At 39.5% G+C, this 70991-nt stretch overlaps 3 protein-coding genes across 4 annotated transcripts in view; 2 read left to right on the top strand and 1 right to left on the bottom strand.

Moving 5' to 3' along the window:
- LOC147219018 (rap guanine nucleotide exchange factor 4-like) overlaps window positions 1-11541 on the top strand; it is an 18878-nt gene extending 7337 nt beyond the window's left edge. The window contains exons 1-27 of one of the 2 annotated variants that reach the window (XM_086172876.1): window positions 1019-1130; window positions 1801-1873; window positions 2179-2231; window positions 3361-3467; window positions 3606-3727; window positions 4051-4234; window positions 4575-4659; window positions 4765-4825; window positions 4910-4986; window positions 5491-5637; window positions 5901-5995; window positions 6144-6229; window positions 6701-6779; window positions 7421-7571; window positions 7653-7741; window positions 7853-7880; window positions 7963-8038; window positions 8354-8500; window positions 8596-8693; window positions 8834-8959; window positions 9471-9649; window positions 10505-10595; window positions 10686-10736; window positions 10823-10910; window positions 11000-11064; window positions 11165-11219; window positions 11329-11541. In XM_086172876.1, the coding sequence (XP_086029002.1) occupies window positions 1849-1873; window positions 2179-2231; window positions 3361-3467; window positions 3606-3727; window positions 4051-4234; window positions 4575-4659; window positions 4765-4825; window positions 4910-4986; window positions 5491-5637; window positions 5901-5995; window positions 6144-6229; window positions 6701-6779; window positions 7421-7571; window positions 7653-7741; window positions 7853-7880; window positions 7963-8038; window positions 8354-8500; window positions 8596-8693; window positions 8834-8959; window positions 9471-9649; window positions 10505-10595; window positions 10686-10736; window positions 10823-10910; window positions 11000-11064; window positions 11165-11219; window positions 11329-11456 (2493 nt within the window). In that variant the 5' untranslated portion in view covers window positions 1019-1130; window positions 1801-1848 and the 3' untranslated portion in view covers window positions 11457-11541. Of the gene's footprint in view, window positions 1-1018; window positions 1131-1800; window positions 1874-2178; window positions 2232-3360; window positions 3468-3605; window positions 3728-4050; window positions 4235-4574; window positions 4660-4764; window positions 4826-4909; window positions 4987-5490; window positions 5638-5900; window positions 5996-6143; window positions 6230-6700; window positions 6780-7420; window positions 7572-7652; window positions 7742-7852; window positions 7881-7962; window positions 8039-8353; window positions 8501-8595; window positions 8694-8833; window positions 8960-9470; window positions 9650-10504; window positions 10596-10685; window positions 10737-10822; window positions 10911-10999; window positions 11065-11164; window positions 11220-11328 lie in introns of those variants that run through there. The other variant, XM_086172875.1, reaches the window with a different exon arrangement.
- Window positions 11542-15698: 4157 nt separating this feature from the next.
- On the top strand, window positions 15699-25697 carry map3k20b (mitogen-activated protein kinase kinase kinase 20b). Its single transcript, XM_086172534.1, has 11 exons — window positions 15699-16372; window positions 17868-17955; window positions 18973-19074; window positions 19928-19993; window positions 20126-20154; window positions 20235-20372; window positions 20781-20867; window positions 22139-22213; window positions 22352-22458; window positions 23967-24138; window positions 24230-25697. The coding sequence occupies exons 1-11, from the start codon at window positions 16214-16216 to the stop codon at window positions 25202-25204; spliced, it is 1998 nt and encodes a 665-aa protein (XP_086028660.1). The 5' UTR covers window positions 15699-16213; the 3' UTR covers window positions 25205-25697.
- Window positions 25698-25828: 131 nt separating this feature from the next.
- dnah9l (dynein, axonemal, heavy polypeptide 9 like) lies at window positions 25829-61484 on the bottom strand. Its single transcript, XM_086173119.1, has 91 exons — window positions 61188-61484; window positions 60606-60749; window positions 60300-60490; window positions 58814-59009; window positions 58496-58595; window positions 58083-58294; window positions 57772-58005; window positions 57333-57500; window positions 56999-57115; window positions 56716-56853; window positions 55981-56101; window positions 55542-55747; window positions 54981-55085; window positions 54702-54893; window positions 54177-54377; window positions 53767-54102; window positions 53577-53654; window positions 53350-53405; window positions 53020-53140; window positions 52299-52468; window positions 51960-52182; window positions 51747-51863; window positions 51494-51580; window positions 51232-51390; window positions 51008-51091; window positions 50768-50926; window positions 50449-50571; window positions 49568-49690; window positions 49172-49396; window positions 48849-49067; window positions 48473-48643; window positions 48177-48302; window positions 47995-48102; window positions 47781-47912; window positions 47538-47698; window positions 46504-46660; window positions 46239-46384; window positions 46000-46116; window positions 45783-45921; window positions 45442-45534; window positions 44962-45156; window positions 44750-44827; window positions 44289-44421; window positions 43217-43344; window positions 42601-42749; window positions 42348-42498; window positions 42051-42182; window positions 41771-41944; window positions 41488-41692; window positions 40729-40894; window positions 40499-40601; window positions 39915-40052; window positions 39695-39796; window positions 39315-39476; window positions 39108-39191; window positions 38504-38613; window positions 38174-38336; window positions 37924-38047; window positions 37356-37498; window positions 37121-37282; window positions 36845-36904; window positions 36593-36766; window positions 36333-36479; window positions 35999-36112; window positions 35743-35886; window positions 35241-35423; window positions 34802-34903; window positions 34572-34706; window positions 34167-34340; window positions 33891-34023; window positions 33658-33760; window positions 33394-33516; window positions 33075-33279; window positions 31946-32110; window positions 31711-31851; window positions 31033-31203; window positions 30815-30937; window positions 30539-30732; window positions 30291-30439; window positions 29923-30050; window positions 29469-29606; window positions 29265-29354; window positions 28964-29155; window positions 28763-28882; window positions 28352-28411; window positions 27980-28162; window positions 27580-27762; window positions 27313-27428; window positions 26560-26672; window positions 26293-26433; window positions 25829-26099 (listed from the first exon to the last, which is right to left on the bottom strand). The coding sequence occupies exons 1-91, from the start codon at window positions 61482-61484 to the stop codon at window positions 25852-25854; spliced, it is 13506 nt and encodes a 4501-aa protein (XP_086029245.1). The 3' UTR covers window positions 25829-25851.
- Window positions 61485-70991: the final 9507 nt, after the last annotated feature.

Here is a 70991-nt window from a genome sequence, read left to right as displayed (position 1 = left end):
AGTTTGATTAAAGAAAGGTTGTGACATTTACATTAATTTATGTTCCCTAAAATGTTCATCATGGAGATTTTTGTTGCTTTTTTACCAGTTAAAAAAGGTAGAACTTGCTGATATTCAAAGTAGAGCTCTGCAGAAATACTGTTTGTGCTCGCCGTATCCTCTCAGAGCAAAACTAATTATTATTCATGTTATTATCACTATGAGTTGAGTGAGCACAAATTTGATTTACAGCAGTGATGCATCCCCTGAATGAGATAAGACAATAATTGGTTTGTAAAGCATGTGTGCTATTGTACTATTGAGCTTGTAGTGTTTGTTTGTCAACTAAGTGCACTCTGTCACCCTCTCAGCTGCCTATTTTAAGGACAGTAGACATAACGTAGAAAACATAGCCTGAGGTTGTTCTCCCTTGAATCTCATTCAGCTCATAGTAAAAGGATCCTTGTGTTTCATGTTTTGTGTGTGCATGGACTCATTTGTGTGCACATGCTTATCTGCGGTTAGGACTAGAAAGATTGAGGATGAATGCAGTCATGTGTTTGATGGTAGGATTAAAGTGAGATGAATAAACAGGATGTAAATGTAAAACGGCCGGTTCTTTTGGTCAGATGTGTATGAATGAGCAATATATTAAACAGTTTCGGCTGGTTGTCTGGTTTTGTGGGGTCTAAAATGTGGGGGCCATTTACTCCTCTGTCCCTTTCACTTGCTCTACATTTCTCTTGCCCACTTCCGCTCTCTTCCGTTGGCTGTGTTGTGTCTTTTGCCAGCCTTTTTCCTTTCCTCCTGCTTTCCTCCCGCTCCATCCTCACCCCCTTTTTCTTTTCCTCTGTTCCTTTGTTTCCCTTTCCCTCCTCGACCACTAGAGTAGCTCAGCCCTACGGAGACATATCACCCTGGTAACCTGTGAGAGAAAGTGGTTGAGTTTTTGGCTTGATCACAGTGGGAGGACGAGAGTGACAAAGAGTGTGATGACTCTGTGAGAAGAGAAGAATGACAGAATGCGAGAGGGCAGCTCGATCTGAGCAGGATGCTTTCCAGGGAGGGTTGTGAGTTGTAAAGGAGCAAAGGGGAGCTCTCTGAGGTATCAGTCTATCTGGTATTAGGCAGCTGTGTGTGTGTTACTTCAGGTGAGTCTGACTGGAATGGCCATTTTCCAGCATTATCATTGTATGCCCTGGTCAGGGTCTATCTGTATTGATCGTTGGTTCCGATATTTTGGTAAATTTTGTCATTGTGTGTGTGTGTGGGTGCGTGTGTTTGTGTGTGTGTGTGTGCGTGTGTGTCTGTGTGCGTGTGCTTAGCGTTTCTGCTTGTATATGCTTACTCTTTGTAGCCCTCCTGAAGACGTGAGTTTATTTGTAGTAATGTTGCAAAAGAGTAGTGGTAGATATTGCATATCGGAGAAATGTTCGGTTTTAATGCAGCATGGTTTGTTGTCATTAACAGCTGGAAGAAGAGCATCTGTACTCACTGACACGGTTTTCCCTGCTATAAATGCTCCTGTTTGTGTGTGTATTTGTTTGTGTGATGTTAGTTGTTGTGCATGTAAATGATCTGGTTGTATAAAGGGCTTTGTTTTGAGGAGCACTTGCTGTGTGTGTATGTGTGTGTATGTGTGTGTGTTTGTGTGTGTATCTTCAAAATGAAGACTGTGTTAAATGAACAAAGAGAAAAAAAATGTAAAAATTATCGCTACAAAAATATTAGTTATGGTCTTATATGATATATGATGTGTGTGTGTGTGTGTGTGTGTGTGTGTGTGTGTGTGTGTGTGTGTGTGTGTCTGTGGATCTGCAGAAGTATCGTCAGAGTCTGGCTGGACTTTTGGCCCCTCCTTATGGAGCTATGGAGAGTGGATCCAATAATGACAGTGAGTACACACTTACACGCACACATACACACACTGTTAATGAACTGTTACTTATGTGGCTCATTACTCAACCAGGCTTGAGGTCTACATTGACTGGTAAATAAAGTAACAAAGCACTGAGAAGAGTGCAGAATTAAATTAATTTTAAAATAATTATTTTTTAAGAAATTTGCTCTTGCCTTTTTTCCGATGTATGGATCTTTTTTTTCAAACAGCTAACAAATAAGTAGGAAGCAGTTTGATGATTGCAAACTGAAATTTGTCTCTGCCCTGCCAAAATCTGAAAAAATGTTTTCTTTCCCCAGGACTCACAGACAAAGACAACATGAACTCAGACTCTGCAAATAAAACTCACAAGGTAAACACCCTCGGCACCTTGTTGTTTTGATCTTATGGCTTTTGCAGGACTCATTTCAGGGGGAAAGAAAATATAGAAGCCCTTAGCCATTATTAAACACTGCCAATATGTTTGTTGAAATGTTTTCTTCTATAGGGTACACACAGTATAAATGTATTAAAGTCTCTCCAGATACAGTTTGGCACATTCACTCTGGATGTGAATTTCAAGTCACCTCTCCCAGTGTAGATACCTGAGCATCTATGGGCACATGATGAGACCCTGAAACCTAATATTGGATGACCAGTCGTGAATCTTACTTTACACTGTAGGAAATCAAAGACTACTTAATTGGAAGAAAGACAAAAAAAGATGAAATATGATGAGTATGCTGTTGGTTGTTTTATAGAAAACGGCATTCTTTTATGTTTGTGAATGAACTTGAATTTTGGATGTGTGTGTTCTGTGAGAGATGACTCACAGCTGTAGTCCTCTGTAGTTATGCTAATGCATGCAAATAGAAGAAAGATCCCATCTGCCAAATTAGCATGCTTTCTTTTGTTGTTCTGAGCAGCAACCTTGTAAATGTATACACATCTGTCCTATTTCTCTGCCTGAGATGCAGGTGTTGTCACCCCCCTGCGCCCTCTCTCTCTCTCTCTCTGCGTTTCTTGAAGCGGCATGTTTTTTACAACCAGTTTATGAGGACAGTTACTTTGTTATGGGTTTCCTCAGTCTGTTGTTTGTCACAGATATTCTGCAACTGTTTTCTCTCTTTCTGCAGACAGTTTCAATTCCTTTGTGCTCTGTGTCTTTTTTATCCAATTATGATGCATATTTCCTGTGTGAAGTTATTTGGCTGGCAGAGGGACTAAAAAGTGTCTTCAATCCGTAGTATGTTTATCCAGAAGATTCTAGTCCAGGCTGTGACTCATTGGATTGGAGATGTGAAATAATGATTGGATACTGGTTGAATTCTGCCAGTATACACTGCTGGCTTTTCTGTCCTTACAGAAAATGTATAGTTAAAAACCAAAATATATATATATACATATTTAAATAATATAGGTTATTTGTGCCTTGTGTATTACCTGTAATTGCTTTTGAATTTGAGTTGTCAAACAGCTCCACAACTTCTTATATTCTGTAGGTTCCCTCAGAGAAGCTGCAGAGAGCAGGGAAGGTTCTCCGTAATGCCATCTTGTCCAGAGCCCCACACATGATTAGAGACAGAAAGTACCATCTTAAGACATATAGGTAAGAGAATGTTTGTCTAGAATTGTGGATTTCATCAAAATGAATTATGTGCAAAACCATGCAGATAACCATGGAGAGGTTTTATGAAAAATGGATTGTTACAAATCTGATTATAGTGTCTCAATGTGTACTTTGCAGACAGTGCTGTGTAGGCACGGAGTTGGTGGACTGGCTTGTGCTGCAGAGTGCTTGTGTTCTCACTCGGTCCCATGCAGTTGGGATGTGGCAGGCACTTTTAGAAGAAGGGGTGCTTAATCATGGTATCTAACATTTTGGCTTATTATAATTAACCTATGTACTTTTAGTTAAAATTCCTAAATTATAATTTATAACAGACAATACAAAGAAAAAATATCTCCATGTATACTTTATTATGTGTGTTTTGATTTATACTTTAAAAAGGAAACAAGACTGGGTTTGGGTTTTCCTGTATGTGCACCTCTTTCATGATGAATGCAAGAGAGGAAATTAATGCATGAACATAAAACATATCGCTGGCAATTTCCATAGAGAAGTCTTAAAAAGGCAGCCATAAATGATTGTAGAACTGGGTAATGATGGCTTATGCTTTTCTGCTCTGCAGTGGACAAGGAGCTGGGCTTCCAAGATAAGTACCTCTTCTACCGTTTTCTGGATGATGAGGAAGAGGACACACCATTGCCTAGTGAGGAAGAAAAGAGGGAGAGTGAAGAAGAGCTGCCAGAGACCATCCTTTTCCTCGCTCAGATTGGCCCTGACGCACTGCTGCGTATGATCCTCAGGAAATCGTCAGTAATGTGCAATATTTGAACGTTGTTTATGTTACATTGAGCGTGCAATGAACTGGTAGCTCTCTTTTAAAGAGGTTTCTTTAAACTATTATCCTATAAGGTAATTAAGCAAGCCCATCTCAAATGTCTACGTTCTACTTTTTTCAAACTAATTCACAGAAAAATGTCATTGCATATGAAAATGATTTGAACAATTTCTTCTCTACGCCTATTTTTCAGACATAGAGCATTTAAGCATGTGACAGAATAATACGATTTAGGATGTGACCGTGTAAATGAAAAGCATGCATACAAATCCTCATGGTGAGTTAAATCTGACTAAGCTCTGTGTCTGTAGGCCTGGTCAGAGGACAGGAGATGACCTAGAGATCATCTATGATGAGCTGCTTCACATCAAGGCCTTAGCACACCTCTCTAACACTGTGAGTCAAGCCACTTTCCCGCTCCAAATATTTTTGAAAGATGGGGCTTAGGGTACTCCAGAAACACATTCCCTTATGACCTGAGGTCCGTGTACTTGTTTCTAGGTGAAGAGGGAACTGGCAAGTGTTGTGATCTTTGAGTCACATGCAAAAGCTGGAACCGTGTGTAGGTCTTTACTTTGATTAGAATAAATACTTGTTTTGATGATGTCTGGAGACGTGATATATGTTTGTTTTGTGTGGTTTTCAGTGTTCAACCAAGGAGAAGAGGGCACATCATGGTACATCATCCAAAAGGGCTCTGTTAATGTGGTTATCTATGGCAAGGTATGGTTGTGGGTGCATCTGTGTGCATTAGCATTCATGACAGATTAACTGTCTTTTTTCATCTGGTTCGAATGAGGATATTTCACATATTTTTAACAATTTACAATGTAAACTAAATATATAAAGCAGACAAGCAGTAACCTCCCTGTGGGCTGGAAAACACCAGCAGTGGAGTTTGGCAAACTCTGCCTCTCTAACCATGACTCATCACTAATGGTTAAAAGCTTAAGGGCTTATTTTTGCATATTACAAAATTCACACCACAACATCCTTTAAATGCACATGAAGATAGGTGGCTTTTTATGGGAGCCCATCTGTTTATGACACATGAAAATATATACATGCATTCTGTGGAGTCATTGATGAGTCATTCTATCTCTCCTGCACCTTTCAGATTTTCTCTGTGATTCACAAGGACTAATGAAATTTGTTTGTGCCTGGATGTGCTTGTATCTCGTTGCGTATTTGCTCATGCATGCAATCATGTTTGTGTCTGCGTGTCAGGGAGTGGTTTGTACTCTCCATGAGGGTGATGACTTTGGGAAGTTGGCCTTGGTTACAGATTCACCTCGCGCTGCCTCCATCGTCCTCAGAGAGGACAACTGCCACTTCCTTCGCGTAGACAAGGAAGATTTCAACAGGATACTCAGGGTAAGAATCCTGGACCAGGACATTCATCATGATTTGAATGGATATAGGTATTGGTGCAATAACATTTCACACAGAATGCACCAGAATTGTTTGTTTGGATTATTACAAATACTATATACTGTACTAACCTTTTATAAAACATGTGAAGTGGATGTCTCCCTCTTGTGGCAGATGAGTTTGGTTACGTGTCAAATTCTTAATTTCTCAGTTGTCATTGATAATGGAATGTTGTTGACTTTCTCATTTGTTTTATTTGTTTGTAGGATGTGGAGGCCAACACAGTCCGTTTGAAAGAGCATGAACAAGCTGTGCTGGTGTTAGAAAAGAGTCCACGGGCCTCAACCTTGGGAAGCATTAAGTACAGAGTTTGAATTAATCATTTATCACACATGGTTCTTAAAAGTCTACAGTATATGTAACAGTTTTGAACCTTACTTTTGCCACACCCTGAAAGTGTGGCTGTTTGTTTATCAAGTTAGGGATTTACTGTCTTTTGCTGTTTGCAGGTATACTGTGATATCAGGAACACCAGAGAAAATTCTGGAGCATTTCCTCGAGACAATGAGAATGGACATTCATCACAGTGAACCGGGTAGCTAAAAAGATCGACAATATATAATGTAACTTGGACGATCTATTTTATATTGAAAAGTTGGTAGTTGAAATAAACTGAAATCTTCATAATCACAGTCAGGATAACTTGATTAGGCAGGTATTCCAAGTACAAAAATAATCTTTCTTAGTTTACTACAAGGAAACGAGTAATTTTATTTGCAGTCAGATAAAATTAAGATTAATTCAGTAAATAGAATACATTTTAATATTACATGATTCAAGAGTCATAATTTTTTTGAAAAACCTTTGACAAAAATGTCAATGTTATGAGTGGATGGAATATTCAAGGCTGTCATTTATGCCATTTACGCCATTTATGTATTGAAAAATGTTGGCTTATACATTGAACTACATTACCTTGCAATGTTCCTCTCCATTCTTCATTTTTAAACTTGGTCCTTGCAGGATTAACACATTCAAAATTCTTTTTCTTTCCATCGTATGTTAGACCCAGCAGTGGATGATTTTGTCCTCATGCACTGTGTCTTCATGCCGAACAGCCAGCTGTGTCCTCTGCTTATGGCACAATATCCTTTCTGCATTTCTTTCCCCTCCTTTGTCCACCTTGGTCAATGGCATTTTCTTCATTGTATTTATTTATTTTGTGTACCAGGTCAAAAATAATGTACTGCACACTTGAACAGTGGCCCTGACAGGATCTTATTTTAGGCATTGCCCATGAGCAGATTTGAAGAGCTGATGCAGCATTTGGTCATTTAGTAGTAATGAATTACTCAGCAAGTGCTCATCGCCCTTCACACTAAAGTAACATGTCGTTATCCGTAACCGTGACTTCTTATTGAGTTGTTGTGGCACAAGGATGGCAGAGTTCCAGTTAGACAACGCAAGTCCTGTGGGTAAAGTTTTTTTCCATTGTTGTACCAAATTCTGATGAGGTGGTCAAGATTTGGAGCCGTAGAAGATCAGAGAGCTGGCCTAGTTTTCAGTTTAATAGATTGTTTGATATACTGCCAAAGAGCTGAAATAATTATGATGGTGCTCTATAAAGCTCTATCAAAAACAAACAAAAAAACAACAAAAAATAAATAAATATAACATACTATCCCCAAAACAACCAGAATTTTACCAGTGCTTTGGTAAAATTGGTTGGTTGCTACCTGGCATTAGTTTTTTTTTTTTATAAAATTTTCTTTAACCTTGCATGTACCTACCATGCGGCGTCACCGCCTGGCTCGGAACAGGACAGGTTGGAGTATGCGCTCAACAGTAAGAGGCGGGCTCTAATCCTGGCCCTACGCTGGGCTAACACACACACGTACTTCCTACAGGAGGAGCCGGCTGCAATTTCTTTCCTGGAGGTGAGTGTGATGAGACCTAACATGGTATAGCTCCTCTTGGTCAACAGATTGTAGCAATTATACTCGTGTGTTTTTCCTCAGGAGTTGTATGGAAGCTTATCAAATGATTCACGGATGCTCAGAGCCTTGAAAGACTTGGTTCCTGACCTGGAGAAAGTTGTCAAACTACAGTATGTCATTTAGGACCCTCACATTAAAGGTGTTCTACATAATTTACACCACAAGTTTATTGGAATAACTGTATTCTGCTGTTTCTTTGCTTTATCCATTTTATTTTGTAGTTCAGAGGAAGGCAAATCTACAAAAAAGGTATGTGGAGAGGTTGAAATCATAATGCTCAATTATAATGACATGCACACTCACCTCACGTACCTATTGATGAATTCCACAGAAGACCTTAATAAGACAGTTCAGCAATGGAGAGGAAAGGCTGCAGAAGAAACAAGCCATTCGCAATCAAGATGACAGTAAGTGTGTTTGTGTGTGTGTGTGTGTGTGTGTGTGTGCGCGCGCGCGCGCGCGTGCGTGTGTGTATGTGTGCTAGCTGATTCATTTTGGCATTTTTCAGCCATAAATGACAATGTAGCTGAAGAAGCCAAATCATCCTTGTGTTGTTCAGGTTCACATTGTGAATTTTTGTTTTAAGTATTTACACATCTCAGATGTTGCAAGCCTGACCACTGACTCCCAAGTCTTTCGGTCAAAGGACATTGCAGATCATGTTTTACAAATGAAGTAACTAATTTTAATTTTGGTATTTTCCTGTTCTATTTGTTTGCAAGTCCTACTGAAGGTGTTCTGCAGTGACCACACATACAGTACGATACGAGTTCCTGTTGCTGCATCAGGAAGAGAAGTGATCAGTGCCGTGTCGGACAAACTCGGTACCACTGATGAGCTCCTGCTTATCCACCTCAACTCTGCCTGTGGTAAGATGACATATTTTAGCAGTGAAACTTTATCAGTTGCATTGTAGGAATCAAAACTTGATCCTCAAACTTAAACCTGGCCAATCACATTACAGAAAAACAAATCCTGAAGCCAAATGATGTGTCAGTGTTTTCTACTCTGAGCATCAATGGTCGATTATTTGCCTGCGCTCGAGAGCAACTCAGCAGCCTGGTAAGATATGGTGCACAAGAAACAAACTTACATTAAGGAACATAGAACTTCATTATTTGAATATATTGTTGCTTTGACATGGTTGAGACTTTGTCTGAATTTATATTTAAAAAGTGTGTATTTTTGGAACTGTCTTTCAGACTCCTCTTCCAGACCAGGAGGGGCCCTCTGCTGGCTCCATGTCTACTTTTGAGCTAATGAGTTCCAAGGATCTTGCTTATCAAATGACAATGTTTGATTGGGAACTCTTCAGCTGTGTACATGAGGTACTGCACATGTATGTGCATATACATATTTGCATACATGGTTAAAAAACGATTTGCAATGATGTAAAAATATAAAACAGGAGTGTTTTGGTTGCAAATTCAAGAAGTAACTTCTGTAATAGCAATGTTGTTTTCTAATTGGTCTAAAACTCCTAATCATTAAAAAGTACTTTGCAAAACAAATATACAATGGTTTGCTATGAATCGCGATCATCACTTTGTTTTATTCCACACAAAATTTTAATTGCTGTGTTTAAACGTGCCTGAAGAATTGCTTTGGAACAACCAAATTAGTAAATTACCCAAAGTAAACCTTAGCGGTTACAAGTTTGTCACATCAAAATGGATTTAACTTCTTTAAGCATTTAATAGTCTTAATCAGAATGATTTAATGACATTAAACCGAGGATAATGTCTTTTAGAGGCGTCATATATCTGAGGGGATTCATATTAATGCTTGATATTAAGACGTAGGGATATCTGAGCTGCTTTCATGTTCTCCCCTGTCTAGCACGAGCTTCTCTACCACACGTTTGGCCGTCATAGCTTTAGAAGAACAACAGCTAACTTGGACCTGTTCCTGCGAAGGTTCAACCAGGTTCAGCTGTGGGTGGTGACAGAAGTGTGTCTCTGTGGGCAGCTAAGTAAGAGGGTTCAACTCCTTAAGAAGTTCATCAAGATTGCTGCACAGTGAGTGTGATCTGCTGGGAAATGTTGCATCAGAAATACAGCTAGACATCTACAGATCCACATAACAACTGTTGTTTTTGAGCAAGTCAAAATAGTTTAGCACAAGGCTTTTTTCATCAATATTTTGAATTGTTTTATTTCAATATAGTTTATGATAAACATCGAGGTACTTTTGCATTAATCTGTTGGACTTAAACACTTGATTATAATTGATTCATTTTTTTTTTCTTATTATTTATTTTATTTTACGTAGGCCCATACTAGTTTGCTGGCTCAAGTGCTATATCCAAGATAGACATTTGATATCATTTGACACTGTTTCAGTGCCAATGCATAGTTCCACATAGGCTGATAGTTACAGATCTTTTAATCTTTTATATGCTCTTGTCAGCCACAATTACAGGGATTTTGGAGCTAACTGCTTTCCCTGAAATTAAAAGTAAACACTGTGGAGCCAAGCACTGAAAGAGCTAACATCACTGTCCATATTCACAACTGACAGTTTCATTTTTTCATCTTTGTCATTTGTTTTACTTTTGAATATTTCAAGGTGATTGAAGTTGATTCAAGTTGATATGAATTGATGTGCATTATTGAGAATATATTTAAGTTAGCAGTTCCTCATTTAGAAAGTTTGTCAAAGTTGTCCGTAAAACAGAAACCGTTAATCCACTAATTTACAACCCACCGTCTAAATGTTTGAATTATTGGGTTCTAAAGGCTCCAAGTGGCACAGAAGCACAATATTGGAAATTATTCCAGACAGTCCAAGAAATTTTCTACTTCCTCCCATTTTTGTCAGATTCTTAAAGCGTTTTCACCTCCTCTTGTGTGAATGTGTGTTCTTGTCTGCAGCTGTCGGGAATTTAAAAATCTGAATTCATTCTTTGCCATCATTATGGGGATGAGCAACCCTGCAGTCAGCAGATTGAGCCAGACATGGGAGGTAATTCTCGATGAAAACATTATCCTAGATCTTTCTGCACCTTCAGTTTACAACTTTGAATGTTCCTTCAACAACTGGTATTTTCTTTAGAAACTTCCCACCAAGTTTAAGAAATTCTACGCTGAGTTTGAGAGCATGATGGTGAGTTACATGGCGAAGGTAAATGAGATACATTATGGTGAAAACGTTGTCACTGATGATGATACTGGTGATATGTTTAATGTCAGGACCCGTCAAGAAACCATCGGTCTTATAGACTCACTGTTACCAAACTGGAACCACCAATCATCCCCTTTATGCCCCTACTTCTAAAAGGTACTCGATTCTTCTTCTGGAGAGAATGCTCACTGCGTGGACTTCAGGATTAATGTGCAAGTTATTAAACCTGATAAATTTATTTGCAGATATGACATTTACACATGAGGGCAACAAGACATATATTGACAACATGGTCAATTTTGAGAAAATGGTAAGTTACAATACACCTTTTAAGACATTTTTATAATTTGTGAGTTTTCATGGAATAGACGTTACTCAGTTTGATGAAAAATATTTTCTAATTTTATCAGAGAATTATAGCGAACACCATTCGGCAAGTGAGGCACTGTAGAAGCCAAGCTTTCAGTAAGTTGGTATATTATTTAATTTTTAATTGTTAAGATGAATCCAAAACAGATTGTAATTGTTTACAGGAAAACCCCCCCTCTTATTATTTCTCCTGTGTCACCGTTAGATCCTGACATTTGCCAGCCCAATAAGAATCAAGCAGAGGTACGGGGCTATGTAAGGAAGCTCTGTGTGGTCGACAACCAGAGGGCTCTGACGCAGCTCTCCTACAAACTGGAGCCTCGGCGGACATGAGGCCCAAACTTTCTACCGTCATCGCCTTCTCTTCAACAAAAACATACTCTGTACTCAGACAACAAAAAAAAAGATGAAACAAAAACCTCAAAATAAGTGGACAATTAGTAGCAAATCACAACAATCATTGACTTTAAACTATTGTTGACTGCAGATAAAGGACTGATACTGTGCCATGAAAAGCCTCATCTTACTGGACAGAACTGAAGCTGTTTAACTGCTCTGTTAGCTGTGTCTCAGTATCCAGACTGAGGATTTACGTCATGCTAGTTGTTAATGTTTGGGACCTGTGAGATAGAACTGTAATGTATAGAACCTCAATCGATCCTGCATGACTAAACCTCATAGGCTTTTTGTTCTGTACAGTGGATTTCTATCTCAGTGTCCTGCAACGGTACCTCTTTTCAGCCATCACCGTGTTCGCCCTGAAATGCCGAACTTTACTTTCCTGACGATCCTAATCATATACAGAAAACACCCACCGACTGTAGTGAACCTCGACCCTTTATTCCTTCTCCTTAATATACAGATAAACATGTCTTTCAGAACCAGAAAGCATTTATAAGTCGTCGTCATCATCATCATCATTATCATCATGAGTGTATCGAAGTCTTTAGGATTTTATGTCCTTTAGCTGAATATTGGTGTCCTTTAACTAGTCTGGCTCTTCAAAACTACTTGGTCGAGTATTAGTTAAAGCCCTAATGGTGTTACTGTATTCAAAATTGTCAATATAGTATTACGTTTCATTTTCTATGCGAGTGCAGCTTTTGAAAAACGTCAATCATCTTTAATGAAGTTGCTTGGTCCGATGTGCTCTAATGTGAGCTCGATAGCTAAACAGTCTATCTTTTGGCCATGACTTGAAAGCACCCTTCCATGATAAAAACATTGGAATACAAAAGATAATTTGAGGGGAAAGGGGAAATCATGTCATCATTACCAATTGTGTTCAGTCTGTTTTTTGTAAAGGTGGATGTAGATTCTGAGTGTTCATGATAACTGTCATTCATTTTTCTTTGATCTCAGGAGCTTCTGATGTGATTGTGTGTTAAGAACTACCCCAAGGCTCGTTTCTCTCAGAGCAGCCCATAACTGTACTGTATCTGTAGCCTGCATTGTAAATAAATAAAACAAATTGCTAATTTAACTGCTTTGATTGTTTAATTATGTCTACACATGCAATTCTTTACCCATATTAAACCAAACTGAAAATAGCAGTGCTAGTTATACCGGAAAACAATTAGGTCACCTCAACAAATTTCAGGTGTTTTCCTTCATAATTTGGTTTTACAATGAGAAACATCCTTAATCTATTACTGTCTACCACATCTGTCTACTACATGCACACAGAAGACAAGCTTTTCTTTTCAAATTCAACTGTTAGTATGTTGCAATTTGTTCAAGTTCATCATGTGAAAATATTATGCATATTTTTAATTTTTTTTGCAGATCGTCAAAGAGTAAACATTTGCAGAACACAGAATCTGTTGAATCATGTGGAATTTTTTGGTGGTCTTACGAACAAGCACAATGACCTTTGCAGCCTCTTTTTCCATTAGGAATTTCAGTTGAAAAAGATGAAATGCCACCTTCCTTGCGCCAAGACCCTAGTGCTGCTGGGGTCTTTTGCCAACCGTCTTCGGCGCCTGTCCACCTTGAATTAGTCATGAAACTGGTTGTATCAGCTTACTGCGCCAACATCCACATACCAGCTCCAGGGGTATACTCTCTCATCCTCAAAGGTCACTCAGTGACTCAAACATGGCAAAGTGTATGCAGTGAACACTAAGAATGTTTTCCAGGACAAGGCACCATGCAACAAGGCATTTAAATGCACCTTCCACCCATGTTTTTGTTTATTCTATCTTATTTTTTACAATATCGACATTAAAATTCTATTTTTAATAATCTTTAATAATCTTTATTATTACAGTACATTTATTAGTACAATATTTTTTTTTCCTATTAGAAAGCATCTCTTTCAAAAATAAATAACCCAATAATATAAAAAATAAACCAATAATAAAATAAAAATAAACCAATAACACCCGCCACATCATGAACCAAAACATATAAAATGCGCATGCCCAAACATTTCTTCCGGAAATAAATATCAACATTTACGTCATTTAAAACATGAGCAGGCCAGCGAAGGCTAAGCCGACGCTAAACAGGCGTTATCAACCGAACAGCAATACTGTAAGGGCAACTTAGCAAACGTCTCTGTACCGCATAATCCAAATAGAAATCTTTTAAAATCGTATTGACAATTTGAACTCAGAAATATCGTGTCTTCCACACGTCTCACATTATTTCTCTGCTTTGAAACGGGCAACCGACGTTAAACTTTTGTTGCGGTTGCGTTATATCTCCACCGGGTGGCTCTAAAACTACACACTGGCCGGAAATTCCTTGAATACACAATTGTCCCGAATTTATATCTGGTCATTAGCATAATCTCAAAGTTCTATTTGAAACTGTTAATCAGATAGTACTTCTGATTAAATTTGTATCTGCTCTTCTGAACCAGTGAGCCATTTTAGTGTCCTCCAGCTCTCTCAATATAATACTAACATAACTAGCAATACTAAACTTGTGTGATATTTGAGCTCTTTCTTGTTTGCTTTCTGCCTAACTGTTCTCTAGTGCCTGATTATTTTAAAAACCATAGATCCCTCACATAGATCTCTAGACACATTGTGGAAATAACCTCAACAAAAAAAAAAAAAAAAGAAGAAGACACTCCAACCAGACCATTTAGTTCTGCACCACAAATGATCAGTTTGTATTTTTATGCTCCAGTATGGTTTCTAGGACACTGATCCCCTCAAAGTTACTTTTAATGGCTACTGATGAAAGCGTGTTCTTAGAATTTACCATAGCCTTTGACGCGACTGATCACAGCATCGTTTCAAAGAATCTGAGTTGTTGGATGGGGATTTCTGGTGCTTTGGAAATGAATTCTGTGTAAACTGTCAAAAAAGATTTACAGAGTTTCTCCAAAAACTATTTTTGTCCCCTTAATTTTCTCCAGTGATGAATATTTTGCTGTAAGGTCTTCAAGAGCAATCTTATTTTCCTGATAAATGCATTCTTTGGGGACATCATTTAGAGAGCTGGTGTTTTATCCTTTTTCCTCTTTGTTTATGACAAGCCAGTTTACACCCTGTTAGATCTGCAAACTCAAGTATGATTCATACTAGATTTTACAACATTAATTTGATCACAATAAATGGTTTGAGCATCATGTTAACAAACTTGTGCAATCACAATTTGCTATCTTATACATGATTCAGAGATAAAAATGCTGTGATGAGGTTTACTGGCCCAAGAGCTGTTTCAGTCAGTGCATCTTCATTAAATGTCTCCCAACCAGTGGTCAGGCAAGTTGCCATCAAAAGATTCCATCTAATGTGGTAACTTTTGAATGTCACATATTAAGAAATTATACCGCAATCTTCAAGTGCATATTGTATTTATTTTTCGGTCTTACACATTGTTACTAGTTTGTTATTTTCTGAGCTGTTTTTTTTCTCTGCAGCTTGTGGGAGTTCCATGCAGGGTGTTTAGAAAGTTTTATTTAGTCATTAAATCTTAGACTTGGACAGACGTTATTGTTATTCTGTATGCAGCGGGTGTGGACAGAATGAAATTTCGTTTGCACAGGCACCATCTTTTCAGTATCCGATAAATAACACAGTAATGTGCTAGCAGGTAAGGTGCAAGATGTAGATGTAAAGAATGTATTTACAACAGTGAACAGCAGCAGCTATATGGCAGTGCAGTTAGATAGCAGTGGTGGGTTGTGTGTTCAAGAGAAAAATGTGACAACAGTCCGATATCCATTGTAAGGTATGTGATCAATAGATATCTTATTGTACAACTATGCAAAAATCACTATGAAATGTCCTCCTGCTCTTTGGTGCTGTTGACCGATGTGCTCCAACATCCCACAGCTGATTCCACCTGTCCCGATGCAGTGACATCAGCGGCTACCCTGCTTGATGATGTCACTGGGTCATTCCTGCTAAGTTGAGTAACACTCTATCCCTGCGTGACTTCTCTGGCGTGTGTGTTTAGATGGGGCAAGATGGATAAGTATTTGTGGCAGTGACCCTTGTTGCTATCTCATTTACTATGCCTGACAGGCTATGAGTAGGAGTTGTGTGTGTATGTGGTGCATTGAGAGCTTTATATAGCCACCGTTATCCTGGAAGAAGGAATGCCCTGGATGCCACTGACCATATTTGAACAGTGTCTGCTGGCGGCAGCCTGCAGACACCGTAAAATACACAATCACCTCCCCTTTATCCTTATACTGTGTGTGTGTGTTTGTATGTATGTGTCCGTGGCTGTCTGCATGTGTGCATGTGTGCAATTGTGTGCGTGCGCGTGTGTTTGATCCGTGTTGTAGTTCCACTGGATCACCACTGTTTGGCAATGCAACACCTTGTCTTTCAGTGACAGCTGGGCTATGCCTTCAGCTGACTTTTACTGACTCACAAACTTCTCCCTCTCTCTCTCTCTTTCCAGCACTTTCTAGTTTCTTCTCTGACAATCTGTTCAACAGACTGAAAACATCCACTCCATTCTTTTGGACGGAACTACTTATCTACCATTTATTTGTCATCTTTTCTGTTCTTCTGTGCTGATCCATCACTACACTTTTGAGGCCACGGAGCATATTAAGCGTGCACACTTTGGGGTGTGTGTGTGTGCGCAAGCGTGTGTTTGTGTGTGTGAGTCAGTATGCCATGTCGTCCCCTGGCTCGTCGTTTGTACAGATAAAACATGAGGACCTGCTTTTCTATGAGAACTGTGGAGGGGGCAGCTTTGGAAGCGTCTACAGAGCCCTCTGGATATCCCAGGACAAGGAAGTTGCAGTGAAAAAGCTTTTGAAGATTGATAAAGAGGTAGGAGGAAGACACACAGACACACACACTTGGAAATGCATTGTTGCAGATGTACTTCAGAGGGACACACAAGCATTTTACAGCGCCATCAATCAAGACCTCCTCTGTGGCATGTAACTGCTTGAAACTTCAGCATAAATCTGCTAATTTCCCACAGTCTTTTTGGGTATCAAACCCCCACCTCACTGGTTGTCTGCTGTGTTTAGATTGAACATACCTCTCTGTGTGTTCCCCTCCTCCTTCCACACTTTATGGATGGAGTAGTTATTTATGCCAGCACTCCCATGTTCCTTTCATTGTACATTAGGGCAAGGTGTGTGGTCATTTTGGTTTCATGGGCCTTGGTTGGACCGGGTGGTTCCAAGTAAGTGTCACCCCAGATGGCAATCCAAACACTGTTTCCTTCCATGTTATTAATACTAGAATGGTAGATGTTGCGAAGCAATGTCAGGAAACTGGGTGATGTGGGAGGATCGTATAGCCGCAGTTTTAAACAATACAGTTTCAATGCTGGAGAAACAAAGACGAATAAGTGCTTTTGTGAAAGATAGGCCGACTGGGAAAGGTGGTCTACACAAGAGTAGATAAGTGGTCTGACTTTTTTCTCTTTCAAGCACACAAGAGATGGAGAACTTTAAGTCTGACTTTCAAAGAGATGGACGATAGAAGAATGCAGTCTGATAGATCTTTCAAACAAGGCTGTGCAATCATTGAAATTCAGTCAAAATGTTCAGTATATGTGGTATCTTTTGGCTTTGCATAATTTTCAAATTCTGTTTAAGTGCAATGTTTGTTGGTGAGACATGTGTGCCAATGCTATTCTGAGATTTCAGATTTGAGGAATTAGATTTTTCTGAGGGAAAACCCCCACCAAAAAACAATAGTAACATTTTTTAAAAATTGATTTGTAATTTGAAAAATACTATTACCATTTACACTGTAAATTATACTGCATTATAAATCAAAACGATTAATTACATATTTAAAAAAAATGTTTAGCCCATTATCAAAGACAGTTACATAGGGATTGTACAAGGGTACCTCTGACAATGGAAAGATGTAAAAAATTGAATTGTGTTTGAAGAAATATTTTTACTTAAAAAATTTGGAGTTGACATTTCCTATGTAATTTTTTATATTTATTATTATGTTGCTGGGCAACAGTTACATATTCCATGTATGCAGAGGGTATGACCTATATGTCACTTCAGATTAATGGCATGTTTGTCACAGCGGTGCTGAAGGTCTTTGTTTGGACACCAGCCTCATGCAAGAGGTTCAGACCTCACTTGAGGCACCCTGAAGAAACTGTCAAATCACATTCAAATTAAATGAAGATTCTTCCATGCACACCATAATGGGGACTACTCACTAAGTTATCATCCCAAAGATCATGTTTCCATGCTGCTGTCAGGGACTTAAAAATTGTTGGAGCTGAGTAATAATGAGGTGGGTATCGTGTGTTTTTACTGCTTTTCTTCTTCTTCTTCTTCAGGCTGAGATTCTCAGTGTTCTGAGTCATAAGAACATCATTCAGTTTTATGGAGCTGTGCTGGAATCTCCCAACTATGGCATTGTCACAGGTCAGACCCCAAGTGTGTGAGTGCTTGTGTGTTTCTGTGAGATTCCCATCATGATTTATCTTCTCGTGGCCGATTCTCATGAGAACATTAATAATCAGTCAATGTGAATGCATCAAGAATTCAGTGATCAGTGTCATTTGCACAAAATTGGGCCCTGCAAATCGCAATCCGTTCTTTTATCTTAGGGGGTCAAAGTTCAATGGATAAGTAATTAAAGGTCAGGATTAGGTCAGGCGGTTAGACAAGGGGTTGATAGTTCGTTGTGACTCAATTAAATGTCATGTAAATGACTTGGCCAGTGTTTATGTGTGTATTTTGATTTGAGAGGCCTCTGAGCGGGTACTCGCTGTGCTTCCAGGCAGGATATTTGAGACCGGCAGGTTTCAATGTGTTTGTAATCTTAGAGGGGGTCATGCAGTTAAGATAAAACACTACTATCCCCAAACAATTCTCAGTAACGCTAAGTTTTTAAAAAGTTCTAAGTATAAAAAAAGAAAGGCGCACAAATGAATAGGTCCAAGTTGGCAGCTGCTATTTGAGAAACTGATTTGTTATCGTCCAGAAACGGAAAAAAAAATAACGGGAGTAAAAGATAAGAGAAAAAGTAAAATTTCAAGAGCTCCCTCATTATGCGGACTTGTTTGATTGTATTTTTTTGTCAGAATACAGGTTTCACAAATTCAGAGACTTCTTGAATTCTGGAGTAAACTAAAAGTAGGTAAAGTGTTCTGAGGTTGATCTAAAACTTGGGATTCAAGTAATATGCTGATGAAATTATGCTGCCGTATAATACATCCAAAAATATGTATTACTCACAGCAAGCATAAGAGACATCTTATTCTATAAGTCATTTCTCCAGACATGAGTAAAAATAACCAGTGCCTAGTTACCATAAAATGCAAAAACAACTGATTCCAATTGAAAAACAAAGGGACTGAGGAAAGATCTTTACAATTCTGACTTTTTTGACGCTGTATGTATGGGCGTGTGTGTCTGTGTGTTTGCCATTTTCTGCAGAATATGCAAGTGGAGGGTCTCTGTATGAGTACCTGTCCAGTGAGCGGAGTGAGGAAATGGACATGGAGCAGATCATGACATGGGCCATACAAATAGCCAAAGGTAGACCTGAAGAAATAAATGATGAAGTAATATGTGTTATATACTAGAAAGGAGCACCAACTCCAACACCGGCATTGGGCAATGATGGAGTTGTTAAATATCAGAATTAAACAGGTCTTACATTTCTTGATGTTAACAGTCCCCCATGCAATTAATTTGAATAAGCATTTTCAAGAGCCTTGAAAAGTAACATAGGTAGGCATATATTTAAATTTTGACATCAATATATTATGCAATCCATAGACATTTTCTGATTCAATACAGAGCAACCCTAACAGGCACAATCAACTCCACATTGTTTAATAATCAGCATCAATCAGTTTATAAATCTGTATGGAAACAATTGAATTTTAGTGTTTTAGTTTACATGCTTTTAATGTGATTAGGGCAATAAGTAACATTTTGAACATATTGCAGTTTTTCACCTTTCATTGGCACATGGTTTCCCAAATTGTGGGAACAAACAAATCATGATTGACACGTTTAATTGATTAAAATCACTCATGTTGCTATAAAATGTAAGTATGACTGACGCACTGTGTCACAAGCAGTTCCATCACTATTTACAATACACATATAAGGTAAAAGATTGATGTGAATGGATGTAATAGTGTCAGGTAACACATTAAAATAGTTGCTTTAGTAATTCTTTCCCATACCATGAATGCATACAGTGAGTGCATGTGTGTTCTTATGAAATTCTTAATGCTTCTCTCAAAAACAACCCAATTCATTAGCAAAATCTGACAACATGAGCAACTGGCGGGTACAGTTATTACTGATAACATTTCGGTATAGATGCAACAAAGCTATTTTTTCGCAGCTGTTACTAATCTGTATTTTCTGTCTACAGGAATGCATTACCTCCACGCAGAAGCTCCCGTCAAAGTAATTCACAGAGACCTCAAGTCACGAAATGGTAACTCACCCTATTACAATGCTTACACGTTCTTGCAATTGGAAATATCTTGTGACTGTTTGTCTTAGAGCAGCAGTTTACTTCAACTTAATATGACACACTTCTCACTTGTCCTGCTTCAATCCCCTACAGTGGTCATGACAGCAGACAAAGTGTTGAAGGTATGTAGGTCTACAACAATGTCTACAATGAGGTCTACAATAAGTCTACAAATATTTTTTCTCCTTTTGGATCCTTTCAGATTTGTGACTTTGGGGCCTCTAAATTCCTGACACACACCACCCATATGACGGTGGTGGGCACTTTTCCCTGGATGGCACCTGAAGTCATTCAGAGTCTGCCTGTCGCCGAGACCTGTGACACCTATTCCTATGGTGTGGTGAGTAAGTTTGCACTTGAATAATAAATGTATAAATGATGTAAAATGAGATAGAAACAAAGAAATAAATGTTACGTATGAAGCATCATTTAATTAGTTATTCTTGAACACTCTTTGGATTGTTAGTATATAGGCGTCAGTGAGCATTTAAGGTGTTTCTTTTCTTTGAGATATAACGTAGGAAGATATTTTTGAGTGCATCTTTTATATGAGTACTATTCATAAGTTTATCACAAGGCCATCACACAGTATTCAACCTAAATATATTGTAGATTTTTATGAGTTGTATTTCATGATATCCTGGTCAGAAAATTAATTTTTAACAAAACATCTTCCAAATGCTTTTGAATGCAATTGTAGGACAGCAAAGCAACTCTTTTTGAATGAACCTCTCTGCCCTCTGTCCAGGTGTTATGGGAGATGCTGACTCGGGAAGTGCCTTTCAAAGGTTTTGAAGGGCTGCAGGTTGCATGGCTGGTGGTGGAAAAGCAAGAGGTACACACTGATTCAATTACACATGTACATGCATGCATGCATGCACGCACACGCAAACGCACACGCACAGCACACAACAACACTTGAGCAATTCTCTGAACACTGCTAGTATGGAGACCAACCAAAGTTGAAGTGGGCTTGAGGAACAATGCGATGCTCTCATGGTTTCCACTGTGAGCTGGTGAGACTGAGGGTGGATATTTTTAGGCCTGATGTCAGTTCTCTGCGCTTGTAAGGCCTGGATACACAGCAGTGGAGCTCGGCCAGACTCCCCCCTGGCTGGAGAGAGTAAAGAAGAATGATCGTAGTGATAGATGCGTTGATTCAAGAGGTTTATGGGAAATGAAGGATGATGGTTATAGAGTTTGTGTTTCAGTTTCTGACTCTTTGTCACCAACAATAGCCAAACACTCTTCCAAGCACACAAGAAGGTGCAGAGCCAGAAAACAACTTGGAGAACATGATTCCTGCATGGCTGTTGGCTAATCTCCAAATACTCTCCCTAAATAACTCTCCCTCTCTCTTTCCCAGTCTCTCTCTGATTTTCCCCTCCATTGCTGTAACTCTCTGACCCTCTTACTTGCCCTCTCTCCACTCAGTCTGTGATATTTTAGGATTAATCCCCAGAGAAAACTCTTTCCATCTCCTGCACTGTACTATAGAGCTGCCCGGGCTCATTCAGACCTCTGTTGATACCAGGGAATTTTTCTTTAAAGAGGTCCACTCACTGTGTAGCATATTTTCGTTATGACTTGTTGCTACAGTTTGTGCAGTAACTCCCTGCTCTGTCATAAGCAGATTGCACACTTTGACCAAATAAGTGTCAACATAGTGAATACAATTTTCACATCTTTGCAGAAGCTTGCACAGATCTTTGATTTGGTTGTGTTTGTAAAATTCCCAGATTGATGAATCTCTCACTTTCCAGAGCTCAAGTATGAGCAACAGTCCAAAACCTGAAAATTATGCTTTTGTTTGAGTTTTGCGATGCAGAATTCACCTCACACAAGTACAATGTAGATACATGTGGCCATAAAAACTAAAAAAATGTTTTTTTCAAACTTTGCAAATGAGAAAAATCTCAAGTTTATATTTTGAAATGTATGTCAAAGGGGATAATCAGTTCTTATTGTGTATCTGAGTGTGGTAATCACACCTTTTTCTGCAAGGCAATGGCAAAAGAAAGCTTATCTATGACGGTGATTTCTAAATTGATTTAAAAGCTGATTTTTATCTTGAAAACACTTGTCTGTGATTTCCTGGATATTTAGAGGCTGACCATCCCTACCAGCTGTCCAGCTAGTTTTGCAGAGCTGATGAGGAAATGCTGGCAGGCAGACCCAAAGGTAAAATAATACAATTCTCAATATTTTTTCAGCTGCAAATGAGAATAATTTCTTGCAATGCGTCTGCTTCAGGAAAATAAACAAACAAACAAACAGGGGATTTACTGTGCCCTATGTTGTATATGCATATGCTTACAGGAGCGTCCACAGTTTAAGCAGGTGCTGGTAACCTTGGAGACCATGGCCAATGACAGCAGGCTACCGGATCAGTGTAACTCCTTTCTACATAATAAGGACCAGTGGAGGTACACAAACACATACATCCAAAAGGAAACATGCAGTAGTTAAACAAAAACAAAACTAAACCAAACACTCAGTGTAGCTGCAACAACATCGAACTGTTAAGCCCCCTCGGTCATTTACCAAGTGTATGCAATAAAGCTTCGTCTCACGTCAAACTAATAAATTGAGCAATATAAAACTCGAAAGTTATATTTACAAACATTCCAGCATGACTACACACACGCACACCGCACACACACACACACACACGCACACACACACACACGCACACACACACACACACACACACACACACACACACAGACACAAACTGTCCCATTTTGTGGACTGAAAAGCTCAGGAGAGAAGCTGATTGTGTGACTGTGCTCTCCACTTGAGTCTATAATAAGCTCTCTGGAAAGTGTCCATGGTAGAGATTCCTCTACTCCTCCGGTCTGTCGTCTTTTCACTATTTGGAGGGGGGGGGGGCATAGGAACATATGGAGCAGCAGGGTTGTTGAGGGGTAAAGGGAAAAACCCAGTCCAAGCTGAGTGTTGTTAAGGGAGGAACAGAAATGTATTGAGTGCATGTGAAATACAAAACAGTGAGCAAGAGAGAAACAGCAAGGATAGTGGGAAACAAAATGACAGGGGTGGATGTAGCAGAATGGAGAAGGTGCGAGATTCTGGGCATATTTAACATGAGTACTGTGAGGCAATCAATTTGTGGTGGAGTTTTGGGTATGGGTGGAAAAACTTGGACAAGAAAAGAGGAGCAAAGGAAGAGGCAGACTCAGGAGGGAGGGGAAGGGGCGGGATGAATGAACAGGGAAGGAACATGGGAGGGGGTATATTTGTGCGTCACATCTCTCTATCTTTAGAAGCTGTGAGAGTTGATTGTGGTTGTGAATGCAGGTTGATGGATGTTTGCCTAATAATTCTCACAGTGAACTCTTGTGGTAGTAGACAGTATTGCAGCTAAACATAGTGCTACACTGAAGGGACTCAGAATGTTTTGGTTCCTTTAAAGAACAGTTTACTCCTTAAGTCAAAATTAAATGATTATCCCTCCCATATTGAAGGAAGTTGGGCAAAGTGTGCCATCCATAAAGCAATTTCCAAGGTAAACTGCTTTGCAGCATCTTCCCAAAGTACTAAAAAGAGATTGTAAATTGCTATTTCAGTTGTGGAAAAAGGAGTGGCTTTGAAGGAGAACAAATTGATTCCAAAAGTCAATTGAAATATCAGTTTTGGCAATTATTGTTGGTATAAAGATAAAAACCTTATAGTATTGAGATACAATATTATATGCAATCTAACCACATTCAACAGGCCTATAATTGTTTATATGGCTCACCCACTTCATTTCACAACTATGACAACTCATACTGGTCACAAAACTCTGACAGCTTTATTTTTGAGCTGAAGGCTCAAAAGCTTCAGCGCACTAAGCCACACTTACATGTGAGAAATCATAACATCGTAGCACATCACAGATTGTCTGCTTGTGGACTGTGCACAACTGCTCCAGGTGTGAAATCGAATCGACCCTGGAGCGCCTTCGGAAGCTGGAGAGGGAGCTTTACTCCAAGGAAAAGGAACTAGAGGAGAGGGAGAGGAGGCTCCGGCTATGGGAGGAGAGGCTGATGGAACGGTCCAACATGAGTCCGAGTCCATCCTCCCTACTCATGGATCACTCACCAGTAAGTCAAAGGGGAAACTGCATCAAGCAGTTTTTTGAATATCTTTGATTCTAATCCTGTCCCGCTTTTCTCATTCTCTCACCCCCATCAGTTCTTCACGCCACTGTCCATCGGATCGTCGGGCTCTTTTTTCCGCTCACACTCTCAGGACTCCAACAGTACAGGGGTCAGCAGTGCCGGTGTCAGCTGTCTCCTCCGCACTCTCAGCAACGGAGACACAGAAAGGGGGAGCAGTGCAGTGCTGGAGAGGGGGCTGGGTTCTCTTGACAGCAGCAGGCTGCACGTCAGACTTCGAGGGTTGCAGGGGAGGTTCGGAGATGAGGAAAAGGATGAGGAGGGAACCCTGGAGGAGAAAGGCTGGAGGCAGCGGGACAGAGACGACAGCGGGAGTTTGGAGGGAGGAAGGGTACAGGTGACACTTAGGAGCTTCCCTGGTGGTGTGGTAGAAAGGGAGGAGAGGACATGGGAGGAGGGGGACCGGGAAAGAGGAGGGATGCAAAGGAGCAGGGTGACCACTATAGTCCGAGGCTACTCAGGTGGCTTTGGAGAAGCAGAGGGAGAGAGGGAGAAAGAGGGAGGGTGGGAGATAGAAAAACTTGGAGAAAGGGTAGATGAGAGAGGAATTGAGGGAGGGATAGAGGGAGGAAGGCTCCCGACAATGTTCAAGGGTCTGCATGGAAGTCTAGGCAGCTTAGGGGACATGCTCTCCTTGGACATGGATGACATGGGGGAGATGGACAGGCTAGGTGATATAGACATGAACATGGGTGACCTAGGAGTCATGAAGGTCGTAGGTCACGGTGTCAGGAGTGAGCTCGGGCTAAGGGGCCGCAGGAGTGACATGGGAGTTGTAGTGCAGGGAGTCAGAGGTGACCTCAGTGAGGCCATCACCCAAAAAATCAGAGGGGAGGTGGGTGTTGTGGGTCACTCAGGGGTGCAGGTGAGCATGCGGACTTCCTCCAATCAGAACTCAGTCAAAAGCTGCAGTGTGCGACATGGAACCAAATTAAACATGGCCTCAGCGGCCATGGACGTGATGGAGCTCGACTGGTCAGACAGTGACTAGAAGGCACATTAGCAAACACACACGCACACAGACTCACAGAGGCCAAACGAGAAAGATTACATTTGCACAGACCGTCTGAGCGACCGAATGTGCATTAATCTCCAGTTGAAAAACAACAGATTATACACACATTTCTTCTGTTAAAGTATTTTTTATTGAAGCAAAGACACCCATGTGTACTGTGAAGTGAAAAAGGCGCAAAAAGACAATTTGTTATTGTCACGTCGAGAATGACTTCACCTGTGTAATTTAAAGTGCTATTAAAACTGCTGCATAACACACTGTAAGAGGTACAAGTGTTGGAAAAATGACACACTTGAATGCCGCTCTAATGAGGCAATACTTTCTGATATATTTTCCTGCTTATAGATGATAATCTTTCCAGCTCGTAGATTTAATCTGTTCCAAACAAACAGCTTTGATCAGTGCTAACTGTGATTAGTGTGTGAATTTTTGGCATTTTCATTTTTCAATAAAAAGAAAACTGACAAAAGCTCTGATTTTGCTCTAATAGACATCACCAGATCATAAGGGGGCAAAAATAAACAACGATTATCTTTTTTTCTTAAAACATAGAGGAACATGAAACACACATACCTCGTTCCAAAATAAAACCTTCTCAATCTGTTCTTGATCTCTTGAACTCCTTAAACACTTAATAGCAGGGCAACCCCTGCCAGGACCCACTTTGCGGGGCGTTCTTTGGTTTTCAGGCTGAAGGTCCACACGTACGTGGAACCTCTGATCTTGGTCTTGTATAGTGGACACTCATAGATATTCCTGGACTCCTGGCGGTCATTGGGCACAGCTCGGACAGAAATGACAGGCATGGCCGGGGTCAGCTCCTTTAGTCGTGCCTCAGTGATCACCCCTGACTGAGTGTCCCACCGAGCACCTGTGATGGACACGGGAGTTGGGGAGAGGGAGAAAAAACATTCACATCCTTCCTCACATAACACTTTAAGAGGACTTCCAACACATATTGTGCTATTGTATTTCGATTTTGTTTTGCACTTCAAACCCTAGTTGAGTTTAATCCAAAGTATAAAAACCCAAGGAGTATGATTTACGGCTGGCAATTTGACTACCTTCCAAATAAAGTCCGTATATGTATGCTCCCTCCCTCGCAGGCTGGTTGAACTCCTCCTTAAACTTCTTTGTCACATCCACTGTCAGATTTACTTTATCCAGGGGCCACTCATTCTTACGCGCCAGAGACTGCATCACGGCTGGGAAGGATTTATGATTAGTAGGAGGAGACCAGACACATAAATGGGAGAGATTAAAAAACAGTAAACAAACAAAGGATAAGCATAAAATTGTACAAGTAAACTTTCAATGCACACATGTGTTACCGGTGAGGAAGGACTGTGGATTGAAGAGTCCACTCAGCCAGACAACACTTGGCAATGACAGGTCCTGAGTCCAGCTGTCCAGCTCTTTACAACGTTGTAACACATCATTATACCTGGGACACATACACACAAATACAGGGAGACGTAGAACAAACAGAAAATATGACCCCTGGACAAAAGCAAACTGGTTAGCAACTTTGGATTTTTTTTTTGACTGAAGTAATCCTAATGATCACATGCATTAACGTTATGTCTCTATGTGGTAATTTCAATAGAAAAACAGGAACATATAATGCTACCACAAAGTTCCAATTTTCTTCTCATTATCCATAATGGTAAAATTAGTAAAATGTCTTAATTCCTGTATATGTATTACAATAGAGCCTCCTTATTCACTTGTCACTTGCGTTGTGCATTTCATTATACAGCTAGTATGAAATATGTACAGCATACTTTTGAGTATCGCTATTAATCACAGCATTATAAATGTATATCCAGTTTTGCACCTTGTTCTGTTTGCTTGTACTTAGAGGTGATCTGTTACTGTATCTACAGTATATCTATCACATAAGTGGATCACACAGTCTGTGCAGTTAAACCAAAGGAAATATGAATATACCACATTAAAATTCATGAATATTTCATGCAATTTATAGCAATGCAATAAATACTAAATCATTCACATAAAAACACGAGAACATAAAGAGAATTTGTGCCCTTTCATTATTTCTGAAACTACACACAGACACACACCATATAGCCAAGCTGCAGGTGGAGGGGTAAGCCAGCTTAGTCCAGGTATCGGGGACGTTATCAAAGAACAACGCTGTCTGAAGCTTCTCCATCTCGGGGGAAATTGCTAGTTCCCCCTTTGACACAGAATGAAAAAATACCTATCATTTTTATGATTGTACCATATATCATTACATGTGTTCAGAATGCTCTGAGTAGCACATTGAACTGTTGAAAGGTATAATGACTATAATTTCTGAGAACACCATTGCCAAGAATGAATCTTACTTTGAGTCCTAGGTCAAGCTCCTTTAGCGAACGTCGTATCTCATGGATGAGCATGTTCATTCGCTCACATTCCTGGAAGCAGACCAGGATGTATGGGGATCTTTCAGCTGACTTAGAGGTGACGTCAGACATATTATACTCTTCTGGCAACTTCTCCACCACCTCGTCTAAAATTGTTTTCACCTGTGGGGAGATGAATTTCAGAGATTTGAGGTCAGTTTCACCACAGAAATCTAGTCTATGGATTAATGTATTGCTCCGGCATCTCTAACTCCATTTTACTAGATTCAAATATTTGATCATGTTGAGAGCTTTATTAAATATATTTTTGTTGCTGTAAGTATTTGTCGGTGCTTCCCAATGAATCATCAAAGAAGTGATTTAACATGGATGAAGGTACCTTTTCCTCCAGTGTTTGTGTGACTCCCTCCCCCATCACAGCGTCAGGAGACTGTAGCTCCAGCAGGGTGTGGAAAAGGTTATCTGATGTCACAGTTAAAAACTCAATTTCTGCATTTGGGTGTAATCCATAATGCATCGGACTCTCATGGGGCAGCATCTCATCTATAAAATCATGGTAGCCCTGTGCATGGAAACCAAATAGTTCACTAAGTAAACATGGAATGCACCGGAAAAGATATATATCATTTTTGCAAAGAAGTGCTTGTTGCCTTCAAATGCCTGCACCCACAGCATTTAATCATTTTGCTTCATTGTAATTGCTTGTAAACACTGTAGAAATCTGATTACACAGTGTCTCTCATGCAGTTACCTGGTAGTCTAGGTTGGAGGGGACGACAAATCCGGGAGCCAGGGAAAGCTTACGATCAAACTTTGGGGAAGGGAAAAAAATGCTGTCTTAAAATCTTAAACGGCATAGAAACATTTAGTGATCCTATTGCACCTAAAATTGTTTGTTTGGCAAAGAGTATGGTTGCAAGAATCCTACTGTCCTGTCCATTTACTTTATATTGACACATGAAGAGTTCAAAAGCTGTTTTTAGACTAAAATTCTGTAGTTATGATTATGAAAGATGTGATTTTGCAGCCCAAAACTGCCTGTTTTACATTTCACACATGCTCTTGCACACGTAGTATCAAACACTGGACAATCAACATCTAATCTAGACTGGATTGTTACAATGTTCTGGTGCTTTATGTTTTTGTCTGGACACATACAAACCTGGTTGGGCTGCATGTATTCTTCTAGGTATGTTCTACACAGTCTTCTGTCCCAATCATCAGTAATATGTCCTCCATACATGATCTCTCCAAACAGATACCTCAGGTCCTCCCATGGCACCTTCAGCCCCATCACCGGTAGAATAAGCACATTTATAAACCATCTTTTACTCAAAAAGTGGTCAAACACTGCTAAATCTACCTGTGCATTAGCTTCCAGGTAGTTGTAGAGGACATTAACTGAGATAGTCAGGTCTCCAGTGTTGAAGGGATACTTCCTGTTCCAGCCCTGAGGTCCAAACTTCCTCCTCTCAGCCACGCAAGCATGAAAATAACACAGAGAGAACAAGATGGACTTAAACTCCTGCTCACGGCTGCACTGGTCCAAGATGTCCTAGAACAAGAACAGCAAAATATAAACAAGTTAAAAAATAATTCAGGATGGAATTTAAATAGACTATGAGAGTTATGTTATTACGTGTTATTGCATAATCGAAACCGACCTGGTCGAAGTTGTCCAAAGCGGCGTGCAAATTGGCATGCATGCCTGTGGGAGGTTCATTGGTGACCTTGATTGCATTTTCCAGGATTCCCTGAGTAAGATCGAGCAATCAAAATGCAATTCGAAATTGTAGCGTTTATGACAACAAAATGTAGTGAATTCATACAAAACCGCATGACAGAGATCCACACTGCATCTGTTCTACCTGTGGGATAATGTGTTCCTGAGTTGTCGGGGCTGGCTCAGCACTCATGAACACTCTGTATTCTGGATGGCTGCCTTCACAGCAGCTCTCCAGGAGCTTTTCTAGAGAACCTAGCCAGCGAGCAACCAGATGGATGTTCTGCAGGAAAATGAAGCGAGACACAAACAACATCCATTATTGCACAGAAAGTCACAGTGTGAAATATGGTAATGAATTCAATGGAAGTGGTAATACACAGAAGAATGGGAAAAAAAGTTTGTCTAATGGTTTAGGTAAAATGCTCCAGAGATTAATATGACTATTTGTGTTTAATTCATAACTGATGTGCAAAAATCTGCAAAAAATATTTCTTGCCATTGGGAGTGCAGGTGATGTTATACAGCAATACATTTAGATTCTGACAATGTTCTATTGTATATTCTATCTAATGTATTCTATTCTATTGCGGTCAGACCTGCAAAATAACCCAGTGACCCTCTCTTGCAGCCGTTTCCATTGCAACTTCAGCCACAGCTTCCTGGCCTTGACCCAAGGACACATTGTGCAGCCTCCCGAGGTCAATGGTAAAGCCCAGCTTCCTCCCTTGGAACAAATAAGATTTTGTTATTTTTTTTATTGATAACAAAGACAATGCTGTTTTTACCCACCGTTCAATGCACTCATTTTGCCTTTGTATTATACAGCAAGTAGACCCTATCATTAATATCATGTGTTTTCCATTTAAAAAAGACACAATTTAAAAAGGCTTATCTCTGTAGCTAAAAAGAGACTAACCACCTCTATAAAGTGCTTTTATGTGTTCATATAGTTTGTGTTTAGTACCAAGTGACTCCACGTCTTTCAGCGGATCCACCCCAGGGGAGAGGATGAAAAACATGGGGGACGCCGGACCACTTTCCTTGAATGACTTTGCAAATTCCGTCTTGCGCCCTTCTGTGTACTTCACACCGAGCTTTTCCTCCACAAAGTTCCTGCATAATTTCAAAATGTAGAGGAGGACAGACGTCTTGACTCGGGACGACCTTGATTGAATTAGTTCAATCAAAAGTAACACAAACAACAATCCCGACCTGACGGCGTAGGTCATGCGGTCAGGTCTCAACGCTCTCATCATGATGAGTTTTTGCAGGGAGCTTTTTCCCTTCCACTCCTGAGGGAACTTCTCTTTCTCTGGACACTCAGACTCGACCAGCTTTTTCCAACGTTTGGGAGAGCCTTCAATATCACGGTCCAGACCACGGAACTCATCAGTATAACTCATCACCTGTCAACAGCCACCAGATTATAGTAACAAGTCAGACAGGTTTGCATGAGGATACAGAATAGGTGTGTGTTTGTCTTTTCACCTTGATGGCGCTCCAGGCTGAGTTGGACAGAAAGTCGAGAGGGCTGGCGTAATTGTGGTCAATGTTGAACCTCAACAAGAAATCTAGCTCTCGGATATCAATTTCCTTACTCATCAGGAGCAACTGAAAAAGGTAGAACTTTGTAAAGGGCAAAAGAAAAACTCTTTTTCTTCCGTACTTGCACACACACACACATAGACACACACAGACACACGCACCTGGAAGGCTAGCTGTGCAGTAAAGGTGAGCTTGTCTCTCTCAAACAATCCCCTGCTGATATAATTGAATGTGGAGTATGTAACACAGTCAATGAGCATATTCACTCTGCTTTTCACATCCTCACTGGCCTCTGCCATGTCCACGGCTTTGTGGAATACCACATTGAATGCCTATGAATATAGGGCAGAATTATTTTGAGGCTAGTGGTAATCTGCAGGTGACAGTCAGTGAAAATTGGTGTGCTTTCTGGTCATAGGAGATATTGTGGAAAATTAGCAGCTGATTATCAAACCCTCCAATTATTTTTTGTATTTCTACTTCAAACTACCTCAATAATACTAAAATACAAGTAATAGCACAGACATGTAAAATATTATTCTACCTCCAATACATGTTAGAACTGACCAAAAAGGCTTGCAAGGCAACGCTAGATGACAAATTGTACAGTCACAAATTATTTATAAGAAGTTTGTAACTTGATGCGTAAGCATAGAGAAGTTAATATCTTGATAAATCTTCTTCTCTACAAAGTATTCTATTCTTTGGGGTAATATTTACACATGCAACCCAGATATGGAATATCCTCTGGCATAAATATTGGCTACACTGAAACTGGATGATGAAATCATTTGGATTATGAATCTTTCACTAAAAAGATGTCCTTTCATTCTGCCTACCTTGAGGCTGAACTGGTACATCGGGTTGATCTTGTTGAGATCATTCATGATAAAATAAAGCAGAGAGGCTCTGACAGCAACCGGCCGATAATGTTCTCTAGCTTCATTTATCTTCACCTCATTAACCTTGGCTTCAAAGACCTGGGAGAAAATGATTGTATGCAGAGCAAAGACTTCGGAGAAGTATATTGAGGAGGGAGCGATAGTGATACACCATAAGCATTCGTCCCTTTACCTTTCTCTCAATCTCAGCAGCTGTGTGCTTTGTGGTTTCAAGTTTCTCCACCAGCATGTTGTCCCCTAGGAAGTTGCTCTCGGCGGCTGACAGCCTGGTCAGCAGCTCATCCTCCAGGAGCTTCAGTTCGATCTTGAACATGTTTTGCAATTTGGTCAGTTCGCTCTGTAGGAAGTACAAACCACCTTAGTGTATTAAAAAAAAAAGGTCTGGGAAACGAGTGAAAAAACATCGGCACCATTACAAATTGATAGATCCATTTAAAATCAATTATCTGCTTGAGGTTGATGAAGCTCCCAAAGTTGTTCACATGTTGCTCAGTAGGTGGCGCTGCCAGGGGAAGTGCACTAGATATCTGCTTCCTGTTTTCTCATGTGGACAACATGGAGACTTTGGAAGCGCCTCATTGACAGCAGGTGTGTTCTTGGTAAATACTCTCATATCTTGTAAAATATCACAAAACAGAAGCCAAAACCCACAGATGTATATCCTTAAGATAGGCCTGATTTAGAGATTAGCGTTATACCCTGAGAATGTGGTAGTTCAGTGTTGTATTGTCATCTGCTGTACAGGTAATGTTAGTATAATGGCAAAACTTGAACCTTATTTCACAAAGCTTTAGAGATTCACTCATGTTTTATTCTGTTTGAAGGTCAAGAAGTATTGACTTCAAAGTGTGATGTGAAAAGTCCCTGGGAAATTCTAAATGGATTAGGTGAAACTCTCTGACTGTAAGTACTTAAAATTTATTAATCTTCCTGTCTGTCTTTGTGGGTTCATTTCTATTTTTTGACTTCCTTTTATATGTCTTCTTTTAATTCTTTTAATATTTAGCTGCATTTATTGGGTTTTGACTGTATTTTATTTTGTTGTGTGGCTTTCTTTTTATCATATCACCTTGACTACATTTTTCATCGTTGGTCACAGATTGTAATGCCACATGGTTATTCCCAAATAGCTTTCTGCAATCTGTGAAGCAATGGCCTGTTACACTTGTGCTAAATTGATGAAAACTACAAGAACTTCAGGAGTTATTGTGTCCTGCGTGGTATCTAATTCCAAAAGCTACATTAAGGTACTACCTATTGAATTCTGAAAAGTAATGTTGCATGATATGTGCATTATTTACTTTGAGGTGCTCCAGATCAGGCCTCTCCTGGTTGACCACTTGAGCCAGAAGCTGGTCCTCCAGTCCATCCCTTGTTACAGTAAAGTTAATAAGAGTTGTTTGCGCTTGAATTTCTGGCTTATAGTGAGGATTGGCCAACTTAGTGTGAAGGATCAGTCTGAAGCCCGGATGGAAGAAACATTCTTTATCGCCAACCTTAATACAACTGCGTGTATAAAGACAGGGGAAAACAGCAAATAAACAAAAAATATGGTCCTTTTGTATGTATGTATATATGCATAGAACACATACATAAAGTGTCACATGTCATTGATGTTACCTGCCCTTCTTGATAGTGTGTCGTCCAAGAAGAGGGTCTATAACAGGGTCGATGGTTTCTTCAAGGCTCTCAATTAGGACGGTCTCTCCTGCCACAACAGCCTGCTCTATCACATCCACGTACCTGTGGCGAAACACAACGTACTTGTATTTTAAAATATTTTATGGCCTTGCATTAAACGAATACATGCATTCACGTCGTGTTGCAGATTAATAGTAATAGTATCAGAGGGTGCTGAAACGGGAATCAAAAAAAAAACCTCACCCTCTTTGACCAAGACTGATAACCTTGAGGCTGTTGCCATAGCGACTCTTGATCCACTTGATGCCCTGCAGCTGGGGGTCGATAAGAAGTGGCCAGCGCTCACCTGGGGCAAAACATACGACCGACACTAGACATCGGCTGGTATCGCAGAGTAAATACTGGTATCGCGACTGTAAAACTGCAGCTTTTGCACAATGGTGATATGGCATAAGGCATCTAAAGCTATTACTGACAGTTGGTAAGGATGGTTGCATTCTGAGTGGACATTTTGTCTCCTGGCAAGCCTTCATTGTTCCACTGGGCTATCATAGCATCATCAGTCAGCATCAACACTGGATCTAAGCCCTCTGTCATGGGAATCGGGGTCTAAAAGAGTGAAGACATTTGGCAATCAGCAGAATAGGAAAGAAATGTTTATCTCAAAAAGTAATTTCATTAGGAAGGTGAAGAAGACTTGTTAAGTTATTTAAAATAAAATAAAAAAAAAAAATCATAGAGAATCTTGTAACCTTCTGACTGTGCAGGAAGGGCATCCAGAGGTTGTCCAGCAACTCTTTCCTGTACTTTTTTGAGAATGAGCCAGCGTAAGAGATGAAGGCAGCAGTTAGCAGGACGTCTCCACTAAGAGTTTGCTCCTGTTCATGGTAGAGAGCCACAGAGTGGGCCCAGCGCACATTCTCACTCTGAAGCAGCAAAACAGAAAGAACGGAGTGATTCAAGGTGCATTTTCTAACATTACTGCAGAAAATAGCAGCTGCATGAATGGTGTAATCTACTAATTGGAAAAACCACATGCCAGACAAATAAAACAAAACAACTGACTGAATTGAATTCGGCAAAAAGATACAAGGCATAGTCAATATATCTGTTAGCTGTCTGCTAATTCATAATGCAGTGGCCAATGTTGCACCCACCTCCAGCCCCTTGACCAGACGATTGGCAAGTTCTATTGTTTTGTTTGTGCAGTTGACTTCTTCCTGAAAACGCAGTTTTTCCGATGTGGTTTTCTCAAATGCAGTTCTCAGACTCTCCAGGCTACAGTCCAACTCCTGAAGGTGAACCAGAATAAATGATTTTTCGCTGAATAATCATTTCCACGAAAAGAAAACACAATAGTGACAGGAGAGGACTCAGGCACACTCACAGCAAGTTTTTTCCTGATGGCTTCTAGTTTCTCAGCGGCTTCTGCCAGATCAGCGTTAGCACGTGACAGACACATTCGCTTCATCTCCACCTCGCAGACTACCTGTTGAAAAAGCAAAAGCTCATTCAAGAATTGACGCATGTCGAGAAAATACGCGTTATTTTGACAATTTCTGAAGAAATGCAATCAATTAAATGCTAGAATGTACATGTAATTTATGGTTTCTTGTAGAGTGTATTGTTCACCTGCTTGTAAAGATAACAAAGAACTGTACTTACAAAAATCTTTGTATTGCAAGCGCAAAAGTTGGGGGAAAAAGAAAAATATTTTATCAAACAACAAGGACCCCGTGTGGTACATTCAATCGCAGCACATACTGACTTTGCTTAGCAACATGAAGTATTTTGAGAATGGAAGATGTTGCATGTGTTTTCCCAACCTCGTGAAAGTGAATGATGTTGATGACCCAGGCACAGAGACCCGCAGCAGCTGAGGACTTTTGACGCACAAACTCTGGGTTGAATTCCGGGTCACTGAGATACTCGTCCCTTACAACCTTCACCGTAGCTTCCGGAATGCACTCTTTGTCAAAGTTCACCAGAGACTGTAAAAAGTCATCAACCTGGCCATACACGTGAGTGAGAAGTTAGTCTAAACGTGTATGAATTTAATTAGAAAAGAAGGAAAATGTAAATTTCCTCAAACTTTAAGGTGGGAGTAGTGGATAAAGTATTAAATAAAAAAAAAAAAAGGTGCCTTGTGCATAAAGGAAGGGATTAATACATATAGATGAAATAATATGAAAGGATTACCCAATATACTAATTAGTTTATTAGGAAAAAGGATTTCCGTGATTTCGGAGCTGATTCATGATGCAGTTATAGTCTTTCTGGCGAGACAGACATTAATGTAAGAGCTAAAAACATTGTGTTTATTCTCACCTTACTCATGACAATTTTGGAGGCCTTCCAGCTGCGATCTTTGGGGATCCGACCTTGCGGCGCCAAAAGCACCAAAACAGCTGCAGAGACATTGGTGACAATAGCTGGAGGGTTGGGGAACGTCCTCAGCTCAGTCAGGTTCAACTGAAAACGTTCAAACACACAGTTATTGGTGTGCGGGTACATTTTCAAAAAGACTCAAAAATCTGTTTATTTTTATTTTTTTTGGTTGAAATCAAATATACTGCTGTTTTACCCTGTTGAGAGTATTGAGAGCTTCATTAGCCGCCCTTAAGGCAGGTTCAGCCTTGGCCAGATCCTCCTCAGTCTCTTGCTGCTGTTTGGTCACTTCAGCTTTGATTGCTTCGACCTGAAGCAAAAAAAAACAGTTTTGTATTGTATGTACTATGTGTCCTGTTCACTGGATTCATTGGATCATATTTATCTCGCTGTAACAGGTAACGACCCCACCGTCTCCTCTGCCAACTCTCATATCTAGGAACTGGCCTAACATGAAACACACAACTCATTAGGGACTTCTTTTTCATTCTGCAGCTGCTTATTAAAATGTTTCATCACACAAATACTACCCTCTGTTCTTCGGCATCAGCCACGCTCCTCTCCTGGTTGAGTTTGTCGGTCTGTTGTCCGATTTTGTCAAGGAGGGCTTCTATTTCTGTGTTCCTCTGCCACAGCTCCACCTCTTGAACTGCCAACTTGGCTTTGAGATCTTCCACCTGTTAAAGAGAAAACAACAACGGAGACTGCCTCAGTTTAGAACAATCGAATATGCGAATGGTTGCCGAAGCTTTGCATGTGCTCAGACAGTGTAGTTTATTTCATTTCTGACCTGAGTGGCAGTAGACTGTAGTTTCTGGAGGCCGCTCTCTAATCTTTGCATCTTCTGCGCAAGTTCGGTGCGTTTTTTGCCCAGCAGGTTACCATACAGCTTCATAAACTCCAGGAAACTCTTTGGGGTCGTGTAGTTATAGTGCTTCTCGTTCTGCTGGTACTTTATGCTCACCTGTAAAATGAAAATGATGAAATCAAACAAAGGTGTCAGGAGTGCGTATGCCACATGGTGCTTTGCACGGCTCCTTACTTCATTGACACTTGTGTGGGCATAGGAGATGAACTCACTAATAGATGACCTTACATGTGGCTGTAGTGAATAAACAAACAGGGGGGAATTAAAAATTAGTCGGCATCATGTTAAAAAAAACTAATATACGACAACAAAAGCAATCAACCAAAAATGTTCAAACTGTTTCATGAATTCGATTCAGTGCTTTGTGGTTCTGCAGAGTTCGCATTCAAATGTATGGATATAATGAGACATAAATATAATAGAAGAAAGTGTCATCAGAAATGCCGTTACCTCCAGTCCAGGTATCTTTTCTATGAAAGTCGAGCTGACAGACTGTAAGGCGAGCTGAGGCCATGAGTGGAACCAGTCTATGGCGGTGCAGTTTACAAGAGCTGGAAACTTCCTGGCACGCGTGCGAAGTGTGAATCCAACTGGAGAGAAACACAAGACCACCTGGCGGGCAGAAAGAACGGTGGATGAGAGTGATTTAGGAGGACTCATATTAATAACAGGTTATGTTTCAAACCTTAAGCTGTCTTCGGATCCTGTCAATAAAGAAGCTCCAGCAGTTGTCTCTGGTATCCATTAGTCCTAATCCTCTCAGCTCCATTCGGATAGATGTTACAATCATTTCTATTTCTTCATCACTGAACAGGTCTGGAATTTCTCCTGAATAACAAATGCAAGATTCATGTTTAGACCCGACTTTTCTCAAAGTGATATTTGTCCTCTTCTTGTTCCTTTAATTGAATTTTTAAGCCTTAAAATGCTGCATGGTGATTTTCTTTGTACAAAAATGGGAATATTCATTTTCTTTGTGGTCAATCAATATCAGGTTTTATGTAGCATCCCAAATATTTTGTGATAGTTTTGGTTTGACAATGAGCACTGGAGATAACAAGGGGAAAGCAGGACTTGTGAAATTTTAGTATTTGCTTTCATTCTGTTGGAGGCAAACTTTCAGGACCTTTGTTGAAAAAGAAAATCAAGCAGAAAAAGCATTTCTTGTTTCAAACGGATGGTCTTGCTCAAGTGCCTTGAGCTGTTATTCTTTCCAATACAAATTCTGAATTGAACAAACTGCATGATCAAACCTGAAGCCAGCATATCATTGATGAGCACGAGGAAGCGTTCGTCTGGAATCTGGGCGTCCGTATGAAGGAACACTGTGCCGATGTTTTTCACTCCTACCTTCATAAATAAAGCTGCTAGATCACTCTGGAGATTCAAAAACAAGCATGCAAAAAAGGGAGTGAAAGCGTAGACTTAAGGCTTATTAGGTCTCTTAAATTCTGTAAGGTGATTGTAGGACGTCACTGTGTTCAAGCTATATACATGTATTACCTTGAGGTCATATATGCCATAACCTTTTCGCAGTGTGATCTGGAAAACTTCGAGAGTGCTGAGAAAGGCAGCCAGACGACAGAGGCTCTGTTTGCCACTCCCACCAACACCTACCAGCAGGGCGTTACCGAAAGGGGCTTCAAGGATACGGCTAATGCGACACCTGAAAACAAACATTGCAACCAACAGCATGCAAAAAGGCTCTTTGGTTTATTTAACAATCGGATCAATCCTCCCTATTGCACAAGAGCAGATTGTCCATGTTTGCATGTTTGACTGTAATTCGTGTGTGTTTGTTTGTCTGTGTGTGTGTGTCTAAGAGTCTCTTACACATGCTGGATGGCTTCTTCAAACAGAACCAGGTCCATGACAGCATGCAGTTCATTATAATGCTCAAGACTGTCAGCAAGTGTCTTCTGGAGTTTCTCCCAGTCGGAAACCTGACAAGAAAGCCAAATACACAAATTAACTTGGTGATGCTGCGTGATGGCAGCAACTCCAGGTATGATAATGAAATCTAGTTCTTATCAACAGTTTAGGAAGTTAACTTTCAATTCAAGCCGATTATACAACTGTAATTAGTTTGTTAATGAGAGCAGTGCATTCATCCAAACAATTTCCCTGACAGATTAGACGGGACAGAAGAATTTATTTCACCCACCCTTTGCCTTGAAAATATTACAGATATTAAAGTGATTGCAGTCAAAAACAATCTAACTCCATTTTAATATCAAACTAGTAAAGAAAAAATAAATGCTTGAATGATTCAACTTGGAGTCCAGAGCTGATTACCATGGTGGAAGACAGTGCTGTCAGTCAGTTAACCTCATTTTTGGCATTTTGTATGCTGTGGACTTGGGTTGTTGACTGGGGAGGGTTTATTCAACCTTCTTTGATAATTGCAAAATAAATTAGTGTGTATAATGTCTCTTACCTGGTGATAGCGAGGTTCTCCCACTCCCTGAGCAAAGTGACAGTACACCAGTGGCTGGTGAATGAAAATTGACTCATCTATACCCTGGAAAAATCGAGTTTACTAGTTACAACTAAAATATCCAAAACTGCACCATGATTGCTTGGTGTTCTTTACATTGTTGGATTTTAAGGTGTTGTGGTTGAAAATGAGGATATTCAGATATACCTCAAAATATCTCTTGCCGGTGTCGAGAAGGATTTTGTTGAAAAGTTCCACATCTTTTTCTTCCATAAGTTTATCTGAGTAGACCCTGGAGCTCTCATGGAGCCAGAGATGTACAAGTTCATTTGGGTATCTAATACACTCAGGCAGGGCGAACAGGATGCCCTGTGAAAAAAGATACATGGACTGTATTAGTTATATGCATTACAGTAAAGTTTAACTACTATAACAGGCCGGGTTCTTCTCAAGGACGTATGTCTTGTTGCTCCATTCAAACTCTAAATATGAGGCAATTCCCAGTGTTTAAATCATAGACCTCAAATAAATGAAATAGATATTTTAGGAGACAGCCTTGGATATTCATGCTTCCCAGCTTGTGGTACCTGAAAGATGTTGGAAAGGTCTCGCAGGTTGAAGATGTAGTGAAAGCGTATTGCCGTTGGGAGGAAATTCTGACTGATTTTTTGGTGCAGACATACTGCTGCCTGGATGAGCAGAATTAATCGGAGGATCAGTGTACAAATGGTTCGAAGCACATTTAAACAGATGGGCATTGTGTGGAACATAATGAATGAATGAATGCATAAATATCTGCAAGTATACCTGTATGAGGGTTCCAACAGAGCGGGAGACCCCATAACTGAATCCTCCCTGTAGAAAGTGGGCTGACAAGATACTTGAGAAGATGGTGGACAAAGCATCTGCACATGGAAAATGTACTGCAAATACAGAGAAGTGCCTCTGGAAAATAGAAGTTGTGAGAACCATTAAAAAAAGGAAACTGCCTCTTTGTATAGACAAATTCACATACTCACTGCTAAGTCATACTGTTGAACTTTGCGATATATTTTAATGTCTTTTATTGTTACTTTTTAGTTTTAGCTCACAACTTCTGTGCTGTTAGGATTATGATTATTGTCTCCATTTATATAGCGTTTTCATCAGCTCGCAGTTTAAAGTCTTTTACACTGTATTACATCAATTTGCATGCATATGCACGCACCAATGGCTGTAAAACTACCATGCAAAGCGCTAACCAGACTACCAGGAGAAAGTGTAGGGTCTGTGTCTTCCCCAAAGACACATTGGCAAGCAGATAGGAAGAGTCGGGAATTGAACTGCCAACCTTTTGATTTGAAAGACATGCTAAAGTGTTTGTATTTACTGTGTACATTTTGTTTGTTTACCTGTAGTCTAGGGTTTATAGAAAAGCTTCCAGCAGTTGGATTCATACAGGCTATATACTGGCAGTTGTGTATCTCCTTCACCACCAGCCGTTGTCTGTCATACCTAAAAAGATTTGCTTTCTATTGATTCAGCTTAGATCAAGAGTTTAGTAAATCCTGCGTTATATAGAAAGATGATGCATATTTTTAACTTGGACTTTAAGAGTTTTCATTATGTGCATTTGTCATACCAGTGATTATAGTCCAGATGTTGACGAATGAGTGTGTGGGGCTGGACGGTTCCATACACGTCCACCTCAGGCATGTTCAGGTCATCAATGAAGTAGATAAGCCTCTTGGCAGTAGGAGGGGCATATTTACGACCAGCTTTCTTCTCCAAAGGTTTCTCCAGGACACCTGAGGGGCCAGATGTTTTTCACAAGAGAGTTCATGGAATTGTTTTGGGGGGTAATTGCAGTACTCTCATATTCTGACTGGAAGGCGGGTTTACTCTTGGGAACGGGGACTAAAAAATACAGTGATAAATTAATCTAGTTTGTGCATTTCAAGCTGGTTATGAAGTTAGTTAGTGTGAGAGAGAAGGAGGTTGGGGACAGGGTTAAATGGAAAGAGATAATTTGTTGTTGCAACCCCCCTTTACTCATGGTAACAGGTTGGAATGTTATTAGTTGCTTGAAATTTCAAGGGAAGATATCAAAAGGACTTGGTAATCCATTTCCTGTGTGAGACAACAAAACTAAGCTAAATTAAAAAAAAAACATCTATCCAGTTTAACAAAACACTTTTAACCTTATTCCTGATCCTTGACAGTGACTATATCAGGGGCATTTGTGTCTGCCAAGTCACTGCTAAGCAAATCCAGAGTGAGCATTAATTCGCTTCAGTCAGAAAGACAGGGCTCAAGATTTAAACTATATTTTTCCAACCCCAAATGATGTGCCACTTCCCTGTCCTCCAAAAACATTCGTGCAGAAACTCGGTTATCTTACGCTGCAACATTGCTGAAGTGGTGTAGTAGTTGAAGGGGACTTTTGCCACCATGAAATCTTCCTTTAACTTGGCGACTTTATCAGAAACCAGAATGGTCTTCCCTACTCCCGCATTTCCCACTAACATGACAGGTTTCCCTCTCTGCAGCAGCAGGTCCATGAAATAGGTGAGACAGATGGTTTCTGGAGTGTGCACCAACATTGTCTGAAAAAGACATCATATGAACTGTCTGACAGGGCTTGTTAAAAATGATACAATTTCTTGTGTCTCCTCCAGACACACCTGCAATGGAACGTCAGGCTCCAGTTCAAAAGGCATCATCCTTTCACTCCAAGGAGTAAATTTTTTTGTCTCAGAGTCGATGAAATAGTCAAAGACGGTTCCCTGGGAAGGAAACTTCACCGCTCTCATCTCTTTAGACCACCAGCGGCTGAATTCAACACGATAGTCATTCAGCTGGACCAAGTTGTCAGAGAGCATAACCAGTTAGAACAGCACAATCATGCGAAAAGTTAAAAATTACAAATACAGAAGTCATTCTGGTAAAACAGTCACCACGCACATGATCCTGAAAGAGAGCCCCTCCAAAGGCCCAGACACAGGCGAAGACAAAATAAATCTCATAAAGCTCCCTTGGTGAGTCCGCTGGAATGTTAACTTCCGTCAGTAGGCAGTCCAGCAAAGAACACAGAGTCTGATTGGGCAATACAAAAAATATAAACAATAAATTGGCAAAACACATTGATATTATACAAGAACAAACTCAGAAATGATGAAAACTTAATGCAAATTATATCTGTTATAAAAAAAACTTGACTTTTTAGCTAAAAGGCAAAATACTGCATGTGGCTGTCCTCACTTGCACCATGCTGTTTTCTGGCATCGGAGTGATAGTTTTCAGGTTGCAGCGGACTTGCTCAAGACAGTATGGCACATACTTATCAAATAAGATTGTGAGGTTTGCCCGCTCTGATTGGGCCTGTCGGGTGTCAATCCAGCTTGTCACGTAACTGAGAATACAGCGGAACAGAGGTGCTGAACACGCCGCCCTGATGTTTAAGAAAAAAATAGATGAGTATGTATTTATGCGTGCACAAATGCCTTTTCCTTACGAGCTCCAGCCAAGGTCCTGTGGGTTGACATAGAGAATTCCAGCTCTGGACACAGTTGCTGGAGTCGCAGCTTTTAGATGAGATATCTCAAAGACAAGACGCATGGTGGAGGATAAACTGATCCTTTCATTACTTGCCAAAGTCAGCACCTTCACAAAGAAATGCAAAACAGTTTTCTTTTTCAGAATAACAGAGGGGATCTAAATATGCTCAGATGCTGTTTACTCGTATTCATTTGTAGATGCTTTGAAGAAACTTCTAGGTGAGAAAAAACATTCAAGCATCTGGACAGTGGGAGAACACTGAGAAAGAATACAATAAATCCAGATGCATATAAAGTCTTTCTGCCTGTGTGTGGCCAGTTTGGGTCATTATGTTGGACATTTACCCTTTTAGGTCCACCTCAATGTAGGTGGCGATGTCTAACATCTGGGTGGATTACATTGATTAGATCTCAAAATGTGAAGGCTTTTGTAAAACATATTTTGGATGTTAGGAAGCAGAACATAAGTAATTAGTGGCAAAGGGAAAGAAAATAATCACTCATACATATCTGATAAAGTGGATGTAGTTCTGTAACATATAAGTCCATTTAGTTGCCATAATGGACATTAACCTTATTGTCATCCATTACTGTGTTTAGTGACTCAATCCACATTGGATCAATATCCCCGTCCAAAACGATCCATTTTGGTCCATCATGAGTAACCGAGGCCAGCTCTCTCATGGTTGATGAGAAGACACCTAAAGCAGATACATAGTATGTCATATTGATATTGCAATTTTTTTTTTTGTGCATTCATACGTAAAGCTTGTTTGCTTTCCACACACAACCTTGGCATGAAGTACAGAGTCCTCAGATAATATCGGAAATGCTAGTAATGTAATTGATTGCAATTGCGCAATAGGAGCCTGTTTGTAAAACTGCCATAAATGTTGGTCGGATGTTACATTGGTCTGTTAATGTGTTTAAATAAGGAATGGCATAATAATGACCCAATGTTCTTGGGTGGGAAAAAAAGGAATAGTTCCATCAGGGTGAAGACGGCACCTTGATACTAACAGAGTGGCATGTAATAAGATGATGCAGTGCCTTGAGAAATGGTAAACAATGATGAACACGCAGTTTTCAAACACTACAAACAGTTGGCATGGTGTGCTCCTTTATATGCTTTATTTTACTTTTTTTTATAATCCATCTCCTTTATGCTATATTCACATATCATATTTGTAGTTTTGATAGATTGGGTTTATTTTGTTCTTATTGCAATCATACCGTTCTCTGCAATCTCTTCTTGCTAGTGTTCTGTATTTAAATATGATCGCTAAGTTCACATATGACTAAGCCTACCAATCCCTTTGAGGAAACTCATACTGATTTTGGAAGAGCTGCCTAAATCAGGACATGCTGTATATGAATACGTCCTTACATTGTGGAGCAAAAAATATTGCGTGTGGTTTTTGCATACTGCAATTTCACAATATTCCCCATGAAAAGGAATTTCAAAAGCATTTGGTTGTGGTTCAAAATAGCCTTTCAAACTAATCCTAATTAGATATTTAGATATATCCCCCATCCTCCAAAGCCCCCAAACAAATTCCGGTTTCACTCAGAAGTAAGATCTGGAGGCAGCACAGCTGAGGCTTCATTCATTTTCATTTATTGCCGATCATATCAAAATCCTCACCATCCTTCCACTCTCTGGTAGCAGGGTGCAAATAACCAAACAATTCATCTGTTGTCACAGCTTTTGGGTTGATGTCAGTCCATACAGGTTTGAGCTTCATGTTTGCATAGGTTCTATTGAGGGTCTTTAAGATCTGTTGAATTTACATAAGAAAAGTGATACATTTTGCTCAGTCAATTATAAATTCTACTCATACAGACTCAAGAAATTTTCTTAACACATCTTTTATAGGTTCAAATAGATGAGCAACTCACTCATATGGATAGAATGGAACTTTATTAATCTCTTGGGAGACCCTTTTTTCGGGACTTATAGTGTTTTGGGGAATAGTAGGAATGCCTTGACGAATATCTTATTCTATATCCATTATGTGGCATTTTCGTTTCTATTAAAATCAAATCTATTTAATAATGACTCAAATGGACACAGGTATTTTAAAAAGTGTCAACACTTATGTAAACCTGGCTCTTTCCCGTTCCTGGGCCTCCTACGACAAACACAGAGTGTCTAACAGCCAGAAGCTCCTCCAGTTGGGTCACCTGTAAACACAAAAGCATGGAAATAACAATTACATAATGCACTAACAAAATGAATGCAATCATTTACAAATATGCATTTCTTCTCATGTGTGATGAAAACAGCCCAATTTAGTGTGATTGCAAAATGCAGGCACCTTCAATATAAAATTCTCCTCAGGTTGCAGTCGTAGATCACTGATTGACTGGCGGACAGCATTTTCAAGCTCTGGGTCTTTTTTCCGGGGTACATCCAAATGAGGAAAGAGGTCACTGATAAGCCCGAGGAATATGGGTACATCACTGGTCACTATCTTTGGCAGGTTGAAGTCCCTCAGCGCCCGCATCAATACCTAAATAGAAAATGATTGTGGGTGTCCAGTAAACATCAATAAAAAAAGCAATATTTTTCTTCTTGCTTCCATGGCCTCTCTGGTGTGATTGGCTAATTATTTGGAGCTGTAGAGATGTCTCACCTCCTTCCAAACAATTTACAATGGAAATTATTTGGAGATTCTCTTTTTGCGATTGAAATATTGCAATCATCCAAAAAATCAGCAACTCACAATAATGGAGTCCAAGATGATTATGGAGCACAATTGGTAAGAATTATATGTTTTCCCTTTGATGATGCTTACCTGTTCCTCAGGTCTGCTGCGGTCCTCTCTTTTTAATGATCCAGCCACAACCAGAACTGACTTGATGGCCCTTAAACCCCAATCATAATGTTCCTGACGTATATTGAAAATGAAATAATAAGCAATCAAAAATGTTCATATTTGTTGAACCTCTGTTGGAGGTTTTAAAACCAAAAGTACAGACATGGTAATCAGACAGCAAGGCGTTCTCACATTGGCAGAAAGGGAAAAAAAAATGTTATATGAAACAGAATAATCAAAAAAGGCCTTTTTACATTTTTTCAGGCTTAATTGTCATATGACTGAAAATGAAAATAATGGATTCCCTGAATTGCTCTTACCTGTTTTGACAGCAGCTCTTTGCACAGAGTGTAAAGGCTGATGAACTTGCGAGCCAATAAACGAGCGTCTATGAAACCCTCCGCTACCAGCATAATCTCACAAATCAGCTCAAAGTCTGGGATCACCATTGCGCATGGTCTGAGGAGTGAACAAATTAGCTTTATTTTTCCCATTCACTTTAGCTATCTCTTAAATTTCTTTAAACATACATCAAACCTAAATAAAGCTTTGAGGTTCTCTGGGAGCTCAGCCCTGCCAGCGTAACCTGGGTTTAGTGTGATAAAGATTCCTACTGTTGACTTCAGCTCTATTTCCTCCCCCAGGAAATGGAACCTAGATCAAAATATTGATGTTTACATGCCTCTAAATAAGTGATCTCAATTTAGACCCGCAGATTCACACACAGAAAAAAAAGGATTGTTTGTAATGCAAGCTTTTTTTTTTTCCGAACGTACCTCTTTTTTTTGTTACGTACAGCATCTTGTATAGTTTTGACCTGCACTGCTACCACAGACAGCACCTCCACTGAGATCCTGTTAAATTCATCAAAACAACCCCAGACTCCCGTCTGTGCAAGACCCTTATAAATGTTACCTATAGACTAAAGGAGAATGAGAGACAGAGAGACTGTTTACCAAAACTATTAAATACAATAAATATGAAAATGTCAATATTGGGCATGTGGTATGATTGTACGTTGGACAAAATGTGCTCGGGTACCTTGTAGTCCATTTGTTCTGAGCAGTTAAACACATATACCATGATGCCCAGGGACCGTCCAAGGTCCTTAGTGGTTTCTGTCTTGCCCGTTCCAGCTGGGCCAGATGGAGCACCACTCATAGTCAAATGTAGCGACTGGGTAAGAGTTATGTAACACCTGAATGAAGCACAGTTGCAATATTAAACACCTCATTATAGCAGCAAAATGGATTTAATTAGTTAGTGAATTTTTAATAATGTCATATTAAATCATTGGTGCACATACAGTTAGGCCCAGAAATATTTGGACAGTGACACAATTTTCACGATTTTGGCTCTGCAAGCCACCATATTGGATTTGAAATGAAACAACTACAATGGAATTCAAGTGCAGACTTGAAGAGGTTTAATTCCAGGGGTTGAACAAAAGCATATGATTAAACATGTAGGAATAGTAGCTATTTTTATACAAGCACTCCTCATTTCAGAAGTAATTGGATAAATAAAGATAACCCTAAGTAAAATGTTGCTTTTCAATATCTTGTTAAGAATCCTTTGCAGGCAATGACTGCCTGAAGTCTGGAACCCATGGATATCACCAAATGCTGGGATTCCTCCTTTGTTATGCTTTTTCAGGTCTTTAAGCTCACATTGATTAATAATTATAATTTTATCCTGCATACGTTTTCGTAAACAACTAAAATAACAAAACTTGTGTCACTGTCCAAATATTTCTGGGCCTAACTGTATGTAAAACAGTCATTTCATTATAGCGTAGCCATGAGTGCATGAGCTGGTTTGCATTTGCTTCGTGTTTGAGCACGTTAACTTATGTGAACTTTCACTTAGCATAATGAAGTTTATCAGGAAATTGCAATAACTCAACTCTGTCCTGGCAGCAGAAACAATCAAACCCCTAATATGGTGGAAATCCTCTAATTCCATTACAACATTATTAAATGAATATTCACATCAGAATAATAAGTTGAAGCTTGAAAAGCGTGCATTGTGCCTAAGGATTGATGCATAATAAAATACAAATTATGTCCAGGTACCTGTCGGTGAGTGGGGTAATGACCAGTCTATTTGTGTTTCCCAGATATTCATAGCCATACTGGAACTGGGCATCACAGATATTAACATAACAATTGTGAGATTTATCATCCCAGCAATGGCGTAACTGGGAGAGCCATGCAAATGCTTGTCCTGTTGTCACCTACAAGACCATGACCAGAGTAACTTATTTGTAGGAATTTATTCCAAAACATTGTAATTTTCATGATTTATTCAAGCATTACCTTTTGAGCAATGAGATTGGAAACAACATCTCTAGCATGGACATCAATTGTGCAAACAGTCATTATTTTTTGTCTGTCCCCAGGGCTCAAATCCCCAAGCAGCATGTGGATAAGCGAGTTTAGCTGTGTGATCTAAAATACATTATTTGGCAACAGTTACAAAAGAGACATCCATTATTTTTTCCAGTGTCTGACACTGACTTCCTTGCATTACCTGTTTTCTATTGTAATCCTTGAGAGCGCTGTCATAGCCCTCCTCAACCCTTGCAAATGCAATGCCCACATCTGTGGCCCACCATACCTGACTCCCTGTCAACCCAACCTACATGAAGAAAAATAAGCCGTATCATTTAAGGATGGTTATCGATCTAAATGCATTTCTGCATTAGGATTGACCTGTGCAGGGTAGTCAAAGAGCCACTGGTCTCTGGGTTTGTCCTCGTAGGCTGCGACAGCCTCTTGAATCTCCTTCCTAACTGTACAATGCATGGTGCTCTCCAGGGCACTCAACCAGCACTCAGCCTTTGTAAAGAACAAATAAAAACTATTAAAGACATGGAAACAAAAAGGCAACCATGCCACTTGTTCAAAATTCACAAATAGAGTACTGAGAAACAAGTTATTCCATATCTGACATGCTAAAGTGATAAGCGAATGCAGAAGTAAATCCAGTTTATTTTGTCTCTCGGTACCTGCCCTTCACAGACACAGGACTCGGGGAAAGGAACATATTCTCCCTCCCGACTGTACATTCCCGTAGCAACAGCTTTGCGTTCTTCCTCCATTCCTCCTTCACCCCTGTCTGACTCCTTAAAGCGAAGATCCGCTATGTTGTCAAACAGTTTAACCAAGTGTCTGGTCACCTGAAAAATGTTCAAAACCTGTCACTTCCAGAACTGGTTTAAAGTTTATGCCGATCACAATCTTGTGACTGACAACAATTAAAATGAAAAAGGAAAACATCCGAAAGACTTGCAATGCAAAAAGCAATGTTGCAATGACCACCAATGTTGTAATTATATGTCTGTCTTGTACGGTTTACTGAAATTGTTTTCTGTTTTCTGTCACCTGTTTGGGCTGCGTTCCCTTGGAAACGATCTCCAACAGGTCAGATGCTGAGACGAAGTAAAATCTGGGGAATGTTAGCCTCTTTGTCTCCAGGTATTCTGCCAAAGCTTTCTCGCATACAGAGAGCCTCTGCTGCAAAGCCTCCAGGTTCTCCAAGAAGTGATTTTGGTTGGTGACTTCTACCACATTGCTATTCTTTACCACCTCCGTTATCAAATTCTGGTGAAGACACAGACCACGAAATGGACAGATAAAGAGAGAGGCACTGCGATATAGTTAAACAGACGTGTGCGGGCCAGCTTTTTGAAGCTCAAATGAAATACCTGAAAATCCGTGTGTATTCCTTGAAAGCGCTCAGCATCATTAGCTAACTGGCAACGGATGTCATGGCTGTTGGTAAAGATGCTGTTGAGGTGGGCCCAGGTCCTTTGCACGGACATCCAGGTGCAGATGACCTGGTCAGCCACCATCAGCTTTCTCTGCCATCCACTCACTTCTGTCTGGAAATATTCCACATGTTTACTCATGAGGATGTTTTGGAGCTGCACCTACGGAGGCATGGAAGAAACAAACATGATGTTCTAGGTCCTGGTCATTTAACAACTGTTTTCACATGTAGTTACTTTATATTAACTATTCAGAAAATAACTGTTTAACATCGGTATGAACATCAGCGAGGATAATGCTTATTGTTTTGGATTTCATGAGTCAGCACTTACTTGGTTATCTTCAAGTGTTTCTATCAGATTCTCATCTGCTTTTAGCAGAGGGATTCCAGTGCTGATGTGAGTCTCATAAGACAATGACATACCACTCCATGTATGGGATATCTCTGCCAAAACCTATAGAAAAAGCAGCATAGAAGCAGCTAGAAAACAAGGAAAATGGTTTCCAAAAAGGTTTCACAAAAGTGTATTTCAAATTGAACTTAAATGCTTGCAGCTGTACTTGCAGCTTTAGCTAGAAAAGGTTATTCCTGTACACTACATTTCTTCTGCAGATTAAAATCTTTGTTTGCGATTTAGCCTGTAGGCTTTCGGTTCCTAGATTTCCTATTGAATAAGAATAAGAATAAGAGTAAGAGTAAGAATAAGAATAGGAACAACTTTATTAATCTTGAAGGAAATTGTTGTGCCAGAGTTACAAGTAAAACATAGCAATGATAAATAATAGTAGAAAATTGTATAAACGGTTAAAAAAAAGGGTGGGTGGGTGGAGAATAAGAAATACAAATAAACTATAAAGTGTCTAAGTAACAAGTCAAGGCTATAAAATGTCTTAAGGTCTTAAGTACCAGGTGAAAGATAAGGCGTGCACAAGAGTATGAAAAAATATTGCACTCTTGTGGACTCACAGGTGGACTGTTTTGTTCTTGACATTTTTAGGTTTTGCTACCTTTTTTGCAATAAGTCCATGTTATTTTGCATGGCAGGATTTTTCTTTGATAACTTCTGTCTCAAGACTTGAAATTTGTACTTTTGATAAATGAAGTCTATATAAATAGAAATATATGTACTGACCATACATGTACCACATCTATGGTCATTTGTATTTATTGGTAAATGTGAATATATATTTTTACTGGCATATAAAGAAATACCTTCTCGATGGCCATTTCTTTCACAGCTTTGTCCACAATGTTTTTGACCTCGTCCTCCACACGGTGAAGCTGTAATTCCAACAGGTCCCCTAGGGTGGTGCCCTTTCCCATGACAAACCTCACCTACTCACCAAATGAAATACATGACAAACATGTCTATGATCAGGTATCAGAGAAAGATAATTGGGTTCAGTGAACTTGACTGAAGATGACAGGCTTGAGCACAAAATGTGTGAAGACCGGATTGCATTGGATCAGATTTGGAAGGGAATTTGAATTAATTAGTCATTACTGAAATGGATGGAAGCAAAAGAGATACCTGGGTGGTGTTCATAAGCTGTTGCCAGTGTCTTTCTCTGACAGCTGAGTTCTGCAGTTCGTTGACAGCTCTCAGAGACGTCAGCAGGTTCTTCACAGTTGACTCTAGTCCTATGTAGACATTCCACACACGCACTTCCTTATCCAGCATCTTCATTTCCTTCAATGTGTAGCAAAGCATAAATATAAGACAAACACTTTGCGTTACTAAAACTGATTTTTCTCAGGTATCTTGTTGTACTTTAGCAAATCTTCTAAGCTCCATGTCCATCTGCTCAACATTGATCTCCTTCCAAGGTGTCTTGGTCCAATCTTCTATACACGTCTGGTATGAAGAACACAAATACATTTAACACTCAAACAGATGACTACTACATCAATTAATTGACTTAAATGACTAAATCTAATGTAATGTGAACAGAAAGCCCTTAGTAAAACAATTTGTGTGACACTCAAGTATAGTACCTTGACAAAGATGATCATATCCCAGACTGCTTTCACAAGTATGATATCAGTGCGGCACTGACGCAGCTGCTTGTAATCTGGGAAGCTCACTTCAAACAGAGCTGCTGTGTCCTGCAAATCTTTCATTTCTGCCTCCATTCCTCCCACAGCTTGATCAGACTGAAAGAAAAAAAAAACACACACACAAAACAATGTGTTTCAGTTGTATCATATACTGTAAATTACCTTTAGGCCAAAACGAATTTGTTTCCCGGAAGCTCACTTTATCGAGTAGTCTATACGGCTCTTGCACGTTGCTCTTAAAGATAGCTTCATTGCGAAAATTTTCCCTGAACTCATGTTGCTTGACCTATAAATGAAACAAAAAACAAAAATATTTTTGTGCGGTTGGCGGGGGGGGGGGGGGTTCTGGTTCATATATAATGCAATGTGAAGGTTAATATGACAGATCTTGAGGTCTTTCTTTATTGGTATTTGGCTGACAAACATCTGTCTCTGTTTACACACAAACTCACCTCAAACCGGAGACATTTCCTACGTATAACTGAAACTTCATTGGATTGTAGTGGTGCAACTTCATGTTTGACCGTAAATGCAATTTTCTGCAGACTCTTCCATTTCTCAGGCAGCTCCTAGTGGTTTGTAAATGAATATCGAATTACAGTGACAAATGAACATTCACATATGTATTAGCTATAAAGAATAGAGGCGCGTATTTAAGCTCTTACTTCTAGTTGTGTGTATATGCTCTCAGGAAGTTGTTGTCCATAGGTTTTGAGGAGCTCAGCTGTAGATTTGAGAGGTTTAAAGTGCTGTTCATTGCTGATCTGTCTGTCCCTAATGGCCATTAAATGTCCCATAATGCTCACAAGGCCTGCATAGTCGCCCTCTGACACTTTTTTGGAGAGGCCGAGGGCTGTTTCCAGGACAAAGGAGGACAGTTCTCTGACACTGTGGGAACGGCACAGAAGAGAATAATGTGAATAATGTGTAGTGGAGAAGTAAAACCGTTTTAACATGATCAAAAGAGTCTAAAGTAGGATTGCCTGTGAAATAACGTTTCTAACCTCTGGTTCACGTGGTTGAGCAGGTGCTCCTTAAACATCCAGCTCCATCTCTTGATGACATTCATAAGTGTGTGCTTAAAGGGTCTGATGTCCAGCTGTAGCCAGCCACAAATTACCCTCCCATCCTCCATTTTCCCCACTTGTACAAATAGAGACTCAAAAAGATTGATCTGTAATAAAATAAAGAAATATGTTATTCAAAGAGATACTTGAAAGGCATTACAATTCAAAAATTAAATAGATAGATTGAAAGCAGATACTGTTACTAAAAAATCTGATAATGAACAATACGCTGTTATTTGGTCTATATGTACATATGCATTCAAAATGGTTTTGAAGTAAAAGTACATTAATGTAAATATCCATGCCCACAGTGTGTTATTGGTTATCATATACATTAAAAAATAAGGTTGATTTGAAAATATACGTTTGCAACAAATCCTCTAACTCAAAAATGGCCGAATGTCATTTTCTGTGGACATTGGCATTTAAAGTTTTCGCAGATTTCGGATTTTGATTTGTTAACGATAAAAGAATTAGGCAGCGATTGTTGATATTCTAAATTGATCTTTGGCATTAGTTATTCTGACGCTGATTTCATGCTAGTTTAAAAGACATTGTTCTCCGCCGCTTCCTGCTTTGACTGCAAGTGTAACAAAATCGATCAAATCTCATATCAGCCAATTTAAAACGCAGCAGGAAACACAAACGTGAGGCACACTTGTTCTTTGAAGTTTTCCAAGGCTGGAGGATTCTTCTTCAGTTCATAATCCGCATACAGCTCAGCTTCCTCTGCACTTAACACATGGCTGTACAGCAAGAACTGTCTCATAAATTCGGACCTATGGATGTCCAGAAAAGAAGATCAGAGTTATAACTTAAGAGTATTCAAGTTTTTAGCAATCTTAAGAAGCACATTGTGCTGTGAGGCTGAAGCGCTACTGTGCCACCCTCACTGAGGGCCATTGATAGGAATTTAATTTCAAGGAGTGTACTTGTGGATTTAGTATATTTTCTTACAGCTCTAAAGACATTATGATAATATGCTAACCTGTTATCCGTCCACAGATAGCGGTAGCAAGCAAATGATGCTTGATATTCTCTGACCTGAAAAATATGAAATTCACATGCACATAAAGCTATTAGATATGACACAATATGTGATTAGCTTTCTTTATAGCCCAAACAAACTCTGTTAAAGATATTACATTTTGTTTCTGCCAATCTATAATTGATTCAATTCCATTATTCTCTGTGTGGCAAAAAAAAGCTACTCACCTTAGAGATAGCTGCTCGCGCTCTTGATCGGATTAAATGGCACATGTCTGACAAGTCCTGCATTTTATTTATGTCATTCTTGAGGAAAATAATGAAATATGTTGAAGAGATGCATGTCAGCAGGGAAACTGATTTAATTGTTTCATATTTTCATATTTGAATTAAACGGATGAGCTTAAATGAGCAGCACCTGATAATTGTCCTGCTGTTGATGTCTTGCCACTCTGGGAATGAAAGACGCCATGTTCATAATGTTGGCAACCATCTTATCTACGATATCCAAGAAGCTGCCACTTTGACTGAAGTCCAACGGGGGGTCAAATGTCAATTCCTTGCCATTGAGTACCAGGCGGACGTCAAACAGCGGTGAAATGTGATTTGTTGCATCTGTGTTGTCAATGAGGTACTGAAGGGAACATCGTACTGCACTACAAAAGCCCGTTAGGATAATCCTGTCCACATAGTCAGTGTAGGCATGCCACTCCCTGCTGTCCTGGTCCGATACACCAAGCAAAGACTGATTCTCCTGAAGATGGATGAATTGGTACGTCTGAAAATGATTTGCACTGACAGCAAACTTGATCAAGACTATGACGATACCTGCAGAAGTTTGTGTATCTGCTCCCCAATACTGGTAATTAGAGCTTGCTGTTTGGCTACACTCTCTTCAATGTCAGAGAAAAAGAGAAGAGTGGAATCTTGGCTCTTTCTGGTAATAAAGGCTTGATGGCTTATTCTCCCCATGAGAGATTGGATGGTTTCCACATTTGTTTTGCTCTTCTGGACACGACTTGAAATGCTCTGGTGAAAGCAAACGAGAGCTGTTACGACCACCAGTTGTATTTGACCAGGTTAGAAGCTACGAAGTGGTTTTGTTTATGTGCAGTTTCCCGAAATAAGGGATGGAAGGGATAAACTTGCCAGGTTCATGGGAAGGTAATAACATTTTACAACATCATTTCTGATTCTTTTTGAATAAACTCTACTTGACCGAACACCCTTTAAAATCACACCGAAGTTAGAGGTACAAAAAAAAAAAAAAAAAAAATCACACTGAGCAGTCCTGAACTTAAGCTGAAGCAATTGAAGAAGAACCTTGTAAAATTCAACATGGGTAAGATTTACCTTGACAAGATCTCGTGTGCTTTTAATGTAATCCTGCAGGTCATCCTGTGCCCACGTCAGTTCTTTTAGGGCTGGTTCTAACTGACATCTTACCCTATCCATTTCATTTTTAACCAATCCCAACTCTACAGCGAGAATGGTACTATAGAGCTGGTTGTACCACAGGGTCACCAACGTAAGCGTCTGTGTGTGCTGCAAGAAACGACATTTCGTGAAAAAGTCTGCGCGTACTTTACAGAATCTATCCGTGACTGATAAACATAGTATCGTTGTACTCACCATGTAGAATCTCTCCTGCTTAGAAAAGAGATGAAGTGCAGCTTTAGGGATATTTTCGCTCTTTAACATACCCAGATACTTAACTTCTCTTAGCACTGACACCAGCTTCAAATGGGAAAAGGTAATAACCATCAAATCCAATTTTTTTTTTACATTCACAGAAGAAAATGTAAATAGACACCACTATAGGTTCAAATTATTCCTGCGCAGATTATTGAATGGTGAATGAAACGATGACTGTCTTTATTTGAATTTTAATGAATTACAGAAATATAAGATATTTGCAGACAACTTTAAAAACGCTTGGCTGAAACATTTAATTTCTATATAATCCTACTCAATTTTGACAGGTTTGTAGACATATTCGTCCTACACATGGCTGCAACCCTTCTTGAAATGCTCCTCTGCTCTCTGTCTTTCTAAGTGTGCAAAAGTCATCTTAAATTTATGTGCAAATTTAAAGAAAAACTGGGTCAATGAAATCCCTCCGAAGAAAATATTTAAATTTATTAAGGTCCTGCATTTAACTTCATCTTTAACTTCGTGAAACGTTATATTTACAGCAGGACTGAAGTTGATCCGGTACAAGCCGGTGTTGTTATCGATTGTCAGCAGAGACTCTTGGAGATGTTTCTGACAGGTTTCTTCCAACCCTTCGGTCCACTCAGTGAAAACCTCCTCATCCTGTTGTTCCAAAACTTCCAAAACACGCTCACACTTCTGGAGGGCAGTGTCTGCTTCAGCACTCTCCAAAGGCCTGCAGCCAAGTGATGAATAACAAAACATTTTGAATTAATACAGTCAACCACTCTGCCACCCAGCGGTCCATGACATTTACCTTAATCTATGGGATGAATAAATTCTAAAAAAAACATTTACTGCAGTCAGTCTTTGATTATGAGATAAAACTGTTAAAAAAAGGAAATAAATTCATTGCCAGATTTGTAAAATATGAGTCTGTATGAGGGATAATGTGTGTACAATAGTGGAACTAATGCATACATTTGAGCCAGTTGGCATAGGTTGCTCCTGCTGGTGAGGATGCGATTCCGAAGCTCTTGTGACCATTTCAGCCTCCCAGCCACCAGAGGCATATTTTTTCCCAGGAGTGGATAGCCAGACTGCAGCTGAAACACACAGACTAATTTTTGTTGATGATTCTACTCACAATTATGCAAATGAAAAACTACTTTGGAACATATAATTGGCGTGTATGCTGTATTTTCATTTTTGGCAAAAATACACTTTTGTAGTTTACACTAATGAGGGAACACGAGTGAAAACATCACCATCCCTATTCCCACCAAAAATAAATCCGTACTTGGTTGTGTCTTCATATTTTATGATGAGGAACTTGTTGTTATCTCATTAGAAGTTTCATCCAAAAAAAAAAAGATCTTTGAACAGTAATGTATTTTCTTACAGTGCTTCTTATTTAATGGTGATTAAAAGATGTTGTTGATCAGGACCATTGATTCCCATCATTTTTGGTAAGCTGAATAACAGGAAAAAGGCTTCATGTTTTGTAATGTAACAAGGTTACAGACTTGGGGTTCTCTCTTAACGTGAGAGACTGTGGGATTACCGTAAATAGGAAATGTAATTTTTAAAGTTGGTGTGTTCATTTTTTAATGGACAGATCTTAAGGAAGTTTAATAGACTGTATTTTGAAGAAAATATATATTTTTGTATATTTCAGCAAGGGGGGAATTTGATTCCGTTCTCCATTACTTACCCCATTTCTGTGTTGGTCAAGTAAAACCTGGCATTGATCTACTTCCTGGTTGAACATGGCCAACAACACATTGTAGTTTGGAGAGAATAATTGGTGGATTCTAGGTCTCTCAAGGAGGGTGCCAAAAATCTTTAACAACTGGAAAGGAACATGTAATGACTTTTTAGTTGCCTCATTCCTCAGTAATCCTCATTGCGAGGTGGAAAGTGCTTAGGACATTTAATCCCTTTGCATATGCACCTGACCATATATTTACCAATCAAGTAAGCTGCAATAGGCATACCTTAAAAGTAGACTTTAGGTTTTTCGAGTCCTCAAAGGCCAAATTGAGGACAGTACCCAGCCGTAGATCAAAGTCTCTGCTTTGCTCCATGAAATGCCTGTGGCGATGCACAAAATCCTGCACACAAGATGAAAACACATGAAAAATGATTCTCAACTCGAATTGATTTGATATGACTATCAGACAGTACATGACAATGTTACTGTTATCGTCACTATTAATGACCCTGCTGTTTAACTGTGCTAGCAGTGACTCTAAACGAAAAGCTGAACGATGTGTCAACTCAAAAACAAATGTATTATAAAGGTATGCGCGACATCTTACGAATCCGCACATCATTATTATAGTCCAAGGGATCGTATTTGCTTTCTCGAAGAGCTCGCCAGCGGTCATGAAACTCCTCATTCATGCTGAAGATCATTTCGCTGAGGACCTTCCCCCTGGATCCACCCAGTTCAACCTTTTCCAGCTTCACAAAGTCCAATGCCGCTGCAAATAGATCCTGCCGTAGAGAGGAAAACAAAAACAGCGCATGACACGAGCATGATCACTGGATGAAGGTTAAACAGAAATTTTTATGAGCCCATATTTGGAAGGGTAATTATATCCAGGATGGACTTATTGTTGGCAACGAAGTCAACTCAATATTTTTAAACCGGTGCACTCGCTGTTTTTATTTAATAACAAATATAGGGTAACATTATATATATATATCATATATTCAAATGCTCCTGTGAAAGCAGGAATAATAACATATTTGTAAAACCATGCACCTCAATCATTAGCAGCCTCTCCATGATACGGTCTGAACGCTGGAACACAAGAGAAGCTGGGAAGTCCCAGAGTTTTATGTCCTGACTTTGTCTGTAATATGTGGGAACACGCTGGCGGTATGTGTGAAACAGCTGTTTGAAGGTGCGCAGAACCAAAATAGTTATTTTGATTCTCTCCATCCCCTCCTCCAGTTCCATCTTAAATAGTTCCTCTGGGATAAGGTAAGCAAAGGCCTGCAGGTAAACATACATTCACTTAAAACTATTTGTCATTGTCATTCTCATTGACGTCCAGAAAAATGCATCTCTACCTTTTCAATGATCAGATTGCAGAACTCCTGCAAGAGGACTACTATGCGCTTTGGAGTGCAGTAGTACTTTGACTGGCTCCAAATGAGGCAGACCGTGTGGAAGAGAGGAGGCAGCAGAGTATCTACCTGAGAGAAACTTTTCTCCTCCAAACAGCTAATCGTCCTCCTGAGAGGGCGTAGATACAGATCTATATCCTCAGCTTCCAGCACAGCTAACATAATCACACGGAGAAGTACTAATTATAACAACAGGCATGTAGAAGATTTTAAAGCACTGATATTCTTTGCTCATTTATATCTGAATATTTCGTCCTGACAGATTGTAACATGTGTGCGACATGCTTTAATGATAAACACAATCTCCAAGTACAGGGGACAATAATTAGTGATGAGGTAGAAAGATTTTTATCTACCATCATTAACTTTGAGGGCGATGTCCTTGAAAACAGAATAGTAACTGCTCTTGACTTTCCTGAGGATATCAATGATCCGCTCCACTTTTAAACTTTGAATCTAAAAAAAAAAAAACCACCATAATAGGATGTAAAGTTACAACCTGGGCTGACAGATGTAAATAATGCATTCCAAGTTGTGAAAAATATTTACAATCTACTGACATTTACGACATGGTTTTAAGTAATGACCATGAGGTATGGACTTCAGACATAACAAGAGTCTTGGATCTAATCTGGAAATTACGGTCTCATTTCACAGTTTTACGATTTACTTACTTGAGACTGAATGCCCAGGAGATTTTTCCGCTGGCTTGTCCAGAACTGGAGCTCCACACTGGGGCCTGGATGATCTCCTTGGAGCAGTGCTTTAGCAGAGTCTCTCTTCAGGACATCCCATATCTGTCCAGACCACTGGACTATCAGAGTCTCTATGGAGTACAGCAGACCGCGGTCCAGAGGCCAACCAGTAGGACTGAAAGAGACAGCGGGGTGGTAAATAAGAATAAGAATAAGAGCAACTTTATTTATCCCAAAGTAAATTGTTGTGCCAGAGTTTCAAGTAAAACATAACAATAATAAATAATAGTAGAAAATTGTATAGACAGTAAAAAAAAAAGGGGGACAGAATAAGAAATCCATGAAATATCGTATGAACATAGCAATATGGTATGTGTCAACGCAAATTACAGAAAGCAAACAATGGCAAACAAATACAAGAGAGGACTATCAACAGGGATGAGAAACAAATGTTATTTAAAAAAAGGATGTTTTTCAGATGTCTGAATTTGAGCGTGGTTTTACAATTTTCATGGATGAGTCAGACTTGCATCTTTTGAAATAAGGAGAAATTCTAAAACTGTGAAACACTTTTTATGAGGCGATCCAAATCTAATCACTTTGAAAAATATATGTATAGAAGAACATTTCAAGAGCTGACAGGTGCACAATTACCAACAAAGTCATTATTTTCACTTATGTTTTCGTGTTTAATGACGTCAAGTTCGACATTTAATCCAAGCAAACAGTAACAGTTTACTCAATAGTAAAAAATATCCTTTTAATTATTTCTTTTTAAACTCATCACATCTGGTCCTCTTATGAATAAATAAATCAGGTAATTCATTAATCAAAGAAAGGAAAGGAGACACCAGCCTGACCCGAACATCACTTCTGTCACCTGTGCGTTCGAGGCTATTAATGGGCGCGATGCAAAGTGTGGGATGCGCGCATTGAAAAAAACATAAAAAAAAGTTTATTCTGGTTTGACTTAATTTAATAGAAAAAGCGGTAAGTTGCATATCTATCTTGGAATTAATATAGTTAATTTTAGATACTACACTCAGCAAACCGAAGGGTTCTCCATCTAATATCTTTGCCATACAAACTCACATTTTGACAACATTGAGGGAATAAAAGGAGACAGACAACTACCAAGGCCATAAGACTTGAAGTTACGAGGCTATCTTCGCAAGCCAATATCGTCCAGAAATACATCTGCACTTTTATTCTAAAGCTTATAAGGGTAATTTGAAGACGTGTAGTGACAGAGAGGTTGTTATCAAATAGGAATCTTAGGTTATATAATATGAATTATGAATAATAAACATCAAATACAGTGATTTCAACACAAAATATGTACAGGAAGGCTGAGTTAAATATTTCAGTTTGTGTGGGTTATTTGCAGCTTTACACCAAATCATTCTTTAGAGCATGTCCCCTCTTCTTACACTACCAAACACGTGGAGTCCGATGGACTTCTGACCTGAGCACTATGTCTTGAGGCCTTGCTTCCTCGACACACAGAGGCAGGGGCAGCAGGGTCCGTCCCTCAGCGCGACCTCTCAGTGTCACCAACCTGCTCCTCAGCTTCTCCAGGTGCCTGTGGATGTCCTCAGTCACCACTTGTGGCCACTCTTCGTGGTTCAGACTGTTGGACAACACACACACCAGAACCTATACGGGCAGGAGGTATACATTTTTATAGGCCGGAGACTGCCGCTCTACTGTGAATGCAATGACTTCTCAGGGAACAAATGTTAGTGTAACATGACATTTGGATGGAGCCCACCTCTGAAATGACAATGGGTAAGTGCTCCATGGGGAACCCGGGCACTTCACCTAATCGGAGCTGGTGTCTGAATCCTTGGCGAGCAACTCTCTTTACACCCTTCTTTAGTATGCACAACAGCTTGGTCCTCCATGGCGGGGATGCCTTCACAGATGCAGAAACAGTAGGGATGCTTTCGGCGGTATTGAAAGCACCAGAAATAAGTAGACACTTATTTCAAAATGTTCTCATTAGATGCAAAGAAGACAGCATCCTCAGGAAGTTTTGGGTATTGGCTTGGTGAAAAGCTGGAATAACTTTGTGATATGCATATGTGCATATTATTACTCCTCCATCATTTTCTGAATAATTATTTCCGCTAAAATGCTTTTCCACTCTGCCAACGATATAATAGTGTTTAGAAGGGGGTGATATATTATGCAGTGCATTTAGAAAATAGATGCAGAATTTGATTTACTATTTACATGATAACTGTGCCTTAATTTGTCAGCAAATTTCTGGGGATACAGATGTGACCCGGTCTTTGAACGCAGTCGCCCGAACGTTTTTAAAAACGAATGTCACGTCCTGGCAATATTTTACCTGAGCATCGCCTACATGCAATGTTCCTCCAGGTCCGGTGAAGAGCAGGAGCCTGCTGCTCCAAATATGGTCCAGGAAGTCCAGGAGGATATGCTGGTTTTCTTCTGCACCAATAAAGCGGTTCCATTTATCCGTCTTTATTCGCAAAACAGAGAAGACTTGCTCACGAAGGAAGTCCACCCTCTCGTCCGACAATACCACCCCAACTTTTAGGGAGATTTCCTGGGGAATGCGCATGCTCGCCCCTCCATTACCCAAACCTCCACTCTTACTGCCACTCCTGAGACCTTCACCCATGACGACTTATCTGGAAATGTATGTCAATGTAGATAAATGTCAAAGATAGGAGACAGAAGAGAAGAAGCAATCTGCCTAATGCACATTCATTCATTGTAGAGTAAATGTCAACTACCAGGAGCTAGAAGAAGTAAACACTCACTGTTATTCCTCCAGTTAGGTCAGGTTCAAAATATGTTGTTTCACTTATCATTAATGCCCTCTTTGTTCATCTCCACTGGTTTCCATGTTAGTATCCAGTTCTGACTGCCCTCAACTGGAAAAGTGATATGCATGGGTATTGATGGTGGTCCAGGTAACCATGACGAAGCACAGTGGAGGCAGTGGAGGCATGTATACTGTATAGCCAGCAACTCTATCCTGTAACCTAAGCCCTTAGGATAGCAAGCAGCAGTGACATTATCAGCGACGGTAAAATAACACTCAACTGTGCACATATTGTTTGTCCGATGATGCAGCAAATTATCATATTTGGTATGGTTATTGGTAAATCCTTGGTTCGACAATGAAGACTTTTTAATCTTATAATGGTTGTCAGTGTGCAAATTCTGAATTGATGAAATGATGGTTTTTAACATTTTTAGTCACGGGAAAAGCATGCTTGTTGCAAGAAGTTTTAAGTGTTCCTTAACCACTAACCACATGGCATTTGCTAAATGCCATGTCACCACATGGGGGCAGTGTGCTACAGTACTGATCACAATGTCAGTAATCCAAAGTGACCCTTGCCATGACATCCTATTACAAATGTTATGCCATTTATGTAAAAACATGGAAAAATGGGACATTTCTCTAACTGTGTTACTTAAAATATCAAAGCAAAGATTAACCTTTTAAAGATAGTGCGCTTCAGTTCAACATTAATATTTGGATCCAATCAAATTGGAGTATTCAATGGGCTAATTGGAGAAAGCATAACTTTTGACATTTGAGTCAATTTTTAACCTCATCAATTTAATTCATATACAGGGTTATGGAAGCAGATGGATATTTTTACGGAAATGTTCATAACACAGATCCCCATAGCAGACCACCCTATAACCAAAGCCTTTTCTAAAATTTTAAATTGAAATGGGGTTTAACTAACTTCCCATTAAACGTAAGTGTTTGAGTGTACACAGCTCCTATATTTTTTGCAAGCACTTATGTTTCATTTAATGTTCCCTTTAAAACATTAAATATTTTTGATGGAAATCATTTTTCATCCTACATGGTACACTGTGGATTTGCTTAATGGATGTTCATGACCTTCTAAAGTTTATAACCTTCATTTTTAATATAAGTGGTTTAACAATCATTAAATGTGAATATTTCTTTTGAAAACATCACTGGCTATAGCAGCCAATAATCCATGGCAGTTACCCAGCAGAATTCGTCCCCTCTGAAATGTATTATCCCATGCCTTTTGCTATTGCGTGATTCAATCCATATCTGTCCATGTCATGTGCGTTTGCATGTCTGCTCTTCGGTGACGTTCATTCATGTGAATGACGATTCTGTGATTTTGTCTGAATCAATACTTGTATATGAACGGTTGTTTTTTTTTTTTCTATTATAAGATGACCTATGAAGTTGCGTGCTTGAATGCAATGGGCTTGTGTATGCAGTATATATCTGCCTGGAGCTGAAGGCTTGTGGAAGAGTGTCTCTTGGGTGTCTCCACACTCTATCTAAGCCCATTTGAGCCTGCTGACAGAAGGAGCATGACTGCCCATCTCTTTGACCTCATGCCCAATGTCAGTTATGCTCTGTGGGGATGGAGGCCAGAAAAAGAGATCTTAGGACAACATGGGAACAAGAGACACTGGAAAGAGAGCCAATAGAGAGACAAAGAGGAAAAAAGGAGAGGTTGTATGCTGAAGTGGAGAATGAGGAGGGGCAACCAGCTAGCAGAATACAAATGAGACAGAATAGAGTGATGAAGGAGCACAAAACCAACAGTAGAAAAAAGACATGCACTTAACCAGTCACTGATGATAAATATTCTTGTGTAGTTCTGAACAGTCATTGCTGAGTAATGTAAACAAGAGGGGAAAAGAGTGAATGGAAAAATGTGTCCTCGGGCAATGTTTAAACTCTTGACTGAAACTGACATATCACCTGTAAGTTAATGCAACACTCTGCTTCTGTGTTGCATAACAAAACACCCGATAAACTCTTTTGGCAATGTACTTTTAACCTGAAGCGTCTCACGAATTTCTTTTCTTCTCCGTTTCTCCGCTCCTCAGTACTCTCCATATTTGCCGTTACCATGACAACATGTTGCTTGACAATCAGAGTGACACCCTTGATTCTGGATATTCTGCCTGGTTCGCCCTTTCTCACTCTCTCCTCAATCTCTCCTTTACTCATTATCATCCTTTCCCTGTCCTCAGTCATGGGAGAAAATTATATGTAGATGAGCTTTGGGTCTTGGTCTCTCCCAGCCACTTCTAGTCCTACATGCACAATGATGAACACCGTCTCTTCTTGCCCTGGGTATCTCCAGCAGTTCAACACCTTGCTACCTCTAACCATGGCCTTTTTCATTTTGTCTTGTAGTCTTGAGGGAAATTGGAACATTCATGTATTACTTAAGCTGCTGGATGCAAAGAAGTAGAAAGGACTGAAAAAAGGGGGAAATAAGGAAAGAAAAAAAAAGCTTAGAAAAATTGTCACAAGAGGTGGAGAGAAATTGAGACAGTGACAAAACTGGCACACACACACACACAGAGGCACTTATACTGCATAATGATCATTTCAAAGCTTCCCTCCTGTTGCTGAGAGTCTAGCCATGAATCGTTGCATATCTGGCAATTGCATGTATGTGTATGCCTGTACAGATGGTGCTGACCAGCTATGGCCCCCAGGGTAGGTGAAGTAAATGGAGTGATTACAGTAATGAGTGACACACACATCTGTCTCATAGCTCAGCAAGCCTGCCAGCATTTTACACAGACACACACCCACACACACACATATACATATACAGGACTGTCTCACAAAATTAGAATATTGTGATAACGTTCTCTATCTTTTGTAATGCAATTACAAAAACAAAAATGTCATACATTCTGGATTCATTACAAATCTACTGAAATATTGCAAGCTTTTTATTATCTTAATATTGCTGATTATGGCTTACATCTTAAGAAAACTCAAAAATCCTATCTCAAAATATTAGAATATCATGAATAAGTTTTTTTTTTTTTTAATTGCATTACAGCAGATAAAGAACTTTATCACAATATTCTAATTTTCTGAGACAGTCCTGTATATAATGAAACAGATGGATATGCTTTTGCACTGTTGCATGGGTGTAAATGGAAGATCACTTTTGGCCATGTTTTAAGAAGAGACCCCAGTGACAAGACAAGAGGGTGACCCCTATCTTCAAGGTGATTCGGCTTAATCCACCTCAATTTATCAGTCTAACCCCATGTCACCGTCCCGCTCAGTGTCTTCATCCCCTTTCTGCTCTGTGAAACTTCCCGCTTTCATCTCTGCAATCCGACTCACTTCAAATTTCTTGTGCCTCCTGTCCTCGCGGTTGTCTTTAATGTGTTTCACCGAGCAGAAATGAGCCAAGAGAGGGCGACAATGCAGACAAACCACAAGGGGCATGCAGTCTCTTTGAAGTCTGGAAAAAAATGGCAGCGTGTCACCGGCAAGCTGTTCCTTATCAGATCCGTCCTTTGTACTGCAAAGGTCCTTCTCTTCTTTCTGGACTCGGTGATATTTGAGCGGCAGGTCCGTGTGAACGTGCGGGGGTCGGAGAACGTGGCCGGCCTCCGAGTGTTTGTGTATTAGTGATTTTGTGAAGTTGTGTGGCTGCTTTCCTATGGGGCTTGTGTGTTTAAGTGTTATTTCTCTCCACCTGAGGGGACTATATCAACTTGTGGCGAGTATCACTGAGTAAATGCTGACTACGTCTGAGACAGTCTGCTAATTCGACACTATAAGTGAACACCCTTATTATTGGGGAAAGCACTGCATAGTCCCCTTGAAAATCTGCAGATACAGCAAAAAAAAAGATGGTTCTGGGCCGTGGTAGACACAAGTGGTTGCCTCTTATAGCAAGTTCACCTGGGCGTATCCTCAGGAGGCTCATTAAGCTTTGCTGATACAAAAAGATACCAAAATTTAGGGTATGATTCAAAACCTGGCCAGGTGTGTGTGTGTGTGTGTGTGTGTGTGTGTGTGTGTGTGTGTGTGTGTGTGTGTGTGTGTGTGTGTGTGTGTGTGTGTGTGTGTGTGTGTGCGTGCGCATCCTCCACACTTGCACTTAAGTCCTGTAGATGGTGCTATTTCTCTGCCAGGCTCCAGAGAATATCCCCTGGGTGGTCTGATTCAAAGTTTACCCAATGCCTCATCCTCTTTTTGCTTATGAATAGTCACATGAACACAAGGGAGAAGTGTGTTATGTGTACTTTTTGTAAATGGCTGGATTGGACTTGGCAGTTAATGTTATACGAAAGTTACATGCACAGATACTAGCGCACACAAACCAAGAGAGACACATTTGTTTGGATTTTTATCCAGATATATACAGTTAGTGTTCCCTCGGTCTTTTGTGTTATGAGAAAGCATTGTTTCTATTGATTTAACATAACATGCTCCCCTTTGAGATATCAGGGCCATAAAACCATAAAAGTGCAGAGAAATGCACCCGACTAACGTAGCAACAAATACATTCAACAGGTACCTTTGGATGTCACTTTCTAGAGCAACATCAGCTACATTTGTCATGAGTAAAAGTAGAACACACACACACACACATATATATGTATGTGTGTATTGAAAACTTGCTAATTATAACATTCTGTTGTGGGTATGTTTAAATTGGACTCTTATGTTTTTCTTTTTCAAAATGGTGAAAAAAATGCTGATTTTAGATAAGCAATGCCAAAAAAGTATTTGATGAGCAAAAGACCACAAGAAATTGAACAGGAAAACAGCTAAGAATTAAGAGTCTTTTTAACAAAGTTTTACTTCCTTAATTAGTGTATTTTAAAGGTCAGATCATTCAACACTGCGTTCAATAACCTTTCCAAAACATTTAAATATACCATTACTCCTCATAATGCTGGGGACACTCACATTTTGTGATATTTCCTAGCTAATATATTTGGAAGGTATTTATTGCAATTGAAAAGCTGGGGTCTGAATTTCTGCTTTCCATTATTTTGGCTCAATATCTTCTTGCCCTTCAGATTTAAGTTGACCAAAAAAAAAAAAAAAAAAAAGAGAATAATGTTCTCAAGCAATGTTTTCTCACCCCAAAGACATTTACCTTTCTTATGTGCCCAACTGTCATCTGATTAGATAAATCATATTGCCATGCTGTAACCCCACATCTATTTTCATGCTCGGTGGTTCAGTCGGATGAGGTGAAAGGGGCAGAGCATTTCCATGATTTTATAAAAATTTGTCCTGGTGAAATGAGCAAGGAATCAGACACTGAAACTCAAACACCACCCTTTTCAGGCTAAACTATTTTTGCCGGGCTTCGATGGACTGACAAAGAGCTCAGTCATTACATGTGAAGATGAGCTAATGAAGGAAGACAGGGGGAAATGATAGACTGAGCTTTTACGCTGGTGAGCGAATTATAGGACCTTATCGTCTCGTCATTTAAGTGCCATTCATTCACAATTATCTTTTCGGCCGGCATTTCGATCAATATTGCGTTGAAGTGAGCTAATGTGCTGTTTTCATGTTTTTTGTCATTTTCCCATCATTTTAATTTTGCAGTGCAAACATATACTCATTGAAATTGCTTCAACATGCAACCTAATTTTGTCATGTACACACTTAGATCGACATACTAGGGTATTTGAGATGGAAGAAATTTAAACTTTATCATGTGAGGAAAACCGGCTAATAAAGTCACATGGATCAGTGGTGTGATTCTTCTTTTACACTCTTAAGTTGGTCTACCTGACATTTTGGTGCAGACCCAGTTACTTACTTCCTCGAAAAGACACATCTCTGTGAGGAATAAATACTTGTTTCCTGAATGAAGCTACTTTTTCCCTTTCTTTTTTTGATGAAGCAAATGAAAAGTGCCTCAAGAAACAGACAAATTTATGCAATTATGAAATCAATGTCTTTAAAACAGAATTCTAAACATAAAATATGGTGAAACAAAAATGTTTGAACAACCAGTGCTCCTGAAATTACCTTTACAGCTCCCCTACATATACGCTTTTGCTTTTAGTGAAATGTCACAAATTGTTAGATGGATGGGTGGGTGTTAAAGTACAAGATGTACTGCATTAGTTTAGTGATACTATACAATTCAGGGCACCACAGGTAAATCCTGTAGAGGCACTAATGTTCTCGAAGAATTTTGTGTATTTTCATGTCGAGGTGACATGCACACAGGAGTGAACAGACCACTCACATATGTGACTTGGTTTACTGTCCATTTTGCAAATGCAACGGGGATGTTGTCGTAAAAGTATCTGCTGACGGTTTGCAATGACTTGAGATCAATAGAGTTAAAACTTGATCTAGTTATGCTTCCTTATTTAGTCCAAAATAAGACTAGGAGCAGAACAATACAGAACAACATGCTGTGACTGCATAAGACCCCTTCTGTATTATTCTAAAAGAAGTAAAAAGACAAGTTGTACTTTACAACATGAAACTTTAAAACAGTCTTTGAAATAAAGATGAATATAGGATCTCTCTAATCACAAGGAATCACAGATCAACACTGCTTTACTGACTATTTATCCTCACAAAAGGGTTTGATTTAATACAACAAGAAAATGATTTCAAACAAACTGAACATTTTGTAAGACAATAACAGAAAATGACAGAAGATCTGTTGTTTACGCTCAAATCAAACTCATTAAATGACCGAATAAAAAAATAGATAAATGGACCACAAAAATCTCAGATAGAAGATGTTGCTAAATAAAACCCTTTGGCACATTGGCACTTTTCATCCATTATATTTTGAGTGTGGAGTTGCTGACTAAATTTTGAGTTGACTATATTGTAAACTTTTAATGGTAAAATGTTAAGCTGCTGAGGGTTGAAATAGTCATTGTGAGCATGACGAATCGCTGACCACACTGTACATACTTCAGTCATGTATGTAAAGGTTCGATGTGTAAAAGTTTGGATCTTGAGAATTTATGCAGCTGTTGAGAGTGATGGGAATTGAGATGCATAAAACACATACACACTTATAGATTAGCCATTGATCAGGGTTAAGCTTTGATCCTTGTGTGAGAGCATGCCATCCCCGATCGATAACTTTAATTCAGCCGCCCCGTGTGTTTGCACGATTCTGTCTTCAGACCTCGAACTCCTCTACACTTGACAATCATATGCTTACATGCACACATGCACACAAACATCATAGGCTTTTTTCTCAAACCCTCAAAGACAAAATGAGAGACACACACACACACACACACAAATACAGCACCCTGATTAGGTGAACCACAGGGGTTAGGCCTAATGACAAACAAACTCAGCGTGAGCTCAAACACCTCAGTTTCGCAGATGAAATATGGATTTTTCTCTGTCCCAAAAGCTGACGGATATTAGGTGATGGCATGTATGTGTTGGTCTGTTTGCGAGTGTGTGTGTGTGTGTGTGTGCACGTATGTGTAAACTTGTTTTCCAGATCGTTTTTTATATGAAAAGAGGAGGCACCAGGGAAAAGCATGTAAGTGATTGGACACTGTTTTGTTTCTGTTAAAGACCTTCTCTCTGAGGAAGTGGAGGGTTAAATAACTGTTGCCTTTGTATTTGAGTGTGTGTGAGTGATAGCCTGTGTGTGCACAGTGCACATGTCCACATGTTTAGATTCTGATTAATAGAACTACTGTCTTATCCCAAGGGGATGAGCTTTGCTTTTTAAAATGATGGCTCCTTCACAATATCTCAAAATGAGTCAAATGAGTTATTGTTTGAGAGCAATTTTGCTCATTTTCTTAACTAAATCAAACCCCTCAAAATTTGGGTCATTTGAACATTATATTTGCAACCCGGCATTACCATTGTAATGACTGTCAGTTTTGAAAATTACCAAGGACATCAGCAGATATGAAGCCAAATAGTCTGTTCTTGTCAAAGGCAGTAGGGGGGGTTCATTTACGGGTTTGGTCGTCTCATGAGAGAAAATTGCCACTTGGATCCATGATAGGGCAAGAAGACACTGCAGCAGCTGTACTGCTGGGGGATTTGTTGTACACAAAATGAAGAAAAGGAAAACAAAGAAAAACAAAACTGGGTTCATAAATGTCCGCTTGTGTATTTTTTTAGCCTCTGTCAACACCACTGTGGATTTTTAATAAAGTTGCCAAGATGTGATGGAGCGTAAACATTCTCCTCTTTTTCAAAGTCTGTGTTGAACAGAAATACTGAATTAACCCTTTGAAGGAGGCTCAGTCATTTGAACATAGTTCCTTATTTTTAGAGGCTTTAATATATCTGGACAAAAGCAAAGAATATTGAATATAATCATTTTAGAGTCAGTTACTGTTTGCGTCCAGAACCCATTATTAATAAAGTCCAGCCAGCTGAGATCTACCACTGCTGCCTCTGATGCAGTTTTCTCAAGTTGCTGATTGTTGCTATTCTTACTACTTTCCTTCTGGTATACGTTAACAAAAACCATGGTCTATTTTGGCGGAGATAAGGTGACTGATCGGCTTCATTAAAAATATCACCTTTCTCTACATTTTAAGAAAGCTGCGTCAGTAGTATGTTTTGCAGCATCTTGTGAATCTGAGCAGGGAACAGGATCCTGCATACTTCTGAATTCATCCTGCTGCTAATGGCAACTCTCAAATTATCACTAAACACCAACAACCCAGTTCCACTGGGATGCATCAGTTACGTCTCCATACTTTTAGTCTGCACCATTGTGGTACAGGGTTAGGATTTCTTCAAAGTCTATACGTTACCCAACCTTACCTTTTCCTTCATATTCTTGGATGCATGTTGTTATAAACCTTCTGAACTGACTGCTTTGGCATGACATTTAATCTTAAACATAGTCTTTGACAATGATATACTTTCATATCCCAGACTATTTTTCAGATGACTTGATGCTCTGAGGGAGTTTTTCATCACAAATGGGGAAAATTATGTTTCATTTATCTACCTAAGCTCATTTTAGGTTCCTCAGTCTATCAGCACATTCATTCTTTGAACCTCATGAATTCCATGCAAAATTCTATGTACGGGTATATACTTCAATTACGCCTTTATTATATAATTTAATAATTATAATTATTATTCTGGAGCCCGCATCACACATAACTGTGGTCCTGTAAATCAATGTTTCTAATTTGTACACACTGACCACATTGGAAAATGGTATACAGTATTTGGCAAAGAATTCTTAAGGAGTCTGAACATTTATTTTTTATTTTATCTCTATCATCAGATACGGTGAAATTAGTGGATCCGACTGGATACATTTTTCAGTAGACCATGGCATAATTGTTGCACAAATATTTAGTCACTGCTGCTTGATTATGTTAAAAAATGATCAGGATT

This window comes from Fistularia commersonii, chromosome 25 (genome assembly GCF_037954325.1).
Source record: "Fistularia commersonii isolate RoL2024-O1a breed Wild chromosome 25, RoL_Fcom_v1.0, whole genome shotgun sequence".
NCBI lineage: Eukaryota > Metazoa > Chordata > Actinopteri > Syngnathiformes > Fistulariidae > Fistularia > Fistularia commersonii.
The sequence above is the reverse complement of the archived record's forward strand: the minus strand, read 5'-3'. Positions and strand labels throughout refer to the sequence as shown.

Coding starts and splice junctions, on each gene's coding strand:
- map3k20b (XM_086172534.1), top strand. CDS start 16,214: ATGTCGTCCCCTGGCTCGTCGTTTGTACAGATAAAACATGAGGACCTG. Junction 22,459..23,966: donor CATAATAAGGACCAGTGGAG/GTACACAAACAC, acceptor CAACTGCTCCAG/GTGTGAAATCGAATCGACCC. Junction 24,139..24,229: donor TACTCATGGATCACTCACCA/GTAAGTCAAAGG, acceptor CACCCCCATCAG/TTCTTCACGCCACTGTCCAT.
- dnah9l (XM_086173119.1), bottom strand. CDS start 61,484: ATGGGTGAAGGTCTCAGGAGTGGCAGTAAGAGTGGAGGTTTGGGTAAT. Junction 54,378..54,701: donor GCACACGAGATCTTGTCAAG/GTAAATCTTACC, acceptor TGCTTTCACCAG/AGCATTTCAAGTCGTGTCCA. Junction 44,828..44,961: donor AGGAGAATTTTATATTGAAG/GTGCCTGCATTT, acceptor TTGTGTTTACAG/GTGACCCAACTGGAGGAGCT.